This window comes from Cupressus sempervirens, chromosome 5, assembly GCF_028749045.1.
Source record: "Cupressus sempervirens isolate cs-2001-9-10 chromosome 5, ASM2874904v1, whole genome shotgun sequence".
NCBI classification, from domain to species: domain Eukaryota; kingdom Viridiplantae; phylum Streptophyta; class Pinopsida; order Cupressales; family Cupressaceae; genus Cupressus; species Cupressus sempervirens.
The window spans coordinates 285,787,081-285,859,169 of NC_143122.1; positions in this window are offsets into that span (position 1 = coordinate 285,787,081).

The following is a 72,089-nucleotide window of genomic DNA, read 5'->3' on the forward strand; positions in this document are numbered from 1 at the left end:
ACCTTGAGGTGGAGGATAAGTCACCAACTCATGAAGGAGACAATCAATTTTCGCAATCAACCAAACGTAGGGTTTTTAAGTGACCATAAAAGTCAACAAAAAGGGCTAAGGGGGTGGAAAATGTCTGCAACCCATAACCATACCCCTTGCGTACTTAAATTTCCTTATTTTAGCCTTTTAGGATTAATTGGAGACCTATCAAATGCTAGGAATATTTTAGGACTTACTAACAACCTTAAAATAAGAAGATTACTCACTAATCCTAATTAGGCTAATTAACCTTGATTACAAACTAATGAGCAAAAAGGTCACTAACCTAGTTTGACTTAGATCTTTAGGTTACTCAGTTAACCCTAACTATCATGCTGGAATGTATATACAATTTAGGAGTGTCAAACGATACTATAAAATCACTGTTATGAAACATTAACATTTACGGAATATAGAATGTTACATTCATTCAATCCATGACACAAATAAAATATGAACAATGGGGTTTGCATCTTTCATCAAACTTAACCCTGGTTTCCACAATTGATACATAGGGTTCAGTTTTGTTTCTCCATTAGATCTCTCGACTAAAATATCCTACACACTCATTGCATACATCAGTAGCTCAAGAAAATCACATACATATATTCAAAACTTATTTTTATAGTTACATAAATTAAAATATGAATCTTTCATATAATTAACTATTTAATTCATTTCTTCTCACATTTAATCATCAGTGTACACAAAACCAATATAACATAACTTATTCATTAATTCAAATTAACATACTAGAATAATCATTATTAGGCATGCATCTACCTAACATCATAACATCATCAATTAAGGAATGTTGAACTATCTAAAAGGATAAAACTTAATAATCGAGGTACCAAAATTAAGACCCTTATCATTAGGTGAAAAATGCCTCTATCATCATTAGTAAAATTTTAATATTTAAACGATCGAGATAATGTAGTAGTTCTCAAATGACTAAGCATTTAAAACATGGATGAATTAATTGATCACAATTTCATTAGGGCATTAACAACATAAAGCATTACATCTTATCCATTTCAATCTCCTATAGCAGTTTTAACAAATCATTAGTATTGATAATTACATAGAAGGAAGGACCTTACAAATCCTATCATTCAAGAGATTTGTTGGAGGGTATTAGGAGTAACTTGTTAATTTTTTTTTTTAAATATGAAAATTATTTTAATGGAGTTAAATAAACAAAATTAATGGGTTAATATACTATATTTTTATTTAAATAATCAATTATTGCTGAGAGGCTTTGGAAAGTGACTCTCATTTGGGAGGTCATAGGTTTGAATCTATTCAAAATTAACACATAATGATTATTAATCTCAATAAATAACAACAAATAGTTTATATATAGTATATATATACATATGTATATACATGTGTATAGATATGTGTATATGTATAGATATATATGTATATCTACATGTAAATGTATATGTATACACAAACATATACATATGTATAGATATGTATGTATATATATATGTATACATATATATATATATATGTATACATATATATATATATGTATACATATATATATATATATATGTATATATATATATGTATACATATATATATATATATGTATACATATATATATATATATATATATGTATACATATATATATATATGTATATATATAGATATATATATATATATATATATATATATATATATATATATATATATATATATATATATATATATATATATATATATATATATATATATATATATATATATATATGTATATATATATATATACACACACACACACACACACATATGTATACATATATATTTACACATATTTATGGATACATACATACATACATATATTGTGTGTGTGTGTGTGTGTCTAAACTTGGAGATATCCTTCTCAGGTGCTTATTGTGTTAATTGTGATTATGAAAATAAGCACCTAGAGAAGGATTTCTCTCATCTATTGTACATAATTAATCATAGTATTTTTAAAATATATTATTTTTTATTACTGTAGTATTCTTAAAATATTTTAATTACAATTATCAAGTTCAATTAATTTCTAGAATTAACAAATTAATTCTTAATAAATATTGGAATAATGCATCCAAACAATTAATTTTATATGCCTTAATAAAAAATTTAATTTTTTTAGATTTAGCATCAATTTTATACTTATTAGTATTAGTTTTGATGATTATGCATACAAATAGTAGGCGAGTTGTATGGAAAATGTAGCAGCTAACATATCAAGAGATGCCGTTTGTAGCTAAATGCTAATAATTGATGATATTGAGGCGGGAAACAATATTCCTCATAACCCTTGACCAAATGATGCAGTGCCCCCTCAAAACCATCCAACAAAAAATCTACTACCCCCTCAAAACCCTCCTTGAATTGAAGATTTGATATTTGAAAATCTTGCCAAAATGAGGATTTTGTGAACCACATATAATACTATACCTATATTGGCTGCCATGTTATCCACATTAAACACCATAGTGGATAATATTGAAACACTTAACAATGAACAAAATGTTGCTCTTCACTGGTGTGACCAAATGCATGCCATGTTTGATGATGATTTGGGTTGTGATGAGGTTGCCACCCTAAATATAACTAAAGATGATATGGTTAGCCTTTTTGTGCGCCCAAAAATTGCTAAACAAGTGGAATGCACAAAACCAAACCTATCAATTAAATGGTGCACAAATGAGGCTATGCATGCAAACTTTTGGGATCATTGGTGGATGGTTTTTGACATCCCTCCACACAACAATTTAGTGGTGCCATTTTATTTCAATAAAAAATTGTATGCCAAAATTTGTGTTGGGCCTAAAGGTGAACTATTAGAGCATGGAGCCCAACATGGGTCTAGGAGGAGGAGCTCCTTGAGATAGACCATTTTCCTAGTGGAAGAAAGATGACACTTTTGTCCCCCATACTGATGTCTCCCCCCCTCCTTGAGTTCAGCATCCTTGTATCATTACAGAGGCTAGCCCTAAGACTATTAGAGCTATCTATAGATTGAGTACCCTATTGATATCCCAGGCTAGGTCCTTGTTCCCTCACCATTTTCATCATACTAGCATGAGTTCATCATCAGCAAGCTCATCACATGTTTGCATACCCCATAATTGCATAACATGCAAGAATATTTGTCTGGGTCCCAGAGGTGATTTATCTGAGTATCAGTTTGTATTTGAGGAGGATACACTAGATGCATGTACAAAGGCTACACACCCTGACATGAGAAAGCAGGGGCATGCAGAGGCATGGAGTCCTTCTATGTCAGTATGTGTTTAAATTTTTTTGTTACGACATATGTGATTTAAAGTTAATATTTATGATAAAGTAATTTTAATTTTTAACCCATATTGGCTCATACATGTATGTGATCTTCATTCATGTTTTGTTGATGACTAAGGAGGAGCTTAGATAGGCTGATAATGTCACACTCTCAACTATTTCATTTGGCCTAGAGACATCTATGGTACATTATGTCGTGTTCTAATATTTCTTTTTTTATATATTGGAGCGTATATGGTTTCTAGTCTTTCTTTTCTCTTGCAAGTATCACTTGTCAGTGGGGGCCAAAGTGCAAGGGACGAGGCACAACCCATTGACAAGCAAGAGGTAATTAGGTGCTTTTGAATTGATTAAATATCGATGCATTCTTGTAAAATGTTTGTGGTAATGAAATTCAACTACATTCTTTATTGTATAGGTTGTGGATACTGGTGATGAGTCTAGGTAGATTCCATGTCCCAGACCCTCTGACATTTCCATTCATAGTGAGAGCCCCACCATATGTATAAGTAGCATTTATTTTTTATTTTTTTTATTTTCATAATAAATTCAAAATTGATTTCTATGATATTAACAACTCACATTCTGTATCTCATAGGAAACACCTAGTGCATAGGAGGTTGGATGCCAAAGTTCTCTATCTTTGCCGACATAGCCATTATATCGAGAGGAGTAGTTGACACAGGTAAGTTGTAGTTTGAATTCTTGATTATATGTTATAAATTTAGGATGTTATGAGTTATAATATTATAGTTTAGGTTGTAGATTCATCTGAAAAACATACATAAACATACACAGGCCACAATCAACGAGGTTCAAGAATTGCCGAGGACATATGAGAGGACTCCTAACTAGCATAGGTTGTTGATGTGAGAGGTATTTATGATGAAAGTTCAATAATATAAATCTTCATTAAAAAAAAATATCATTATGCATTTGAGTAATTCAATGTTAGATACATTGAATCATATCAATTTAGTAGTCTAACTTTGGGCTTTCCTTTTTCATTTTTTTCGGAGGCACCTGATCCACCTAGTGAAATGATAAGGCTGCATTTTGATGATCCACCAATAGGCTAGGATACTATAGTTTTCATAGGATGCATCATAAGACATTTTGAGATGAAATATGCCACATTGTATATAGAAAAATTGATATTATATAGATTTTGATGATATGATCAGCCACATTTTGTATATGGATCTATGTATTTTGATATATATTTTCGTAAATTGTGTATGGATACATGAACTTTGATATGTGTGTGTGTGTGTGTGTGTGTGTGTGTGTGTGTGTGTGTGTGTGTGTGTAATATTTCAATAGATACATGTATTTTGATATATATTTTTGTCATTTATGTGAACAATGATATACACATTAATTTAGTATAGTATTGTTCAATTTATCATGGATCATGTGTATTGTTCACGTTTATGGAATATCATTCATTTTCATCATGTTTTTTATATTTGATTCAAATGCAATAATTTTTTAATAACATTTTAATAACCTTTATTATCAAATTTTGATGCAATGTTTAATTTGAAATAATCTCTGCAATCCCTTAAGATGTCACTATGGTGCACCCACCTAAATGCACTTAGAGCAGCTTGGAAATGAGATAGTTTATTGTAGGCCTCAACATGACCATCTTGTAGCATTTGATGTTTCATAGATAGCCCCCACAAGCTTTGAGTTAAGACACTTGGAAGATCGACCTCGAGACACACTTAAAGAACCTTAAAAACTCTTCAATATGTGGTGGCCACAAATGATGGAGGCTCTCTACAGCTAGAACAAGGCTGTCAGTAGGGTTCAACCACCCATCTAGAGAAAATGGCATTGATAATTTGATGCTACGATAAGTGGTTTCAAAGTTACACTATGATGCACCTATGAATTGAGGCACACTACGAGTTTTGGCACCAAGCAAGAACACTATGCCATATCTAAATGGAATTTGATCTCTAAAAAATGAGATATGTTATTGTAGGTCTTGGCATGACCATCCTATAACATTTTATGTTTCATCAATAACCCCCACAAGCTCCAAGCTACAACCCTTGGAAGGTCAACCTTACACTTAGAGCTCCTTGAAGACTCTTTGGTACTAGCTATGATGCATTACAAGGCTTGCTCGCATTGACTATTCCTTCTTAGGACTTCGAAAGGCCAAATTCAATACCTTTTTCTTTTCTTCTTGCTTCTTCCACTTCGGATTCAACTAAGATCCACCTCATTCACCCTGGTACATCAACTTTACAAAGAAGGTTTTAACACATGGAGATGTGTGCTACTCACAAAAAATACATAAAAAGCATAAAATAAATTAGGGATATGAATACCATTTTCGAAAATAGAGATGATTCCATCACTTTTAGGCCTCCACCATATACCAAACACCTAAAACACAAAAAGGCTGAAAATCAAAGCTAAAAGGGGGTTTTGAACCCAATTTTGCAAATTCTTGCATAACTTTCTTTCTAGAGCACACCATCACCTCCAATTTCACCAAGAGTACTATAGCAACATTTTCTACCACTTCCCATACTTGGTTTCAAATTTTCAACCACCAAGCATGTGATATGTTGTTGGTTATAACCAAATTTCCACTAGCCAAGACACTTTTCTTGCCTAGCGCATCACCATAGAAATGGTTGTCTTTATTTTTTTGAGGCCTAATTTTGGAAAAATAATGTACAATGAGTAACCTCCCATTTTCCACATTTTCAAGCCATTTCTATGGTGGGAATAGGAGGAGAACTCCAAGAAACAAAAATGCTACAACTTTTTTCAAGAAACTAGTCTAAGACAAGAAATTTATGTACAAAACTTAGATAAACAAAAAAACCTTTATTTAAGGCTGAGAAAATAAGAAGAAAAATTTAAATAACTTCTCCAAGAAAAAGATCCACACTCTCAATCGAAGAAAACACTAAAAACTTCCATTTACGTAGTGGCTCCTATGCATTTCAATGCCCAACCTATACATTGTATGACCCAAACACTTCCAACCCCTAAAACTGATCAATAATGAGCTTATATAGGTGTTTCAAACCTTTTTTTCTCATGATCAAATCCCTAACTAACTCCTTGCACTCATTTTCAACTTTGCACGAAAAAGTTGCAAAAGTTGCAAAATTGCAATTTTGAGCAATTTTTTCTATAACTTAAAATTCTTAATTAAACAAGTTCACCAAACTTGGTAAGGGGTACTATTAGGTTTATTTAGACATTCCAAGATATTTCTTGACCCTTGTTCAACTTTTCTATGAGTTTGGTCAACCTAACCCTTGTTGAGAAACTTATAGGCATAACAACAACTTAGGAGCAAAAAACCACTTTACAACTAAGTTAACCTTACCTAAGGACCTAATAGGTCTTATTAAAACACTAGTGATGTGGCTAGAATCAATACAAGAAAAAATGATAAGAAAGAAGCACTAGGTACAAATTAGCCTACCTACGTGCTCCTACACTACGGTAGATGCAAATGATCGAGGCTCTCCGCAACTCGAACAAGGTTTTCACTAGGTTCACTCGACCATTTGAAGATAATAGTGCTGATGATTTGATGCCAATATTAATAGTTTCAAAGTTACACTGTGATGCACCTATGAACTAAGGCACATTGCGAGTTTTGGCATCAAGTGAGATCCAAACATAATGTAATCTCTCATAAATGAGATAGGTTATTTTAGGCCTTGACATAACCATCCTAAAGAATTCAACATTTCATCAAAAGCCCATGAGCTTTGAGTTATGATCCTTAGAAGATCAACCTCAAGAGATACTTAGAGCGCCTTGAAAATTCCTTAGTACATGGTGGTTGTGAACAATCAAGGCTCTCCATGGCTAGAAAAATGGTTTCACTAGGGTTTACCTACCCATCTAGAGCTAATGGCACTAATGATTCGATAACAAATCAATGGGTTTAAAGTTACGTTATGATGCACTTATGAACTGAGGCACACTGCAAGATTTGCCTTTGAGCTAGATCACTATGCCAAATCCAAATGGAATGTGATGTCTTGAAAATGAGATAGGTTCTTTTATGCCTCAGCATTATCATCCTATAACATCTAACATTTCACTGATAGCCCTTAGAAGCTTCAAGTTATCACCCTTGAAAGATCAACCTTGACACACACTTAGAGCACCTTGGAGACTCTTTAGTATAGGGTGGTCGTGAATGATGGATGCTCTCCACAACTAGAACAAGGCTCTCACTAGGGTCCACCCTCCCATATTGAGGTGATGGTGCTAATGATTCGATACCAAGATTATTAGTTTCAAAGTTATGATGTGATGCACCTATGATTGAGGAAAATTGTGAGTTTTGGCATCGAACAAGTTTTCTTGGCCAAATCCAAATGAGATGTGATCTCTTTAAAATTAGATAACTTATTTTAGGCCTTGGCATGACCATACTATAACAATTTATGTTTCATCAATAGCCCTCACGAGCTATGAGTTATGACCCTTGAAAGATCAATCTCAAGACGTACTTAGAGCACCTTGAAAACTCTTCATTACAGGGTGACCATGAATGATCGAGGCTCTCAAAATTGGAACAAGGGTTTCACTAGGGTTAACTTGCCCTTCTAGAGCTAATGGAATTGACAATTATATGCCAAGATCATTAGTTTCATAATTACACTATGATGCACCTATGAACTAAGGTACACTGCAAGTTTTGGCATCAAAAAAGATAATTGTTCCTAATCCAAATAGAATGTGATCTCTAAAAAATAAGATACATTATTTTAGGCCTCAACATGACCATCTAGTAGCATTCAACATTTCATTGGTAGTCGTCACTAGCTCCGAGTTATGACCCTCAGAAGATTGACCTCGACATGCACTTAGAGAACCTTGGAGAATATTTTGTACAGGGTGGCCACAAATGATGAAGCATTTCCACGGCTAGAACAGAGGTGTCACTAGGGTTTACCTACCCATCTAGAGTGAAAGGTGTTGATTATTTGATGCAAAGATCAACAGTTTCAAAGTTATGTTGTGATGCACCTATGAACTAAGGCACACTGCAAGTTTTGGCATCAAGCAAGATTGGTAAACCGAATCCAAAGAGAATGTGATCTCTCAAAAATAAGATAGGTTATATGAGTCCTAAACATCACTATCCTATAGAATTCTATGTTTCATCAATAGCCCTTATGAGCTACAAGTTACGACCCTCAAAAAATTGACCTCGACACACACTTAGAGAACCTTAGAGACTATTTGGTACAGAGTGGCTAAGAATGATGGAGGCTCTCTACCACCAAAACAAGAGTGTCACTATAGTTAACCTACCCATATGGAGCTAATGGAGTTAAATATTTGATGCCAAGATCAGTGGTTTCAAAATTACACTATAATGCACCTATTAACTCAGGCACACTTTAAGTTTTGGCATCGCGCTAGATTATTGTGCCGAATCCAAATGGAATATGATCTCTCAAAAATGAGATAGAATATTTTATGCCTCTACATGATCATCTTGTAGCATTTGACATTTCTTTTACATCCTTCATGAGCTCTGAGTTACAACCCTCAAAAGATTGACCCTGAGATGTACTTAGAGCACCTTGAAGACTCTTCAGTACAAGGTGTCCGTGAAAGATTGAGGTTCTCCATAGAAAGAACATGGGTTTCACCCAACCATCTAGAGCTAATGTCACTAATAATTCAATTTTAAGATCACCAATTTCAAAGTTATGTTGTGATGTACCTATGAACTGAGGTACACTGTGAGTTTTGGCATCGAGCAAGATCATTGTGCCAAATCCAAATAGAATGTGATATCTCAAAAATGAGATAGGTTATTTTAGGCATTGGCATGACCATGCTGTAGCATTTGATTTTTTATCTATATCCCTCATGATCTCCAAGTTATGACCCTCAAAAGATCAACCTTGACATGCACTTAGAGTACCTTGGAGACTCTTTGGTATGGGTTGGTCACGAATGATGGAAGCTCTCCATAAATAGAACAAGCATGTAACTAGGGTTCACCCACCCATTAGGAGCTAATGGTGCTAATGATTTGATGCTAAGATCAATGGTTTCAAAGTTAAACTATGATGCACCTATGAACTGAGGCACACTGTGAGTTTTGACATTGAGGGAGATCGTTGTGCCAAATCCAAACAAAATGTGATCTATCCAAAAAGAGATAGATTATTTTAGGCCTTAGCATGAATATCCTATAGCATTTGATGTTTCATTGATAGCCCTCACGAGCTCTGTATTATGACCCTCAAAAGATCAGCCTCGACACACACTTAGAGCACCTTGGTGACTCTTTGGTACAGGGTGGCCATGAATGATGGAGGCTCTCCACAACTATAATAAGGTTGTCACTAGGGTTAATCCACACATGTAGAGCTAATGGTGTTGATGATTCAATGCCAAGATCAGTGGTTTTGAAGCTATGCTATGATGCATCTATGAACTGAGGCACACTACGAGTTTTGGCATCAAGAGAGATCATTGTGCTAAATCCAAATTAAATGTGATCTCTCAAAAATGAGATAATTTATTTTAGGCCTTGGCATGACCACGTTGTAGCATTCAACATTTCATCTATAGCCCTCATGAGCTCTAAGTTATGACCCTTAGAATATCGACTTTGATATGCATTTAGAGCACCTTGAAGACTCTTTGGTACGAGGTGGCCGTGAATGATGGAGGCTCTTTGCAGTGAAAAAAAGTGTGTCACTAGGGTTCACCCACCCATTTGGAGCTAATGGTGCTGACAATTTGATGCCAAGGTCAGCAGTCTCAAAGTTACATTGTGATGCACCTATGAACTGAGGCACAGTAGAAGTTTTGACATTGAGCGAGATTGTTGTGCCAAATCCAAATGGAATGTGATATCTCAAAAATGAGATAGGTTATTTTAGGCCTTCACATGATCATCTTGTAGCATTCAACTTTTCACCAATAGCCCTCATGAGCTCTGAGTTACAACCCTTGCAAGAACAACCTTGAAACATACTTAGTGCACCTTAGAGAATCTTTGATATGGGGTAGCCACGAGTGATGAAGGATCTCCATGGCTCGGACAATGATTTCACTAGGATTAGTATTAAGTAAAAACATTATCTTTTACCTCTTTTAGGTTTTTGGCATTAGAAATAGTGCAAGTTTAGTGTTAGTATGTATTATAATCATCATTGTTTATGTCCCTCCACATAAATTACATTAAGTAAAATCACCTTTGTTTCTTACATTAAATCAACAAGTTATATTTACAATATATCAAGTGTTTCATCATCATTACATCAATACACTACTACCAAAAATCATAGTGTATAAAATAGAATAGATTTTTCTTCATTGTGCTCCTTATTTAGTTTTTTATTTTCATACATGGCTACTCTTCATGATGTACCTACATTGAAATATCATAAATAATATTAGTAACTTATTGTATTAAACAAGATAATCATTGGTTCATCGAATCATTATGAAGAAAATAACATAAGAAGTAAATATACCTAGTGGAGTGTTCTAGTAGGGTCCTCTCTCTATTTTAGGATCTCCAATAGGGCTTCATGATCAACATTAGTAATAGTAAAAAGTTCTTTTACTTTTGGTCTTCCTTGATGCTTCAACAACTTCACATTTGTCACTATAATAAGATGTGAATTTATGATAATTTTGTTTGCTTCTAATAGTCTTCAAATGTAGGAATTCCATTCCTTATAAGCATGTATGTCTGTAGCCATGTTCTATCACAACCACTGAACTAGTAGGATATGTGAATCCATCATCATTTGTGATTAGTTATGCAGGCTTTTGTTTACCTCTTACATAATGTACTAACTAATGATCTAATTTCTCATCACTTCACTATGGGGCATCGAATGCAGATCTAATAGATGGTTATGGTCAAGTGAAATTTCCATGTCATAATTTTTGATAGATGGTATGATAGAAAATGGAGTAAGATAATGTAGAGCCCATGTGCGCACCCAATCACTTGACTCATAGTGATCCCAATCACATTGAAAACAACTAGGACAAAAGCAAGCTAGTTGTCATGTCCAAATGGTCCATGTACTAGAATCAGAGCTCTGGAATGAATGCATTTTTTATGAGTCTCTCATTGTAACACAATTTTAATGGAGTTGTAATACAAAGATTGTGTCTCATTTTGAGGCTACAATGTGTAGTTCTCAATAAAGTCAACAACTTATATAATAGTGTCAATGGAAAATGTGTCCTTACACATTCTAAAGTGTTGATCCAATTCACATCTAGAGCCCTCACCCCCACTCTTCAATGTTTATTTCACCATTTCATATACCATTTTTTTTACTATTGTCTTCCAAAGATCTTGTTCACAACCCTCATGGAAACATGTTTCAAACTTGGATAAGCCACCACATTGTGAACACTTCTCATTTAAATAAACATTTCTATAAAAGAAACAATCATCAACTCTACAACATAAAAATTAATCTAGCAAGTCTCTTGTTGATTTTGGAAGACCACTAGCACCACAAATCTCCAAAATTTCTTTACTATGCAAAGTAGAATGGATGTAGCATAGTAGTTCATGGTGCATAGAAAACTCAACATGATATTTCCACCAACATGAATTTCAAAATTTAAGTGGCACACAATAAAATGACTTCAAAGATTGAAAAGCCCTTTGTGATATATGCAATCTTGGATGACTCTCTCTAAATTGTTTGAACAACATAGTTTGACTTACCTCCACATAATTTTTAGGATGTGACATGCAGTCTCTGATGCCAATTCTCAACTTTAACATGTCTTGAGCATTGGGTGATAATCTTGAGCTAGAGCACCAAACCTATGTAATTTCTTCCTTCACATCATCGAATAGCTTCTTATCAAAATGTGGAAGTCTCTCACTAAAAGCCCACATCTCATGTTGAAGAGGATCATCAATTCTCTCTTGTCTACTAAGTGCTCTTCTCAAAGTAGTGCGATTTAGGTTTAAGTTAGTACAATTTTGTCTCATATGTCTACCCTTTCTCAAATGGTGACTTAAAAAGGAGGTTGTAATAACCCTTCAATCAATTCTCTTATCCTTCTCCTTTCTATTTTTCCCAATGCTATTCAGAGCATTGAAAAAATTTGTCACGATAATGACATTTGTTTCCAATTTTTTATTGACACAAATCTTCATTTTGGAAAGCATGGGTCTCATCTTTTGCATCTTTAATAAGCGCATAAAAAGTTGACATTGCTCCACAACTATCTTGTTATTGAAAAACATCTTATATAGTCTTGAAGCCCATAACTAAATGGTTCTTTCTGATTTTTTCCCTTTCAAATTGGTAACAATTTTAATTATCAATTTTTGTATTCTAGAACCTTCATGTTGATTATAATTAGGAGATATGTAACGTTCCTATGCATTGTAATTTTAGACATAGTCAATCATGCAATTTACATTGTGAACTAGTAAAATTTCATTCTTCAAATTTTCATTCTCCAAATTGTCATTCTCCAAATTTTCAATCTCTAAATTTTTAATCTCGGTATTATCGTTATCAATTGGTACATTTTTCATTCACCAACTACACATATTCATTATCCGACTCTATGATTTCACCTTTTATTAGTACATCATCAACTTGACTCACATTTCACATACCTTGTCTCTTTGGTGATTTACCTTGTCCCTTTCCCTATACATGTTGTAATGTCTTCATTTGATACCTTCTTTTTATTGATAAGTAGGAGATAATTTCCACAGCAAGTCAAATTGTGATATTGCTATCAAGATTTAACTGTGTGATTTTTGAGTCAAACTCATTGATCTGTGTTTCATGAGTAGTGATTCAACATGAATCCATCTCTCATGATGATAAATGGAACACTTGGCACTCATTGGATCTAGGTGATGCTCATAGGGGTGAAGCACCGAGACTTCCTTGGAGGTCACCCATCCCAATACTACTCTAGCCTGAGCACGCTTAACTACAGAGTTTCCTCCATTTATGTTTAGCCTTTCAAAAACTACTACTCCCAATTTAAAAAATAATATCAGATATTGAATCATACATTATAGAACCTTTTTCGATCATATCGGCCCCAAAAAATTAGTTTTCTCCAAATCGTTGAAAATGGACCACAAAAAATGTGATTGTCATGTCTGCAATGACAGGGAATATGTTGGAAAAAGCATGCCAGTATTTTAGGTACCTAATCCCATATTAGGTATCCAATCCCAAATTAGATACCCAATATGATATCGGGTACCCAGAATGGTTGCCCAAATTTTGAAGGGAAGTCAAAATTTGGAAAGTATGGGCAATGTGGATAAATTTGACTATTATATATGATTAATAAATATAATTACTATTATATATGATTATTATATATAATTATTATATTATATTATTATGATTTTTACTATTATTATATCTTATATTAACTATAGAGATATAAAAAAATATTACATAAAGTTCACTGAGTAGTAACAAAGAGGCAATGGCATCGCAAGTCAAGGCAAATGGAGAGGCAGAAGGAAAAACAAATACTGCTCCTAATGCACCCCAAGAGGAATCAGGGCCTCCTCGGGTGACTGGAAATGTAGGAGGGGGAGAAGAGAAAGGAGTGAAAGACGATTCAACACCTCTCCCCAATGCGAAGGAATCTGAGAAGAAACCTGAGGAGACAGGTGAAAATATGACTCTTCCCCCTTTGGATTCTCAGGAGGATGACTTGAAACTATCCTTTGTCCCGAACTCCATGGAAGAACTAAAGGAGGGGGAACCCATGTCCCAGGACCCTAACCTGGTGTGTTGTCCCCCCCCTTCAACAATAAACAGAATCATAGAGAGGCTGTCTGCATCGACAATGGAAGATTTGGCGAGAATAGATGTTTGGCTGGACAAAGGACTAGAGGGAGAAGAGAATCCCTGGACAGAAGTCAGGAGTAGAAAGAAGAAGAATAGCAGGGACCCTTCTCCGGTATCTCCCCCTTCTACTAGAAGCATGGCCAAGGCTGATCTCGGCCACAAATCTAACCCAGTGGGAAGGAAAAATAAGAATGAAATCAGGAAAGAGGAAGCCAGAAGAAACATTAAGGATGGTACGCAGTGCACCATCCAGGAAGCATGTTCAGTAGTTAAATCATGAAGATCTTATCTTGGAATATTTGTGGACTCAATGGAATCCACAAGCAAGAAGTTATTAGAAATATGATGAGGGACCAAAAGCTTGATGTGTTTCTAATCCAGGAAACTAAAATGAAGAAGGAAAGGATGGAAAATATTAAGTTCAACAATAGCATGAAGGGCATAGCCTCTAACTCTGAAGGAGTGTCTAGAGGACTGCTGTTACTTTTCAATGATAAGTATTTCAATATAGTAGCTGAGTATGATGAAGATAACATTCTTTTCTGCAGAGTTCAACATTTTCACACCAATGATTCCTGGTTTTTAGTGAATATTTACGCCCCCAATAATAAGAGAGATAGAAAAAACTTCTCGACCAAAGTTGGTAATATGGTGCAATATTGTGACATTAAGAAAGGTATAATCATGGGAGACTTTAACACACCGCTAGAAGATAAAGAGAAAAAGGGAGGTATGCCACCGGATTGGGAAAGTAAACAGGATCTTTCTAACTTCATAAATAATCTGGCCCTTATGGACGTAGAGCTTAAGGGCGGATCCTTTACCTAGTCAAACAAGAGAAAAGGCCATGATTGCATTCAGGTTAAGTTGGATAGAGCTCTTATATCTTCGAACTGGCTTCAATCCTTCAGCTGTAGACTATCTCTGCTTCCCAGAATTGGTTCGGACCACTCTTCCATTTCTCTTTTAGTTTCCCCTCTGGTACACAGGAGATACCATCCTTTCAGGTTTGAGAAAATGTGGACCTCTCACCCTGACCTCCTGGATAATATCAAGAAATGGTGGGGGATAGAGGTGGAGGGCTCAGCCATGTTCAGAGTCACTAGAAAACTTAGCAATGTGAAGAGGATGATTAAAATTTGGAACAAGTCTTATTTTGGTCATGTCTTCCATGAAAAGAAAGAGTTATTTGATAATCTAACTATTATCCAAGATTGCATTCAGAAGGAAGGTTACACTGAGACCAACAGGGTTTCGGAGCTCAAGACCCTATCTGAAATTCATAACATTATTAATAAGGAAGAAAAATTTTGGAGGCAAAGATCGAGGATCACCTGGCTAAAGGAAGGAGATCGGAACACTAAGTTTTTTCACCTAACCACCCTCAAGCACTGTGCTAGTAACAGGATCTATGGTATCAGAAAGGGGCAGGAGTTGTTAACTGAAGAATCTGCCATCTCGGAAGAAGCTGTTTCCTTTTTCTCTAGCCTTCTCTCTGAGGACCCAATGCTTTCCAATTTGGACCAGGAGGATTTGTTACACTGTATCCCTCAGCTCATTCAACCTATCCATAATAAACAGCTCTGTGCTATTCCTAATGCTTCAGAAGTTAGAGAGGCTCTCTTTTCTCTGCCTGCTGACAAGGATCCAGGCCCGGACAGTTTTCCCACTTTTTTCTTCCAAAGGTTCTGGCCGGTGATCATGGGAGAGGTTGTTCAGGCTGTTCAAGAATTCTTTGGAGCCAAATCTATTCTCAAGGAGCTAAACTCAACTTTTGTGGTTCTCATTCCTAAATCCCCTGGGGCGGACTCGTTGGACAACTTTAGACCTATTAGTCTGTGCAACTCACTCTACAAGATCATCTCTAAAGTGCTCACTTTAAGAATGCTCAAGATCTTGCCCATGATAATCTCGCAGCATCAATCAGGTTTTGTTCCAGGGAGACAAATTTTGGATTCTGTCCAGATGGTGCACGAAGTCATCAACTCTCTTGAGGCATCTAAACGGGAAGGTATGTTTCTCAAACTAGATCTTTCTAAAGCTTATGACAGGGTGGACTGGTCTCTCCTTGGGAAGGTCCTCTCGACTTTTGGCTTTGACAGTAAATTTTGCAAAATTATCTCTCAATTGGTGTCCACCTCCTCCTTGGCTATTCTGGTTAATGGAGTCCCTTCTAATTTTTTCAAACCTTCCAGAGGCCTCAGACAAGGAGACCCCCTTTCGCCCATTTTGTTCATCATTTTAGCTGAATGCTTAGGAAGGATTATAGACTGTAGAAAGCATGAGGCTTGTATCAATGGGATCCTTCCCTCCTCTAATTGTGTTCCCTTCACTCATCAGCAATTTGTAGACGATACTATCTTGGGTGGGGAAGCTTCTGTCAAAGAGGCCAGAGCCCTGAAGAAGATTCTTGATACTTACTCCAGTGGGACGGGTCAGCTGATTAATTGGAACAAAAGCTCACTCTTTTTCATCAACACCTCTGAGGTTAGACAAAGAAAAATCGCCAAGATTCTGGGTTGTGGGGTAGGCTCTTTCCCCTCTACCTATCTTGGTCTCCCTTTGGGATCCTCACCCCTGGAGTCTTTTTGGAATGGTATTTTGGACAGATTCAACAGGAAGATGGCTTGTTGGAAAGGGGTCTCTCTTAGTCAAGCAGGGAAATGCCTCTTAGTCAAATCTTCTCTTCAAAATCTGCCAATCTACGTCCTGAGCCTCTTTGGAATTTCGGGGAAAATAGCTGAAAGAATGGAGAAAATCCAGAGAGACTTCCTTTGGAATGGTAATGAAGGGAAGAAAAGATACCCTCTTCTTGCTTGGGAGAAGGTTTGCCTCCCTAAGAGGTACGAAGGTCTGGGCATTAGAAAGATCACCCACCTCAATAAGGCTCTCCTAGCTAAACAAATATGGCAGATCTTCAGTAGCACCGGTGAATGGAGGGACACCCTGGTAAACAAGTACCTTAGAAGACCCACTCTTATTTTCACCCTTTTTAATGAAGATATCCCAAAAGGATCGAACATTTGGAATGGGATCATGAAAGCCAGGGACCTGGCTAAGGCCAGGATATCATGGAAATTGGGAAATGGGAAGGACATCCAGTTCTGGTCGGATAGATGGCTTTCCCAAGATCCACTTATCAATAACCCTATTTTTGAGAGATGGATGCAAGCTTGTACTGATCAAATTGGGTCCAAAGTTTGTGATTATTGGAATGGCCAGGAATGAAGTGACCTATCCCTCATCTCTAAGGACTTGACTCCTATAATGCTTATGCTCAATTCCATGATTCCTATCAATTTGGGGGATGAGCTGGTCTGGAGGGATAATCCCAATGGAAGATACTTTGTTGCCTCAGGCTATAATTCCCTTTGGAGCTTAAAACAGAAGGCCCCTTGGGCGGAGGCTTGGATTCTGGGTCTCACTCCAAATATCAACATTTTTTACTGGCCGGCTCTTCAGAACAAAATCCTTACTCATGACAATCTCATGAAGTGAGGACATGTTATGCCCAGTAGATGTCCCTTGTGTAAGAATCAGGCTGAGACCGGAAATCACATTTTCATCTTATGTGACTATGCCAGGGAGGTGTGGAATGTCATCACACATGATAATGAAACCCTCTGGTGCAAACCGGATAATCTCATGGATTTTTTCCATCAGTGGAAAGGTCTTTGTAAGATTGCTGGTCGGCAGGATCACTCAGACTGGATTTTACCCCATTTTTGCTGGGGAATTTGGAAGGAAAGGAATAATAGAATATTTAGAGACAGAGAGGAGCCGGCTATAATCCTTGGCAGGAAGGTCTCAAAGAATATAAAGGAAAATCTCCAAGTGCTGAAGGAGGAAGAAGAAGAAGAAGGGGACAGAAAGATAGCTAAAGAAAAAGACAGGAACCTCAAAAGGCAGGATGCTAGCTAGCTTCTCCCCCCAGATGGTTGGTCAAAAGCCAACTTTGATGGGGCTTCTAAGGGTAACCCAGGCCCTTCAGGTTGCAGTGGAATCATAAGAAATAGCTATGGGGAGGGAATAGCTGCCTTTGCTTCCCCACTGGGAATCCAGACTATTCATCTGGCTAAAGCAAGAGCTGTGAGTAAGGTGGTCAAGTTGGCTTTTGAAGCCGGGATTACTAAACTCTGGCTTGAGGGGGACTCCAAAAACATTATTAATACCATTAATGGTATTTCCCCTCCCTCGTGGACGATTGCGAACATAATTTCTGAGACTTGCGCCACTCTCACAAAGTTCGATAAGGTCCACGTCACTCATGTTTACAGAGAGGCAAACCCAGTCGCTGATTGGTTTGCTAATAAAGGGCTTAACGCCACCAATAATCTGACCTGGCATGCCGGAAAAGATTTTTCGGCAGAGGCAAAGTTGCTTATCGACCAAGAAAAAATCTTGGGAAGGATGGCTCAAATCCAATGCAATTATGGATAATAAAGATTGCTTAATAAATGGTAAGTGCCATTATTGGCATCATGATTTTAACTAGCAAAAGGGGTTTCCTCTGACATTTCGACACGTTCGAAAGGACGATACCATTATTTTCAGAAAGGGGTATATTCACGGGTATCATAAAAGAAACATCACCATTTTTTTGAATGCAAATAACTTGCATAGTTCAGAATTCACGAGAATTGTGGAAGTTGATCAGGTAAACATGACGGGTGAGAGGAGCAAAAAGGAGCCGGTGGGGGAAGTTCAGAAGTGGAAGAACAAGGCCAAAGTTTGGAGAGAGCTGGAAAAGGGTGGGGTTACTAATTTCTTCGAGAAACTTCATGGCTCGGATCCTGAGATCACTAACAACATGGTGAATTCGAGGAACAATGGTAAGGTTAAGGTGAACGGGGTCTACTTTCAAATTACTGAGGATGTGGTTGCTGAAGTCATGGGGATTCTGATGGAGGGGCATAAATTCTTCAGAGACAAGAAGATGTCTTCTAATGCAATCAAGGATTTTGTGAAAAACACTGAAGAGCTGAACAAGCTGGGCAAGAAAGAGATGTTTTTTGTAACGGATACAATAAAGAAGCTCTGGAGGTATGTTCTCTATGCTGTCATTGAATATATAACCCTAGACCCCAGGTTTGATAGGGTTAGGACTCACCATTTTGTGATTCTGAATCATTTTTGCCATGGTAGTAAGATCTCCTTCCCGTATTATCTTTTTAACTCGATGAACAAGGCCATTTCTAGTTTTAAAAAGAAAGCTACCATCAACCCAGCCCTGCATGAGGATCTTCTGCTTCTGATTCATGAGCATTTCCACGCTCAAACCATTAGCAAAAACCCTATCCAGGGGGTGGATGTTGACAAGAGCAGCTCCAGTTTTTCCTCAGATTTCGACGATGTCGAGAGCATCAGCTCTGATGAGGTTTTTGAGCATTCAGGTAAAAAGACTAAAAGCCATAAGAAGGATTACCCCTCTATCAAATTACCCAGCAAAAAGAGCCCTAGAGGTCATACCCCAGCTAAAACTGGCTCTGCTGAGGTGGAGGAGGAAATGGATACTGATGATTCTGACAAGGTTTCGAAGGAAGAGCAGGATGAGGAGAAACTGAGAAAAAGACAGAAGAGGGAGGGAGAGAGCATGGAGCGCTCCAGTAGTCAGGGAAAGGATTCTCTGCCCATTCCCCTCTCCCCTATACATCCTCAGCCTCCTTTGGAGGAAAATGACAACTCTGGACAGATTGAGGGGGAAGTGCAAGTTAATAACATAAGGAAGGCTTGGAAGAACTTCAATGTGAGAACGACCACTATGGGAATCTACAGAGAGGCGATGAACCCCCAACTCCTGGTGGACGACCTTGAGAAGCCTAGACTCAATGAGCTAATTGACCCGACTATGGTGGCTATTTCTGATAATGCAAGAGAAATGGGCATGAATCTATTGAAAAATGCCCGTAATAGCATGATCGACAACTTCAGATCAATTAAATGGCTTTTCCATGAGCTTGAGGATGTCAGAGATAGGGTTTCCCAAATGGAAAAAATCAAGAGCAAGACAGGTGCAGAAAGCCAAGGCGACCGGAACAGCTGGGAGACTCTGATGGAGAGGAGAGTATAAAATATTGAGAACTACAATCACAACCTGGCAAGTCAAATGATCTCCCTCCTCACTTCGATCAACGACAAAATCCTCTCTCTCTTGGATAATCTCAAAGACAAGAACCAGATGAAGGAAGATGATAAACAAAACAGAGACAAAGATAGGCTGGATGTTGATAAAGCCAAGGACAGCACTATGGAGCAGGATTTGACGAACACCCAGGATCATAAGGCAGAAGAGCAACAAGAGTGCGCCGAAGCTGCCCAGACCATGCTCGAGATGGAGAAGTAGTCTGCTAGGTTGGGTCTCTGTCCTTTGGTTTTTGTTTCTCCTAGCTTTGGCTTTTTGTCTGGTCTCTCTTTTTCTGGTTGGTTCTCTGGCCTTTTTAGTGGGCAGTTGCTTCGGGCTAGGCCTTTGGGCTTATTTTCAGCCGTAAGGATTATGTTTTGGCTGGGCATTTTTTCGCTTATTTTCAGCCTTTCTTGTTGTTAAACTTATGGGTTTCAGGACCCCTTAAAACCTGTTTACCTTATCAAAAACAAAGAGGCAATGGCTCAGCCTGAGATCAAAGTATCAAAGTATTATTATTAAATATAATATTATTATATATTATTATTATTATGACCCATATATATATATATATATATATGATTATTATGTTATATTATTATGATTTTTACTATTATTATTAAATAAAATACAGTAATATATACTACTATTGTTATTATTATTATTATTATCATGACCTATAAATATTATATATATATATATATATATATATATATATATATATATATATATATATATATATGAGTATTATATTATATTACTATAATTATTAAATATAATCTAGTAATATATATTATTATTGTTATTATTATTATTACTATTATGACCTATAAATATAGTATATTAATATATATGATTATTATACTATATTATTATGAATTTTTATTTATTATTACATATAATATAGTAATGTATATTTTTATTTTTATTATTACTATTATCACCGAAAAATATAATATATTAATATATATGATTATTATATTATATTATTTTTATTTTTACTAAATGATTATTAGATTTAATATAGTAATATATTATTATTATTATTATTATGTATAAATATAATATATTAATATATATCTATATGATTATTATATTATATTATTATGATTTTTACTATAATTATTAAATATAATATATTAATATATAGGGACCCATTTGGTTGGTTCCAATGCATCAAAAGGGGTCATAAGTTAACCTATGACCCCTTTTGATGCATTTCATGACAACATATGTCCCTAGGGGCCCTATGACCCCTATGGACCCATTCAATTGGTTCCAATGCATCAAAAAGGGTCATAGGTTCAATGCACTTCATGACAACATATGTCTCTAAGGGCCCTACAACCCCTAGGGACCAATTTGGTTGGTTTGAATGCATTGAATGAGGTCATATGATAATCTCTGACCCCTTTCGATGTATCTCATAGGAGCATATGTTTCTAGGTGTCCTATGACCCCTAGGGACCTATTTGGTTGGTTTGAATGCATCAAAAGTGATGCATTTCATGAAAACATATGTCCCTAGGGGCCATGGGATGCCTAGGGACCTATTTAGTAGGTTTGAATGCATCAAAAGGGCTCATAGGTTAACCTATGACCCTTTTGATGCATTTCATGACAACATATATTCCTAGGGATTCTAGGACCCCTTGGTATGTTGAAAGGGGTGATAAGTTAACCTATGACCCTTTTCGACACATTTCATGAAAACTTATGTCCTTAGGGGCTCTAGGACCTCTAAGGACCTATTTGGTTGGTTTGAATGTGTCAAAAGGGGTCATATGTTAACCTATGACCCCTTTTGACACATTTCATGACAACATATGTCCCTAGGGGCCCTAGGACCCATAGGGATCCATTTGGCTAGTTCAAATGCATTGAAACGTGTCATAGGTTAACCTATGATCCCTTTCCATGTATTTCATGACAACATATGTCCCTAGGGGTCCTAGGAACCCTAGGGTCTTATTTGGTTTCTTTGAATGCATTAAAATGGGTCATACAATAACTTATGACCCCTTTCAATCCATTTCTTGACAACATATGTCCTTAGGGGCCCTAGGATGCCTGGGGGCCCATTTGGTTAGTTCAAATGCATCGAAAGGGGTCATAGGTTAACCTATGACTCTTTTTGACACATTTCATGATAGCATATGTTTCTAGGGTTTCTAGGATCCCCAGGGACCCATTTGGTTTGTTCAAATGCATTGAAAGGGGTCATAGGTTATTTCATGACAACATATGTTTCTAGGGGCCCCAAGACCCCCAAGGACCCATTTGGTTGGTTTGAATGCATCAAAAGGAGTCACATGTTAACTTATGACCCCTTTTGATGCATTTCATGACAACATATGTCCCTAGGGGCCCTAGGACCCCTAGGGACCCATTTGGTTGGTTTGAATGCATAGAAAGTGGTCATAGGTTAACCTATGACCCCTTTCGATGCATTTCATGATAATATTATATCTAATAATAATATAGTACTATATATTTTAGTACAATAATAATATATTACTAGATTATATTTTAATAATAATAATCATTACAATCATATATATTAATTTATATAATAATATAATATTACTATATATATAATAATCATAATCGTATGTAATAATAATAATACCCACACTTCCCAAATTTTGGTTTCCCTCCAATATTATGGTGATTTCCCTTCAAAATTTCAAAATTTTAAAAATTTAGGGAAGAATTCTAGTTGCCACTTTTTGGGTTCTCAATTTCATATCGAGTATTCAATCTGGTATCAGATACCTGATTTCAAATCGGGCAGCCAATTAGGCTGGGTATTAACTGAACCTATTTGGTCACCTTAAAAAATGTGTTTGAGAAAGGTTTCACTAACATTCAAACTTTGAGCAGCCATTTGAGAATAATATTTTCATCAAAATTGAATGAAACAAAAAGGACTTTTTTATAACACTCGCAAGATTCCATTGATTTAAATGCTATCAAATTATGGGTTTGATAAGTAATTATTAGTTACTTTTTAATGAAGATGAATGTAAAGTGTTGATTGACATAGTGATTGAAAAATGGGTATAACTTTCAAACAGTATAACATTTTTGAAATCCAAAAGTTGCGTCACATTTTATGCTTTTCCTAGTATAAGGAAAAATAATAATTTGATAATGTTTTCAATTAGTTAATGTGGTCAGACACTGGATCTTTTTTATTTTAGAAAATTTAGAGTAGAAAATTCATATTTAATTACTTATTTGGAATAAAAATATCCAAAAATATGTGTCACATCCTTGCATGAGTCTACATTTTATATCTCTAATTATATTTAAAAATATTATCATTTGATTTTGATTAAGGTGTTTTGACATACACCTACATTTTATTTTTTCCCTAAATCTTTTGTAGTACTGCATTAAAATTCAAACTTTTGACCAATCAAATAACATTATCTCTAGATAAGGCCTAGTAGTGTAGAAACTATATCCAATTTCCTATAGATTATTTTCTTACAACTTTTTGATATAACGTGTAGAACCACTTTAAAATTATGTGTCAAGTTGACATAATCTTGATTTGTTTAGTTTTTACTGCCACTTGAGGCTAAAGTTTGGTTGATCATGATCCTGCACATTCCCACGTGTAATTTTTAAGTCATTAATATCAAAAAAGAAAAGTTGAATAAAATAGTTTGTAAAATATCATAAATATACTTATAAAGACCACTTCAAGAAAGGAATTTATTTATATATTTTGTTCCTCATAAAATTCACATTGATTAAATAATAAATATAAGTCCATCAATTGAATAGTGAAAATAAAGTACTCATGTTTTTGTTCATATAAATCACATAGATGAAATAGGAAATATAAGCCAAAGTAGAAGTATTTAGATAAAGTATAAGAAACATCAGAAGAAACTATATATAAAATATTTATTTGTAATGATGTAAGTATATTGCATATTCCTCAGTGATTGGGATGATGTTCCAACCTCTATTAGAGAAATGATCATGGTAGACTTCTTTCATCATTTTAAGAAATGCATCTATTTTATAGATGTGTCATGCACAACTTTGGTAACATCCGCCATTTCCATTATTTATACTTCATCAATACTATCAATTGATAATGCTACATTCTCCAAAGCTTTGATTATATGTGAGCACATCTCCTAAATTATTCATTTCCATTTACCTAAATTACTCTCAAAGAAATTATTTGAGGTCACCAAAGAAATGACACTCATAACAATGATGTTTGATTCTCCAAGAAACGAATCCATGTCACAAATGATATGGTGTAAACTTTTTTATTATGAATAGTGCCTTCCCTATTAATTAAATTCTAAAGTTACAAATTCACAAAAAATAGATATGGGCACACAAGATCACCCCACTGTAGTTAAAACAGTAGAGCTATAAATACTAAAAACAATTCATCAAAAAAATTATAAGAAGCCCTCAAGTGACTAAAGTAGTGCCAGATGAAGGGGGATCCTTGGATATGAACAACATCATAGGTGATGAGAAGGATCAAAAACCCTATGCCCTTCCAAGTTAGCTTGCTGATAGCAAAACTAGACAAAATGCAGTGCCTAAGAAGAATCTTCTAGGCCACATCTATAGAAACAGTTTAAATGGCCCACTTAACACACAAGGTAATGCCTTTATTGTTGGTGGAGATAAGGTAAAGCCCACCAGATTCCTTGGATAAGAAAAAATATTTCAAAGTGACTTTGTGGAAGCCATGGTACTCAGAATTCGAAAACCTAGAGGAAATCTCTAAGAAGCTTCTCAAATTTAGAATAAGAGGATTTTTAAGGAGCCCAATAGAAAGAATAATACACATAGGTTGCAGTCAGCACCTTGTAGCAAATTTACTAGCCAAAGATAGAAGTTTGGTAATCCAATAGTACAACTTCTAAGAGATTTTGTCCAGCACGAGATTTCGAAGGTCTACTTCAAAAGCTTGAAAATAAAAAATAGATACCCAAGAAATAAAATATTTTACCACATTGGATCCATTTCCACTAGTATTGAGCTAGGAAAGCTAGAGAAGGAAGGAAATACTTTATATAGAAGAGCATCTTGTGGCACTAAATGGCTAACCTAGAAGCCAAACATAAGATATCTAGGCATTAGAGTGCATTGGAAACATTGTTCTCATCCTAAATGAGGGTGATGAAGTAATCATCAACAAATTTTTCATTGAAAATTTGATGAGGGGACTTAGAGAAATGACCCAAACATGACTAGAGGAGATGGCGTAGATTGGAAAATAACCAAATGCTTTAGCAACTAGGATGTATAAAGAAGGAGCCAAACAATAGCCCTGGCAAATAGATTTGAAAAGGCCAAAGGCCACACATTGTCTTCCATTATTTTTGATACAAGTAGAGGTAGATCCAAAAAGCATCTCCATAGTCCAAAGAAAGAGAGGTCCAAATCCTGAAGATTTTAGCACAATAAGAATGAAGGGCCATTAAATGCGATGTCAAGATTTGGAAAATCAATTTCTAAAAGATAGCTTATTGCCTAGACCTATGAGTGTATTCCATGCATTTCCAAACAATAATGATGTTGTCCAAGATATAACAGGACTTGATAAAGTCAATATACTCTAGTCAGAAAAATAGTGGTTAGAGATGTTAGATATTAAGTGCCAAATATTTTGCTATGATCTTATAGGAGACACTCAACAAAGTGATAGGCCTCAAATTGTAGATATCTTGGGGATCACCAGCCTTAGATATGAGTTTTATATTGCCTTTTTTGATAATTACCTAAATATTTTGAGTGAAAAATTCCAAGTAAATATTTTGAAGCTCTCACCCAATGAAATCCCAAAACACTTTGTAAAATTCATAGGGGAAGCAATTGCACCCAAGAACCTTATCATTCATCGTGGAAAGGATAGCCTCCTTAAGGTCACCAAGAGTAAGAAATTCCACACAGAAAGTATGTTTCTCAACTGCAAGGTAGTTATGAGTCATAGTAGTACATTCCTTCAAAGTTGACATTCACTCTGATAATTGATCCAAGGTAGTGAAATGTTTTTCATAATGGTAGAGAAAGACATGAAGAATTTCAAGAAGGGTAGAAAGAATCTTTTGTCCTTCTTTAATTTTTTTATTGCAAACAAAGTATGTCAAGCTCTAATATCTTGAAAGAATTCCTTTGATTCTTGGTCACCAACCTCAATCCAATAGAGATAGGCTTTGATTTGAACCAGTTTGGTGGCATAATTGTTGGTTGTCTACTTTTAATGGCAGAGATTGGCAAGCTTAAGTCAAATGCCTAGATAAAAAGAAATTTAAGGCCAAAGCCTCCAAAGCCATGCATAGAGCCTTGGTGGTAGCCTAATAGGACCACCCATGGTGCAGGGAAATTTTCCTACCATAGATCTAAATAAATCTTGTTTTATAGGTAATAGCATCATTCTACCATTGAAACCACCCAAAATGGGTGTGGCTGAGACTATAAATTCCAAACGCTTAATATGCAAGCCTTTGTAGGATCATGACTCAACAATGATGTGTTGAAGAAAAATTGAGTTTTGGAAGCATGTCACTAATCTTTTTTTCTGGGTGATAGTCAAAAGAATGGAAAAATGATCTGATAGGGTCACATGGAGTAGAGGAATGACAAATGCATCTCTTTCTTACAAAAAGAGATAAAATATTGTGTAGATTCTATTGCACAATCAAGTCTTTTTAAAACCATGTTAGAGAAAACTCTAAAATTAGATGAAGTATGTCAATTCCCACTAGATAGATTTCAATGGGCATTGGGATAAAAAAGGCCTAAGTTATTACACATGTAGTACTAGATTGAAACCCCATAAACAACCCAAGTGGAAAGGAGTCTAGATATTTTGCAAACTTTCAAAAAAAATTATCAGTATAAATATATAAAAAGAAATTATAGAATATTGATAAGTAGGAGATAATTTTTATAGCAAGTCAAATTGTGATATTGCTATCAAGATGTAACTGTGTGAATTCTAAGTCAAACTCATTGACCCATGTTTCACAACTAGTTATTCAACATGAGTCCATCTCTCAAGAGAATAAATGGAATACTTCACACTTATTAGATCTAGGTGATGCTCACAAGGGTGAAGCACCAGGACTCATCAAGAGGACACCCATCTTAGTACTACTCCATCTTAAGTGCACTTAACTACAAAGTTTCCTCCATGGTTAAACCCAATTCTGACAACCCCATTTTCAAAATCTTTGCCAAGTGTTGTGCCTTATGAACCATTATTAGAAAGACCCTTAAGCTCATCAATTGATAAGTAGGAGATCATTTCCATATCAATTCAAATTATGATATTGCTATTAGGATATAACTATTTGATTTTTGAGTCAAACTCATTGATAGATGTTTCATGTGTAATGATTCAACATGAATCCATCTGTCATGAGAATAAATGGAACACTTAGTACTCATTAGATCTAGGTGATGCTCACAGGATTGAAGCATTGAGACTTCTTAGTACTACTCTAGCTTGAGCATGCTTAACTATAGAGTTTCCTCCATGGTTAAACCCAAAGCTTGAAACCTGATTTGAAAAATCTTTACTAAGTGTTGTGCCGTATGAAGTTATCTCCAAATTATCAATTGATGAGCTTAAGGAGCTTTCTAATGAATGGATCATAATGCACAACACTTGGTAAAGGTTTTGCAAATGGGGATGCAAGCTTTGGGTTTAACCATGGACGAAGCTCTGTAGTTAAGTGGACTAATTTTGGAGTAGTACTCAGATGGGTGACCTCCCGGGAAGTCCAAATGCTTCACCCTTGTGAGAATCACCTAGATCCAATGAGCACTAAGTGTTCCATTTATTCTCATGAGATATGGACTCATGTTGAATCAATACTCATGAAAAATGGGTCATTGAGTTTGACTCAAAAATCACACAGTCAAATCCTAATAGCAATATCATAATTTGACTAGCTATAGAAATTATCTCCTACTAGTAAATTGATGAGTTTAATGGACTTTATAATTAATGATTCATAAGGCACAACACTTGGTGAAGGTTTTTCAAATGGGTTGCAAGCTTTGGGTTTAACCATGGAGGAAACTATGTAGTTAAGCACACTCAAGGTGGAGTAGTACTGGAATGGGTGACCTCCTAGGAAGTCCTGGTGCTTCACCCTTGTGAGAATAACATATATCCAATGAGCACTAAGTGTGCCATTTATTTTCATGAGAGATGGATTCATGTTGAATCACTACTCATGAAATAGGGGTCAATGAATTTGACTCAAAAATCACATAGTTAAATCCTTATAGCAATATCACAATTCGACTTCCTATGGAAATTATCTTCTACTTATCAATTGATGAACTTAAGGGGCTTTCTAATGAATGGTTTGTAAAAAAAAAACACTTGGTGAAGGATTTGAAAATGGGGTTGCAAGCTTTGATTTTAGCAATTGAGGAAACATTGTAGATAAGTGTGCTCAAGCTGGAGTAGTACTAGGATGGGTAACCTCCTAGGAAGTCCTTGTGCTTAACCCCTATTAGCATCACCTAGATCCAATGAGTCATAAGTGTTCCATTTATTGTCATGAGATGTGGATTCATGTTGAATCATTACTGATGAAACACGTGTCAATGATTTTGACTCAAAAATCACATAGTTAAATCCTGACAGCAATATCACAATTTGGCTTGCTATGGAAATTATCTCCTACTTATCAATTGATGAGCTTAAGGGGATTTCTACTGAATTGTTCATAAGGCAGAACACCTGGTGAGGGTTTTGAAAATGGGGTTGCACACTTTGGGTTTAACCATGGAGGAAACTCTGTAGTTAAGCGCGCTTGGGTTTAACCATGGAGGAAACTCTATAGTTAAGCGCGCTTAGATTGGAGTAGTACTAGGATGGGTGACCTCTTGGGAAGTTGTGATGCCTCATGCCTATGAGCGTCATCTAGATCCAATGAGTGCTATGTTTTCCATTTATTCTCTTGGGATATGAAACATGGGTTAATGATTTTGACTCAAAAATAACACAATTAAATGTTGATAGAAATATCACAATTATATAGAATATACTAAAATATAGAATACAAAAACTAAATTTAGTACTTAAATAGAGACCAAAAAAATTCAATTGAACTATATTTTGTTTTAAATTATAATATTATTATGTCATATCATTTTAATTGTAATAAGGTTAGAAAATTATATTCATTGATGAATTTTTTTAAATTATATATTGAATCATTTAATTTAATAGTTTAATTAAAGAAAAGTTGTGCATAATATTATCAAATAATTAGGATTCATTGAAGAAAAAGTAAATATAATTTGTAAACATAAACAAATAATTTTATACTCAATATTGAATCTTTACAATTATTACTTAATACATCACTACAATTAATTAAATACATAATGCATCACAATAATTAACACTAAATCTATCTCTTAATAATTATTCCAAAACTGGATATAGTCAAAAGTACAATTCTATAAAATGTTGCGAAGATATGACCATGCAATGTATAGTATACTTTCATTTTATTAACTATGGATGTAGTAGGGTAATAACTTTATATTTTTAGGGTCAATTTTTTGAACTCTGACTGACAAATTAGACTTCATGATGAATAATTTAGATATCCAATAATATGCATGCAAAAATCTAAAAGATGGAATGACTTGATACACTATGAATGTGATATTTTAATGAAACATAAGATTTGAAAGAGACCATTCTTCAAGTCAGCCCTTGTGATAGCTAATTTGAGATTCTCCTTTGAGAAATTTCATAAACTTTAGACTAAGTTTTCTAGAGAAAGCATGCTTCTAAAAATTTACTATAGGCTTGAATATGATTTACAAAATGCATCCTGTAAGATAAAGATCATGAATCTCATGGTTAAAGGAATTATACCATCCACTAAAATCTACAATCTCAATTTGCAAGTGGTGAAACTTCACATCTAGGTTCATCTGAACTCTCATTCAATAATGATAGTTGAAGTATACAGCATAGCTATAATTTTTAGTTTGATTGTTCCTCAGTCCATTTAAAAAAAAATCATTTTAGCATCCTATCTCTCACCCAATAATGAACACTCAATCCTCTATGCAATGTTTGATATTGCATCGAAAATGTTGGTGAAAGTCATGCAACCAACTGGAAACCCATCCAAAACACAATTTATCAAACATCTTGGTGAGTTGCATAATTTTTTTTTAAATATTTTATATCATCATGAAATAGTATAAAAAATAATGGTTATGAAAGTAATTAAAATATTGTGTAAAAAGTACTAACCATTAAAAAAATGCATGAACTAACAAAGGAATAGAAGACATATTTAATTAGCTTGATATCTTTACAAAAAAATTGATAACTATTAGTGATTGAACAATAATATTAAACATTATTTTTAAATTATATTTGACATAAAGATATAAAAATAGAATATCATAAAAATATAGATTGGGTTTCTAAAAATATAATAAATTAAAATCATGCACATTTTTTTAATTAGTTTTTGGTTAAGTAAAATAGGTTTTATAGGGATCTTGAAACCCAAAAGTTTTTACAACATATATGAAATAGAAATATTAAGAAAATTCTAGCTACAAAGAAATTTCTTAACAAAAGCCAATCGTAAACAACTGGCCTACGACTAGGAAAGAAAAAACTAGCTACATTACAACAAGAAAGAACCAGCTACATAAGAAAAAAATGAGACAACAAAGTAGCATTGACTATTAGTTCTCTCTATCAAGAACCTACAGGGTCTTTGCAAGTTCATTGGTCTTCCTATCATCCATGTCCTCCTAGTCCTACTTCTGAGCATCCACCTAGTCCTTGGTTTCTTTCAGATCATCCTCAACCTACCCAATGTCGAAGTTGGCATTCTGCATCTTTTCTCTACGAAAACCAGCACTAATCAGTGATTCGCCTAGGCTGTTAATGTTATCATTTAGGGCATTCAAAGTGGCAATCACCTGATTGGCTAGGTTCTGATGGGAGAAATCCATCCTTTGGACTCTTTGTTCAACCTTGGTGATTTTTTCCTCCTGGTTAGCCATGTGTTCTTGGATGTTGAAATGTCACTAGCTTCCATCCTAACTTCTCTCCTCGTGATTGTGTCCCTAGTCACAGCCAATTTTTTGGCTTCCTTTTTGGCTTCTTTTCCCCTTTAGGTCTTCAATTTCATGGAATAACCATCTGATAGACTAAAAATTGTCTATCATGTTGTTCTTAGCATTGTTCAAAGTGTTAAGCCTAGTTTCCCTCACATTATTAGAGATAACAACCAAAGTGAGGTCAATGAGTTCAACATAGTGGGCTTTGCCATCAATATCCTCTGTCACTTGGATATTCAATAGCTCCTTGATAATCCCCATTTTTGCTATATTCAAATTAAAATTCCTCCAAGACATCCTCCTATTTTTTGTTATCACCTCCCCACTCTCTTTACCATGAATATCTACAGACAAAGAGGTAGTGGGGCCAAGGCCTAGAATCTCAGGGATCTGGGCATTGGTTTCAAAAGCCTCATCTGCCTTCCTTTTCTTGGGATTCCCCAACATCTTAGTAGAATCCTCTTCCTCCTTTTTACTTTCCCTCCACTTCTCCTTCTCCTTCTCATCTTCCTCCCCCTTTGTCTCTTCCTTTGAGTTTGTGTCCTCATCATCATTGTTATCTTCCTCCTCCTCCCGAGGCTCAGGCTTAGGGGGAATGAAAGGTAATCCTCTAGGGCTCTTTCTGTAGGGAATGTGGGTAGGGGGTTTCTTTTCTTCCTTGGGGGCTTTACCTTTAGAGGAAACATTGTCCACTTCTTCTGATTTTATGCTATGCACATCCGCAAAATCCAAATTCCTAGTTTCCTCATATGCACACCCAATATCATCAAGAGATTTTCCCCTGGTTTGAGTCTTCAAATACTCACAGACTAGGAGGAGTAATCCCTTGTGAAGAGATGGGTTAGCAGTAGGTTTCCTCTTAAAACCTTTGATACCCTTGCTCATGGAGGTGAAAAGATAGAAAGGAAAAGAGATTTTGATTCCATGCCTAAAGTGGTTAAGCAAAAAAAAAATTGATGCATTCTAATCCTATCAAATTTGTGGTCTAGAAAAATATATTCAATGATAATCCTAAGGGAATACCTCCATAGCTTTTTAATTGACTCCATCTCATAATACATCTCCACCTTGGTGAGCTTATCCAGCTCCTTTTCATCCTTTGCAAAAACTTTGACATCATTTGTTGACATTCTCTTGTCTTTGAAGAAGTTAATCCCTTCCAAAAGAATCTCTGCAACCTGAGCTATCAAATGTTCATTCACCTAGTGGGTGACCTCATCAATTTTGACTCTCCCATTTTTCTAGGAGTCAACCAGAATCTTGGTGATCCCCACATTAAATCCATGGAGCTTCTCAAGGAATACATTTTTTTTATCAGTTATCATTGCCTAATATAGACATTTTTAAAGCATGAAATACTATACAAATTGTTACAAAAAATATAATAATGTTTCCAAAAACACTTTTAGGGACATTACATTTAAGAATAACATATTACATCAACTATCTTCAAGGAACTTAAGTCTATTTTCTACATCCTTACACTTGGAAATTTGTATACCCATTTTTATTTTCTCATAAAAATCATACAAGAAAGGAGGAATTATTCACAAACATTAGAGAGATTTTACACCTGAAACTACCACAAATTTCAATCAATCTCTTTCTCTTGGTCCTATATCGATTTTTTTGTTTGGGAAGAACTGATCCCTAAGATTTGTGAATAGTCAATGCACATGCCAACTTGAATGGAAATTGAAGTGTTACACCCTTCTGTATTGGTGGTATTGGAATAATCCTTGGATTATGATCTTCAAATTGTAGTCCAAAATAACCATCAAACTCAACCATCACATATGTTGGAGGTTTAGGTACAACACTACCTTGCTTATAGACAATCTTTTGAATGTATCCAAGTACCCCAAGAACCTCTACTTGAATGTATCCAACTACCTTTCTTGCTTCAACCCTTGCATTTTCTTCAACAAATTAAGCTCATAATCTATGAGTATCAGTTGTCACTTCATTTTAGCTACCATCTAATCCCATCTGCTTATTTCTTCCTTTCCCTTTTTATTTTGATCCAACTAGATCTCCTACCACTAGATATTCGCATGGCCCTTTAGTACATAGCCTTCACAAACTTGGCCCTATCCAAATCTTCAATATCTTCATATTCAAAGTAGTCTTCTAATTCATTGATCCACTTGATCAATTCCTATGGGTTGAGATTTCCCAAAAATGTGGTTACATCAAATTTAGGTCTTTTTCCAATACTGGAAATGGCCTTAAAAGACTTCATCTCCTTTGGGTGAATAATTTCCTTAGCTATGGCTTGGTGCACATTTCCTTCATCTTCTATTTCATTGTCTCTTTTACCATCTCCTCGACAAGATTCATTCCTCTACCTATCTATTCTTTCAATGCTTGCATTTCTTTCTAGAGGGTTCTAAAATCCTCTAATGTAACACCTTCAACTCTTCCACCTCACTCTCTTTGTGGTGGCATTTTTGTGCTTCTATTGAAACACTATTGTAAACTTCCTCATAGTCAGTGATCTATGTACACACCTAGCTCAAACCACAATCCTAGTGCAAAAAACCTCACAATTGGAAATCTTTCTACATATTCAAGATCTCCAGCTCTGATACCACTTGATGAAGGGTTCTCCTTAATACCATAAAGACATAACAAAAGCAAAGAATCAAAAACAATTTTCTAGAACAAAATATTGGCTTCTTATGATCACCCCAAATGTGGAATTATAGAATTTAGAATTGTTGGAATATTCAAATGGGAATAATACTTCTGAGGGGGGGGGGGGGGGGGTGAATCAAAAGTACCACACTTCTCCTTTATTCAAACCTTTGAACATATAACTAAAAAATAAAATGCATGCATGTAAAAATATAAAGTAAATCACATGTAATAACACATAAGATAACTCAGAAACCTTCCAAGAATAAGAAAGTAAAACTGGGATGGGGATGATACCCACAAAAATCATAGCAGCAATAATAGTTCAACCACTTTTGATTGTCTACCTTGTGAAAGGCCTACGCTATTAAAGGCTTTACACCGTGTCAATAATGACATAGTTAGAGGATTTACAAACACTTTACATGAAGTGTCACCCTGTTAAAGGATTTAAAATATGTTGTTAAACCCACCTAATACATTAGATTTTAATCACCTTCCCCAAAGGTTCTCCTACGTAGTTGTTAAGCTAACCTATCAATATAGGATTTTAGCATCCAATACAATAGTAAGAAAGTATTAGAACATTTGACCTGATAGTATGCAATTTCTAATTGCTAGATTCAAGAACTTGATCTGCTCTCTCTAATCTTGATCCTCTGAGATCTAATGTTTGATTGTGTTCCTTGTTCCTTATGTTGTTCTGATCAACTTGATATAAACTTACTGCTCTATTTCTCTAAGTCTTTCCCTCTTCAAACTAATTTTTTTTTCTATAGTCTTCCCATACACACTATTTGTATCCTCATATGCAATGGGTTTTTGATCTCCTTTTAAAGAATGCAAAGAATTAGGGTTAGGTATGGATCTATGATCCATATTGAATCTAAAATTCCCACTGATACCTTGCATTTTTCTCATTGGCTGCATTCCTCCTCCATTTTTCTGATTGGTTGCATCCAGATCCCATAGGGAATGCAAATGGTTCATCTGTATCCTTTTTCTTTTTCAAAATCAATCTATATCAGCTTCAAAAATAGTCTACATTTGAGTTTGTGAGGGCATAAACTCATATGTTGATTCTATGTTACTCAGCACATATTGGACTATTGGTGATTGGCACATAGTATCCTAGATTTCTTAGCACCAACTACACTCTATCTTTCTTGGCACCTATATGATTCTGGCTCACTCGCCATATACTACATTCTGGCTTGCTCGGCACATACTGTGACTCGGCACCTGTATATCACTCGGCACTTATTTACTGCTCGGCACCTAAAGTCACTTGGCATACATTGTGGCTTGGCATACATGGTGTACTCAGCTTCAATAAAAAAGTGATTAAGTGTGTTGACACTCAAATGTCAAAAATTTCTAAGGGCTAACATTCTCCCACTTTGACATGAGTGTCAAAAACACTTAACTAGTCATTACTATTCCGTCCTTATGAGTGCCTTATTCATAAAATTTTAGAATTGTTCAAAATTGTTCAAAATACCTTAACTTCCCCCTAAGTTGATTTGTGCCTTGTCATATCTATATTTTGTATCTATATCTCTGTATCTATTTTATCAAAGCCGATGGAATTTTTGTGTTTGCATCAGAGCTACTTTCCATATGAGTGCCAAAATTTCAAAATTTTTTGTCTCCCCCTCTTGGTTATCAAAATTTATAGATAATAGGTATTCTCCCCCTACATATATCTCCCCCTTTATTAATTCTCCCCCTTTTTTGACACTTATTTCAAAGAGCTCTAAGGAGTAATACCATATTTAGCCAAAAAATTGTTGTTTACCTCCATTATTATTTTTAGAGTTGTATCCCAATTCTCCAAAGCAATGTCTAATGACTTGTACTGGATGGCAGTCTCTATAGCAAGCTGTACAAGTCCATCAAGGGTAGAAAGATTTGGATCTTTCTTTAATACTATCTCAACATAGACTTGTTCCTTATGGAGGACTTCTAAATGAGGGGTTATAGAGGATTGGATCAACATTAATTTAGCCTTAATATTTTCCTCCTCTATTGTTAACATAGCTAATTCCCTTTGTGTTTGAAGTGATTGTGCAAAATGATTCTCATTCTAAGCTAGATCTCTAGGTAATTGTATGCTAGAGATTTTCAAGTTCCTCTCCAAGCCCATTGTTCTTTGATTTGTTTCTTATGTGGAATTGGAAAAGTCACACAACTTCCTATACAAAGAAAAAATATTCTCAAGAACAATTTTGGCCTGATCTATTGTCTTGGCCAACTCTACCTATTCAAGTGCAATTCCACTTGATATCTTTTCATTACCCTTTCGTTGAAACTTTCTTTTTGACCATTCTATGAGTTTGACATTGGTGTCCTAGTTCTCATTTGTCACCTGGTCAACTATGTCTGATAGTTGCTCAATTATTGGCGTTCCTTCATCTAGTGATTGTAAGCTAAAAGCATCCATGAAGATGTCCTTGATGTCATGAAGTGCTTGCTTGTGTTTAAACTCTTTCTTCAATATCTCCTACCTCATCCTTCTATCCAATGCATTTTTCATTTCTATCATTTGTGCTATTGTGATAGTTTTGGAATCATAGGAGGGTATCACAATATCTTCATCTAATTCAGGGTATCCATAGTGAAGTACCCTGGCCACTCTTGTTGAACTTGAGCTTGGTGTTGAAAATTGCAAGGGGATAGCATCAATGCTCGACTTCTAAATGGTCTTAGTAGGAGTGCTAGTCTTTGGTAGTTCTACCAATGTTTGAATCATGGCCTACTCCTTCTCTTTTGTTGCATCTTCTTTTTCACCTAATTTCCTCTCCTCGACACTGGGTATCTAAACATTATCACTTGTTGTACTTGGTGAAGGTGGTGGTGGTAGCATCAAAACTTTAGTTCTAGTAGCAATGTATGTTGAAGGTTGCTTCTTCGGCTTCACCTTTTCTTTTTGTGGTGCTACTACTAGTTTTTGTAGTTCATCTACATTCACCAATATAGGGCTTGTAAACAATTGTTCCTATAAAGTAGATTGGTGAAGGATCTTTGAGAGATACTCTGCAGTAAGAAAATTGATGTTTTGAGGTATCTTGTTAGTAACATCCTTTATGATTACTATTTCTACTAGTGTAGTGATTACATGAGGTGGACTGGGAGGTGACAATTATGTTTCTTCTACACTCTATTCATCTTCTTGATGTTGGTTAGCTATTTCCATAGTTCCCTCTCCCTTTGTTGTATCCTCCTCTTCTTTCTCCTTATTCTCCTCTTCTCCTTTTTCTTCCTCACCTTTCTTTTCTTCTTCCTTCTTTGACTCTTCCTTTGCTCTCTCTTCTCCTGTCTACTCTTCTACCCTCTTATTGGCACTAGTTTCTACCTTATTAGTTTCCTCCACTTTATCATCAATAATCTTTTATATTGTTTTCCAGATTTGTGTGGATTTAGTTACTACATCTTCAATTTTTTTTTGAAGAATGCAAAAAGCTCTCTACTTGGGTACAAATTTCCCACTATGTTTCTTATTATCCTTGGTTATTTAAGCTTTTGACATATCAAGCCTTACCTATGCTAGGGTAGATTCTCTAATTTCCCTTTCCATCTTTAAACAATAATGCCACTTATCCTCTATTATTTCATATAGTTCCTTTGGTATTGTGTTATCAAGCTCTAGAGTTGTGTTTTTGAGTTCTACCATCATGGCATACATAGATTCCTCTATCTTATTCTACTCTTCCCTACTGAGCTTATTGAAATTTCAAGATTTTAAATCATTTAGATCTGCATTTCTAATCTTATTACAAAGTTTGTCAATTACAAATTTTAGAGGATGACTTACCACTTTGAATTGGCTTATATCCTCAGATTCTATTTTCTCATCATTTGTATTTTGTTGAGCCACATATCTTCTTCTTTTCTTGGGCTCTTCAGCTAGTTGGGTAGTGGCTTTCTTCTTCTCCTTTATTGCCTCTTTGGATTTTTGAGTTTATGCTCTTGTTGTGGCCCTTGTTGTTGCTGGCTTAGCTAGAGTTGGCTTCATTTGAGCTTGCTGTGTAATGTTTTTGGGCTTTTTCTAAACTGTAGTCTATATTTTTTCTTTTCTTTTCTTTTACTTAGTAGGTGTAGGTGCTTCCTCAACTTCTTCTTCCTCGACACCTTCTTGTTTGTCTTCTCCAAGGCCTTGTGTCAAATCAACTAGCCCTTGCCCTTGCTCTTGTTCACCTTCTTCTTCACTACCACCTTCTACTTCTTCTACTTCTTCCTCTTCGCCTTTAATGTCTACTTCAAATGTTTTCTTTATTTTTCTTACCATTTTGTCTTTCTTTTTGATGATTGAAGCGGTTTTCAACTCTATTTCAATTTTTGACTTAACCACATCACCAGTCCTAAAGTGAGGAGCCTCTTTATCAATTTCTTCTGATAGCAACACTGTGATTTCTAGTGAGGCTTCATCAACATCTAGTTCATATCCTAATGGCCTTAGCCTTCTTACCCTTGGCATTGTTTCTTGAATGCAAGTGAAATCAATATCAACCAAGAAACATATGTCTTTGACATGTTTCTCTACTAATGAGACTAGTATCCTCATTCTTAACTTCATAGACTTTTAAAGTCTTCAAAATAGTTGGCCATTTGTGTCTCAAAATTATCTCCAATTTGATCAATGAATTCATTAATTTGGGTGACTACTGACTTGTTATAATTCTAGTTCACCTTCCCAATTGAATGTAATTATTCCATCACATAGAAGAATATGCACATGAGAACTGATCCAAATTTGCATTATGCACCCTTTGATCTTCTTATAGTTCCTAAGTTCTCATTGATTTGCTGCAACATAAGTTTAGCTAGACCATAGGTATGATCCTTCTTCACCAGTTTATATGCTACATCAACAACTATGCAAAGTATGATGTTTAGTTTGCTAGATTGATAGAATTTATCTAAAATTAGCCTCACAACAAAGTCAAGGAGGGGTTCCATCACAGTGTCAATAGTCATTCCCCTATTGTTCCATTTTGCACCTATGTTCGGGTAAAACCACAAACCTGTGTCACCTTTTATAAAGAAATGTGATATTGGAATGTAACAGTTCAACATTAATAACAAAAAAAAGGGTATTTATGTTTAAAATATGAAGATGATGTAAAATGAAATGTGTAGAATTGGATGAATTTTATGCCTAAAATTTTTATAATTTTTTAGTAAGAATTTATTTATTTTATTTTATTTTGAAGTCCCTTTTTTAATTGTAAAAAATATATGGTGTAGTTCCCGTCAAATAAGTATATGAAAATCATCCTTTTTTGTTCTAATTTGAACATATCTTATAGATTATATGTATAGCTAGTCAACAAAAAAAAGAAATAATTATTTTTTATGTATATTTTCTTTCTTATAAGTATTCAAGTTTGACCTTATTAGAATCCAACAAATTTTTCCTCTTGTCATAACTTCCCTATCAAATCTATACCTTCTTGAAAAAAAATTGCATATTCATGAAGAGGATTCTCTCGTCTAGAGATAAATATAATTTTTTAATTTTTTGATATGATTTACTATTTTTTTCTTTTTCGATGGAGCATCTTCTGAAATGTTGAAATATTGAATTATAATATTTTGAGATTATAACATATTATAGCTAATCAAAATACTAAAAAATTTATATAATGATGATATTGAATCTGAGATCTATAAAAGGATATTTTTAGTTTTTAAAAAAATTGAGTTTTGATAGAGAAATGAGATTTGACCAAAATAGGTTTTGGTATCATAAATGGTGACATAGATCTAAGCTTTTACTCGTTCTTCTAAATTACTTCCTTCCTATCACTTCTCAAAGTCTTTGGCCAATCTAGGGTTGGGAGACCAGTAACCCTATGCATAATCCCCTTAGTAATTTTTATAGGTCCTATCTCTAACCACATACATCCATCATGAATATGGCTTAGAAAAATGCAAATCCATTCTATTTTCAACACCGTAGGAAAAATTAGGGTTTTCATTAGACCCTTCTTCTCAACAATTTGAAAATCATCATTGAGTATTCCATTGTTACATAGCTTATCATAGGCATGAAAGATTTCTAAGTCACCTATGGCACCAATTTTACAATTGTAGCACTTCCTAATGTCTTGAACCATAATAACCTTGGATGGAATGATAGATAGCACACCAACTGGGTCATTTCTATAGGCAACTTCAGGTATTGGTCTAAATTTAGGTTGTTTAACTTTGTTGCTGACTAGTTGAATCTCATGGTCTTCCATAGCTTTTGGATTTTTGGAGCTAGAGGCCATTTTACTGAACTAGGGCTTTAAAATGTATTAAAAATTGAAACTCTACGTAGCTCGATACTTGATAAATACCTTTGAATCGATGCATTCATGTTGAATGATTATTGAGATTGATGCAATTGACTGTAAGGTAGCTACTTTATTGTCTCCTTGCTCTTCTCATCTTTGCTCTATGTTTGAATAACATGAAAATGAACAAAATTTGACCTTATACCTATCAATGACCTAGAATTAAATGCTTCATGCTTACAACTCTATACTCAGCACTTGAAGGATTTACCATCACTCGACTTCCATTGTATTTTATTTACTTAGCCTCCACTAGGATTTTTTCTCACTCAGCTTCAACTATCAAGTTGACATCCATTGGAGCTTCACTTGGCATCTAAGGGTAACTTGACAGCTTCTTCATAAAAATTCTTGGCATCTGTTCTCATGCAAATTTCTTCTTTGTAGTACTTTTTTTGTTCTTTTGGAACTAGTGTGTGATACAACTTTGTATATCAGTTCCATATTCCTATCTTGTGCTTAATTTGATGAAGTGTGATCACTTGACCTCTTGGGTGAGATGATCTCTCCATTAGATGTGCTACACTCACCTTTCTTCTTCCATGTCTTGTTCATTTGTCTTGTTATTTATTCAAAATCAACCTTATCTTTTCCTTTGTTAACTTCTATCTTGGGTGCTCTTGACTTTGTTGGCAATTCTTGCTAATATGACCAATTTTCAAGTAACTGAAACATCTAATTTGACTCAGCCATCTGCTATAACTTCCTCTAAAATGTGTTCTTATGCAATTCTCAGGGATGTGTCCATACTCTTGACAATAGTGATAGCTATACCTAGTATTGTAATCCCAATTGTAGTGATGTGCATGATTTGTTCCTCTTATAAGTTGATTAGGTGTCCACATAGGCTTTGATCTACACTCAAATGCTCTATGTCCACACTATTTTCAATTATAGTAGTGACCTTCAAATCTTGGTGTCCTCATGGTCTTGGATCTACATTCATGTGCTTGATGTCCTTGCTTTTTGCACTTGTGACAAAAGCTTGCATTTGTAGGCTTATCATGCTTATGATTATTCTTTCTCTTGCACACATTAGAGGTATGTCCCTTTTACCATAGAAATGACAAGTAAGTTTAGTGTTCTTACCTTTGTTAATTCTTTCTATTGCAGCCTTGGATGATTCTCCTTGTTCAATACTAGTGTAACCAAGTCCTGAAGTATCATTACTAGCCCTTGGTGATTTTAGTAGTTGTTCAAAGTAATTGATAGCCTCATTGGGTTTGTTGTAGGTTTCCTCTATCTCCTTTTCTCTCTTCAACTCATTTTACAATTGTTCGTTCTGCATTTTCAAGGTGACGATCTCAATGTCCTTCATGTTTATCTCATGATGCACATTCATCATCTGGCTTAAGGTGTTTAGCTGCATATTTCAGATCATTTCAAACTCAATTATTTTCTCTTCTAGCCTATTGATGAGATTTCTCTTGTCATCTTCTATAATGGCCTTGTCTTCAATAGCTCTCTTCTTTTGTTTAGTCACTTCACAAAGCATTATGGCTTGTGATTCTTGTTCAAGCTTGAGTAATCTGATTTCTTTAGCTTGTGCTCTATTTTTCTCCATTAGTTTTGCTATTGTTGCATAAAATTCCTTGGAATCTCCATTGGAAAATACCTATGTGGTATCAATCTCCTTGTAGTGTATGTCACTTTCAGCTATGGCTATCTCCTTTCTTCTTTTCAGGGATATTCTCAATTTCACTTTGACTTCCTCTACTTTGTGTAGAGCTAGATGCACATCAATCACTTGATTTTCAATAATCTTCCCAAGTTTGAAGACTTTCATCCTTTGATTTTTTTCTCAAAGCTGTTAGACTTCTTCCTTGTGAGAACTAGGCTTTGATACCAATTGTTGGAATATTCAAATGGGAAGAGTACTTCTGAGAAAGGGGTGGGGGGGATGAATTAGAAGTACCACACTTTTTGTTTATTCAAACCTTCGAACATATAACTAAAAAATAAAATGCATGCATGTAAAAATTTAAAGTAAATCACATGCAATAACACATAACACTAGAATTTATAATGCAACAACCTTCCAGGAATAAGAAGGTAATACTAGGGTTGGGATGATACCCAAAAAAATCACTAAAAAAATAATAGTTCAACCACTTATGATGGTTTTCCCTATTAAAGGCTTTATTATGTGTCAATAGTGACCTAGTTAGAGGATTTACAAACACTTTAAATGAAGTGTCACACTATTAAAGGATTTACAATAGGTTGTTAAACCCTTCTTATACATGGGATTTTAAATCACCTTTCCCAAAGGTTTTCCTACCTAGCTATTAAGTTAACCTATCAATATAGGATTTCAACATCCAATACAATTGTAAGAAAGTATTAGAACATTTGATCTGATAGTATGCAATCTCTAATTGTTGGATTTAGGCACTTGATCTACTCTCCTTGATTTTGATCCTCTAAGATCTGATGTCTGATCATGTTCCTTGTCCCTTACATTGTTCAGATCAACTTTATATAAACTTGTTGCTTTATTTCTCTAAGTCTTTCCTTCTTCACACTAAATTTTTTTGCTATATTCTTCCCACACACACTATTCTTATCCTCATATGCAATGGGTTTTTGATCTCATTTTAAAGAATGTAAAGACTTAGGGTTAGGTATGGATCTATGATCCATATTGAATCAAAAATTCTCGCTCATACCTTGCATTTTTCTCATTGGTTACATGCCTCCTCCATTTTTTTCATTGGATGCATGTAGATCGCATAGGAAATGAAAATGATCCATCCTTATCCTTTTTCTTCTTCGAAATCTCTCTATGTTAGCTCCAAAAATGGTTTACATTTGAGTTTGTGAGGGCACAAATTCATATGTTGATTTTGTGTTTCTTAGCACATATTGGACTACTAGTGCTCAGTACATACTATCCTAGAGGGCACCAACTACACTCTATCTTGCTCAACACCAACACCAACTTGGCATATACTGCATTTTGGCTTGCTCGACACATACTATGACTTGGCACCTTTATATCACTCTGCACTTATATACTACTCGTCACCTAATGTCACTTGACACACATTGTGGCTTGGGATACATGGTGTACTCAATTTGAATACAAAAAGTGATTAAGTGTGTTGACACTCAAATGTCAAAAATTTCTAAGGGCTAACAAGAATTACAATATGCTAACCCACATGGGCACCTTCAATATAGTAATCTACAAGATAAAGCTACAAACTATCACCCAAAGTTGTCATAGACAATGTTTGAGTGTTTCTTAAATAGACAATTTTATGCTGCACGAGAAGGTTCTAGACACTCAAACTTAATACATAGGGCTGGAAGACCTTAAAAATACATATAGAGTTGGCCAAATACAACTTTGACATTTATTTTTGAAATTTTGGGTAGCCCAACTTTGAAAGCCATAACTCTCAAACCGTTGCTCTGATTGGCTATTATAACCAAATTTTGAAAACCTCAGCTCCTAATCTATAGGTTTGAATTTTCCCAAGCAACCATCTGTCAAATTTTTGGATGTCATTTGTGACCTCTAAGGCCTTCAAAACCAAGCTTGAAGTTTTTATACAAAAATTAAACACCAAAAATCTATAATAACTTCACAAATACATATAATTTAGCCACGAAAATCCACTAACAAGTTGACATATCTAAAATGAATCTTCACCTCCAAAATTAGAACATTTGGGGTCATATAATTGACTTGCTAAGTAGTAGGCTGCCATAGAAAACAACTTTTCATTAAGAAAACCCTTATTAAAATAACTAAAAGAAATGTTTTTGGGTGATGCAAGATTGCTCCTACATTAAACTGTTAGCTTAATGATATTATGTCAAACAATTAGAGTATCAATTTACTCCTCAATCATTCTATGCATTGATATATATTTCATTATGTCATAGACATAGCCACAAGATGCATTCTTATGGTCTAATAAAAAGAATTCTAGCTCTTAGCTACAACATAGTTTCTGCAAACAATTAGATTTATTGTTTTATCATACGTATTTATTAGTTTATAAGTTTAAAAAGTTTAACTTAGTTGTCATCTACACCATTTACTGATTCTTCATATACATAATAGTTGATCAAAAAAAAAAATTCAAGAGAAATTTGAATCATGAAAACAACATATGAATATATATCTAAATAAATAGAATAACAATATAAATTTTTGTAGTAGTTTTCCAATTGTCACATTCCCTTTCAAGAATAAAACAATATTATTGATTTTCTAATATATAAAATATACCTAACAACAACAAAGAAAATACAGAGAAGAACTTCCCAACTAGAAGGCCAACAACCACCATTGGAAGGAAAATGATTGTACTTCAAATTATTAACAATCTTCTATTTGAAATTCAAAACACTAATCAGAGTTAAGCTCCCCACTTAGATTTTACTGTCACATTCTAACCATACCAAGAGACCCTAAGAAATATGGTTGTTTTCCATAAAAATGGTGATACCACTATCACCTAATAAAACATAGTCACTTTGACACTTCAGATCACTAACAGGTTGATATACTACATTTTTATTTAAATAATCAATTATTGCTGAGAGGCATTGGAAAATGACTCTTGTTTGGGAGGTCATAGGTTTGAATCTATTCAAGCTTAACACATAATGATTATTAATCTCAATAAATAACAACAACTAGCTTTTATATAGTATATATATACATATGTGTATATATAGATACATATGTATATATGTATAGATATGTGTATATCTATAGATATACATGTACATCTACATGTAAATGTATATGTACACACACACACACACATACATTCAAATATATATACACATATATACATATACATATATATACACACACATATATATACATATATATTTACACATATTTATAGATACATACATACACACACACATATATATCTATGTGTGTGTGTGTGTAAGCTAAGAGATATCCTTCTCAGGTGCTTATTATGTTAATTGTGATTATGAAAATAGGCACCTGGAGAAGGATTTCTCTCATCTATTGTACATAATTAATCATAGTATTTGTTTAAATATATTATTTTTTGTTACTTTAGTATTTTTAAAATATTTTATTTACAATTATTAAGTTCAATTAATTTCTAGAATTAACAAATGAATTCTTAATAAATATTGGAATAATGCATCCAAACAATTAATTTTGTATGTCTTAATAAAAAAGTTATTTTTTTAAGATTTAGAATCAATTCTATACTTATTAGTATTAGTTTTGATGATTATACATAAAAATTGTAGGTGAGTTGTATAGAAAATATAGCATTTAACATATCAAGAGATTCCCTCTAGAGCTAAATGTTGATAATTATTTTCTTCTTCATTTCTAAAACTCACATAGATGAAATAGGAGTTGTGACATGGGTATATCAGGATCATGGTGTGCCAAAAAGTGGTGATGTGAAAAAACTAGAGTTTGAAAATGTCTAAAAGAATTTCAAAATCCGCTCTAATTTTTATCTGCCCATCCTAATACCAAAGCTAAAAAGTTAGGAACAAGCCTTTTTAGGTATCCAATTTCATATCAGATACCCCATATTATATTAGGTATCCAATATGAAATAAAATACCCGAAACCTGTAACATTGATTTTTAAAAAAATTCTTGAGAGCTCTTTTCTCATTGTGTTTTGTTTTGTTTGAGTGTTGACCTCTATTCAAGTATTAGATTTCAGAATGGGTATATGATAAGGGTAAGTTTTTTTTTGTTTCTTTAATGTTTTGAATGAATATTATTAGAAATTAGTTATTTTCAATTGAATTTGTTAAAAATTAGGTTTTCTTCAATAGAAATTGTTGAAATTTAGGTTTTTCTTTAATATAAATTATGTTTTGCAAATTAATAGGTATGATTCACCCAAATGATGATACTGAGGAAAGAAGTAATATTCCTCATAACCCTCCACCCAATGATCCAGTGGCCCCTCAAAACCATCCAACAAACAATCCCCTAGCCCCTCAAAACCCTCCTTCAATTGAAGATTTGATATTTCAAAATCTTGCTGAAATGAGGATTTTATGAACCACATATACTACTATACCTATATTGGCTCCCATGTTATCCACATTAAACACCATAGTAGATAATATTGAAACACTTACCAATGAAAAAAATGCTGGTCTTCATTGGTGTGACCAAATGCATGCCATGTTTGATGATGGGATGGACTGTGATGAGATTGCGGCCCTAAATATAAATAAAGATGATATGGTTAGCCTTTTTGTGCACCCAAAAATTGCTAAACAAGTGGAATGCACAAAACCCAACCTATCAATTAAATGGTGCACAAATGAGGCTATGCGTGCAAACTCTTGGGATTATTGGTGGATGGTTTTTGACATCCCTCCACACAACAATTTAGTGGTGCCATTTTATTTCAATAAAAAATTGTATGCCAAAATTTATGTTGGGCCTAAAGGTGAACTATTGGAGCATGAAGCCCAACATGGGTCTAGGAGGAGGAGCTCCTTGAGATAGACCCTTTTCCCAGTGGAAGAAAGATGATACTTTTGTCCCCCATACTGATGTCTCCCCCTCCCTCGTTGAGTTCAACATCTTGGTATCATTACAGAGGCTAGCTCTAAGACTATTAGAGTCATCTATAGATTGAGTAGCCTATTGATATCCCAGGCTAGGTCCTTGTTCCCTCGCCATTTTGATGATGCTAGCATGAGTTCATCATCAAAAAGCTTATCACATGTTTGTGTGCCCCATAATTGCGTAACATGCAAGAATTTTTTTTTGGGTCGCATAGGTGATTTTTTAAAGTATCAGTTTGTATTTGAGGAGGATACACTAGATGAATGTACAAAGGCTACACACTCTAACATGAGAGAGGAGGGGCATGCATAGGCATGGAGTCCTTCTATGTTGGTATATTTATACATTTTTTTGTTATGACACATGCAATTTAAAGTTAATATTTATAATAGATTAATTTTAATTTTTAACCCATACTAGCTTATACATGTATGTGATCTTCATTCATGTTTAGTTGATGACTAAGGAGGAGCTTAGATAGGCTGATAATGTCACTCTCTTTACTATTTCATTTGGCCTTGAGACATCTACAATAAATTATGTTTTGTTCTTATTATTTTTTTCTATGTGATATTGGAGCATATATGGTTTCTAATCTTTCTTTTCTCTTGTAAGTATCACTTGTCAGTGGGGGGTAGAGTGTGGGGGATGAGGCATAACCCATTCATAAGGGAAAGGTAATTAGGTGTTTTTAAAGTGATTAAATATAGATGCATTCTTGGAAAATGTTTACAATAATGAAATTTAATTACATTCTTTATTGTATAGGGTGTGGCTACTGGTGATGAGTCTATGTAGATTCCATATCCCAAACCCTCTGGCATTTCCAATCACAGTCAGAGCCCCACCGTATGTATAAGTATCATTTTTTTTCTTTATTTTTATAAATAAATTCAAAACCGATTTCTATGATATTAACAACTTGTATTCCATATATCATAGGAAATATCTAATGCATAGGAGGTTGGATGCCAAAGTTTTGTATCTATATTGACATAGCCATTATATCAAGAGGAGGAGTCAACATAGGTAATTTTAGTTTGAATTCTTGATTATATGTTATAAATTTAGTATGCTATTAGTTATAATGTTATAGTTTGGGTTGTAGATTCATCTAACAAGCATACATGAACATACATGTGTCACAATCAATGAGGTTCAAGAATTGTCGAGGACATATGAGAGGACTCTTGACTAGTGTAGGAGGTTGATGCGAGAGGTATTTATGATGAAAGTTCAATACTATAAATCTTCATAAAAAAAAGATCATTATGCATTTGAGTAATTCAATGTTAGATACATAGAATCATATCAATTTAGTAGTCTAACTTTAGCTTTTCCTTTTTTGTTTATGTAGGAGGCATCTGATCCACCTAGTGCAATGAAGAGGATACATTTTGATGATCCACCAGCAACCTAGGATAGTATAGTTGTTGTAGGATGCATCGCAAGATGTTTTGAGATGCAATATGCTACATTTTATATAGAAATTTGATATTATATAGATTTCAATGATATGATCAGCTACATTTTGCATATGGATCTATGTATTTTGATATATATTTTCATAATTTGTCTATGGATACATGTATTTTGATATATATTTTTGTCATTTATGTGCACAATGATATACATATTAATTTAGTATAGTATTGTTCAATTTGTCATGGATCATGTGTATTGCTAAGCTTTATGGAATATCATTCATTTTGATCATGTTTGTTATATTCGATTCAAATGCAATGATTTTTGACTAATATTTTAACAACCTTTATTATCAAATTTTGATGCAATGTTTAATTTGAAATGCTATCATATATGTTTAATTTAGAATAATCTCTGCAATCCCTTAAGATGTCACTATGGCTCACCCACCCAAATGCACTTAGAGCACCTTGGAAATGAGATAGTTTATTGTAGCCTCGGTATGATCATCCTGTAGCATTTGATATTTCATCAACAGCCCCCACAAGCTCTAAGTTAGGGCCCTTGGAATATCAACCTCAAGACACACTTAAAGAACCTTAAAGTCTCTTTGATACATGGTGGCCACAAATGATGGAGGCTCTCCACAACTAGAAAAAAGGGTGTCACTAGGGTTCACCCATCCATCTAGACTGAATAACACTGATGATTCAATGCTAAATTAAGTGGTTTCAAAGTTATGATGTGATGCACCTATGAACTGAGACACATTGCGAGTTTTGGCATCAAGTGAGATCATTGTGCCAAATCTAAATGGAATGTGATCTCTCAAAAATGAGATAGGTTATTGTACGCCTTGACATGACCATCCTATAGCATTTGATGTTTCATTGATAACTCCCACGAGCTCCAATCTATGACCCTGAGAAGGCCAACCTCAAGATTCACTTAGAGCACCTTGAAGACTATTTGGTAGTGGGTGTGATGTACTACAATGCTTTCCCACACTGACTAGTCCTTCTTAGGACTTCCAAAGGCCAAATTCAACACCTTTCTATTTTCTTCTTGCTTCTTCCACTTTGGATCCAACTAAGATCCACCTCGTTCACCCTTGTACATCCACATGACATTTTGGAAATTCAAGAAAGATTCAAGGCTTCCATTAACATCATGACATTGATATGTATGAGTTTGGATCAACCAATAGCTATACAATAATTAAAAATCAATATCTCAAACAAATTTCAACTAGTTGTTGCTATTAGCACATTAAAATCATAGTCATAGCAAGGTCATTTCACACCTCACACTATTACCATGGCATGAGAGGATTCAAACTCTTTAACCATATGTCATTTGGCATTGTTTAACTCAAGAACAAGTTCCAAATGAAGTTCTTACTAGTTTTTCTCCAATCTCTGTCATTTGTGTTACTGCAAGTGCATTTCAAGAATGCCGAAACAAGAAATTTAGCATGCCAAAACTCCTACAAAGGCATAGTTAATATTTCAACTATCTAAAAATTTCCAAAATTTCATGATTCAACTTGAAACACCACCAAATAAAGTTCTTGGAACCAAATGCACTAATATGGTAAAGTGTTGCTGCTACAAACCAAGAAAAGAGGGTTTTAACACTTGGAGATGTGTGTTTCTCAAAAAAACCACATAAAAAGCCTAAAGAAAATTAAGGATATGAATAAAATTTTCAAAAATAGAGATGATTCCATCACTTTTAGGCCTCCACCATATTGTAAGGAAACTCAGGTGCGGAAACAACTTCCTACACTAATCTCATAAGGAAAGTATGATGCACATCCTATTAAAATCTTCTACACTTACAGATTCAATATCATGTAAACAAAAATATTGGATCCAACCATGCATATAGAAAATAAATAGAGAAAGAAAGACATAACACAAAGATTTTTTGGTGGGGAAAAACCTTTCAGTAAAACAACCCCACCCCTTCAGAACCTGCACAATGTATTATCTTCAACACAAGATTACAATACACTTGCAATGCAAGTTCAACATCAACAACAGAAGACTCCAGTAGCTACTCACAGTACCAAAATAACACCTTTTTCACATCACTTCTCTTCGCAACCCTAAAAATTCTTATAACATGCGCTTCACTTTAGGGCTACTCCCAAAGGTAAACCGTATTAGGGTTTTACCATTCTCCAAGAAAATAGGAACCCCACAAAATTTTTTGGGCCGATGACCCGAACCCCATTATTGAGGTAGAGTGTATAGTACTCAAATATCTTAGTTGCCACATGTGTTCACCTGTCATTGTATCTTCCTAACATAGCTCTTACGTGTCACAGGAATCCATCATAACCGTTTTAGTCATGATCTCCTTACACACAATTCAAGATGTCGACACATCAACATTATTTGCAAGAAATACATTTTACAAAACAAATAATAAGAATAGGAATTATACAAGGTTGAGACACCTTATTCCTAACACATATACCAAACATGCAAAATATAGAAGCACTAAAAATCAAAGCTAGAAGGGGGTTTTGAACCCAATTTTGCAAAATCATGCATAACTTTCTTTATAGAGCACACCATCACCTCCAATTGCACCAAGATTACTCTAGGAACATTCCCTACCACTTCCCATACTTGGTTTCACATTTTCAATCACCAAGAACATGATATGTTGTTGGTTATAGACATATTTCCACTAGCCAAGACACTTTTCTTGCCTAGGGCATCACCATAAAAATCGTTGCCTTCATTTTATTGAGCCCTACTTTTGAAAAAATAATGAAATGGTAAGTAATCTCCCATTTCCCACGTTTTCAAGCCATTTCTATGGTGGGAATAGGAGGAGAACTCCAAGAAAACAAAATGCTGCAACTTTTTTCAAGAAACTAGTCTAAAACAAGAAATTTATGTAAAAAACTTAGAAATTAAAAAAAAAAGTTTATTTAAGGCTTAGAAAACAAGAATAAACATTAAAATAACTGATGCAAGAAAAATATCCACATTCTCAATCGAAAACAACACTAAAAACATCTATTTACATAGTGGCTCCTATGCATTTCAATGCCCAACCTGTACAATGTATGACCCAAACACTTCCAACCCCTAAAATTTATCAATAGTAAACTTATATAGGTGTTTCCAAAATTTTTTGGTCATGCTCAAACCCATAACTAACTCTTTTCACTCATTTTCAACTTTGCAAGAAAAAGTTGAAAAGTTGCAAAACTGCAATTTTGCAACTTTTGCAATTTTGAGTAGTTTTTACTATAACTTAAAATTCTTAATTAGATGAGTTCACCAAAATTGTTGAGGGGTACTATTAGGTTGATCTAGACATTCAGAGATGGTTTTGACCCCTGTTCAACTTTTCTACCACTTTGGTCAGCCTAACCATTGCTAAGCAACTTATTGGCATAACAACAACTTAGGAGAAAAACCCCATTTAGCAACTAAGTTAACCTTACCTAAGGACCTAATAGGTCTTATTAAAAAACTAGTGATGTGGCTAGAATCACTAGAAGCCAAAATGATAAGAACGAAGCACTAGGTAAAAACTAGCCTACCTAGGTGCTCCTGCACTAGGGAAGTTGCGAATGATCGAGGCTCTCCACAGTTGGAACAAGGGTGTCACTAGGGTTCACCTGGATATTTGAAGCTAATGGTGCTGATGATTTGATGCCAAGATCAAAAATTCCAAAATTACACTGTAATGCACTTATGAACTAAGGCACATTGAGAGTTTTGGCATCGAGTGAGATCACTGTGTCGAATCCAAACATAATGTAATCTCTCAAAAATGAGATAGGCAATTTTAGTCTGTCGACATGACTATCCTTAATAATTCAATATTTCATTGATAGCCCTCATGAGCTATGAGTTATGATCCTTAGTAGATCAACCTCAAGACATACTTAGAGCACCTTGAAGACTCTTCGGTATAGGGTGGCCGCGAACTATCAAGGCTCTCCATGGCTAGAGAAAGGGTTTCACTAGGGTTTACCTACCCATCTGGAGTTAATGGAACTAATGAATTGATGCCAAATCAATGGTCTTAAAGGTATGCTATGATGAACTTATGAACTAAGGCACACTACAAGATATATCATTGAGCAAGATCGTTGTGCCAAATCCAAATGGAATGTGATATCTTGAAAATAAGATAGGTTATTTTATACATCAGCATTATCATACTATAACATCTAACATTTCACTGATAGCCCTCATGAGCTTCGAGTTATGAACCTCGAAAGATCAACCTCGACATGCACTTAGAGCACCTTGGAGACTCTTCAGTATAGGGTGGTTGTAAATGATGGAGTCTCTCCATAGCTTGAACAAGGTTGTCACTATCATCCACCCTCCCATTTGGAGCTAATAGCGCTGATAATTTTATTTATCAAAGCTCGTTGGTATGAGATATCTTGTCAAAAAGGTGCAGCCTATATATGTTATGAATGTAGTTATTTACCATTTGCTTCTCCTACACTGTGGATGACATTTAATTCTCTTGAAAATAGGAGTTTGGATGGGGTTCTTGAAATCTCAAGGTTAAGATTAGGGAAAAAATTTAGAGTACATAGAAAGAGAAGATTTTTAGTATGAGGTGAGAGAGGGTTTTAGTACATAGAGAGAGGAATCCAAATCCAAACTTCTTTCTAAAAGTTTTAGTACATGGAGAGAGAAAAATTTAGTATAGGTGAGAACTAATCTCTCTAATCTCTCTCTTTCCAAAATTAATGTAATTAACTCTCCCTCTAAAATGTCCAAGTAACACTGCTGTTGTATCCACCATGGTTAGTGCAATGATAGTTGAGACTCAACCTCAACTGAGCATTGAAGTTTTAAATAAAGGAAAATAAATTGTTCATTCTTCTATTCCAACAAAAAAGGGAAAATAAAAGGAAATTGATCTAGAGGAGGATATTGTTATACCAGATTGGGATCTTTCCAAACTAAGTCTTGATCAAATGGACACCCTTGGTGAGTTGGGGAAGAAGAGAGCAAGGGAAAAACAACTCAGAGAGGAGAAAAATAATAATAATAAAGTACTTGAAGATATAAAGAGTATATTTTTTGATGCACTTAGCATTGAGGTTGATGAGAAACCACCTATTTTGGATAAATTGGTTGAAATAGTCCACAAATACAATGAAGAACTAAATGGACAAGAAATTATTTTGTAGAGGGTAGAGAGAAAGTTTGAAAAACAAGTTCTAGAGCAAGTAGTACATAAGATAGCTATCAAGATCAAGATCAAGTATAATTATCTACTATTCTTGCTACACTAGAAAAATATTTAAATAATGTTGTTTCTTTATTTTTCGAGTGACATATCTACCTTTACTAAGGAAATCTAGGATAAATTATCCAAGATAGATGAAGATATGAAGGAAAGTGAATAACTATTATCACTTGATCCTAGTTGTAGTTCCACACACTTTACAAAGATTAGATACCTGATAGATCTCTAGGAATAATTGTTAAGGTAAGAAGCCAAAATTAGGGCTACACTTACAGCAATTCAAGGCATGATTCTTCTAAACATGGATGCACTACAAAAGCACATTATACATGCAAAGACATGGATCCATCACAGTAATTTCTCCATAGTTGACCACATGATGGAACTTTCAGAAGAAAGAAAATATTATCATGACAATAATTTCTCATCACATTTTGGTATTAACTTGTAAATATTTTACACCTTTGGCATTTATGTGAAAAAGGTAGAGAAGAGTATTTGTATAGAAAGAAAATATTCTCATACTCTAGATATATGTACGGGGGAGAGATATATATGGGAGTAGTAATATGGAAACACATGTATAGATGAGCAATAAATATGCTTAGAAAAGCAATTTTGAAAACTCAAAAAATTGAGTAAGAGGTAACTGAGCTACACCAACAGACAACAACCAAAACTGAGTTGAAGATCTAGATTGTTGACAAAGGTAGTTTTTTACTTGTATTTTTAGAATTCAATTTCTTTTTGGTATGGTAAGTTTTTTTGTCACTAATACCAAAGGGGGATATTGTTGACATTAAATTCAATTTATCTATTAGCGACTTAATACTTGGTCAGTTGGTTTCAATACTATTGAGCTCTATAGTTGCTATTGATCTTATCATTCATTTAGCACTATTAACCAAGAGTTTTAATTACTATCGAGCTAAATAGTTATATTTTAGTTCACGTTGAGCTTCATAGTATCTACTAAGCATCTAAGATATTTTACAGTATTTCCCAAGAGTAGCAGAGTCTATTGAGCTTTCTAGTAGAAGTGATAAAGATCTTAGTGTTAACTAAGATCTATATTGATAATCAAGTACTATAGTGTCTACTCAGCTCATAGTGTTAACCAAGTGAATTTAATGTTGATGAAGTATTGTTGTGTGAACTAAGTGATCTAGTATCCATCAAGTTTTTCAGTGTTCACTGAGTCATATAGTGTTCATCGAGTTTGTGCTATTCAAAGTGATCAATATGGACCAAGCTTCAACTTCAACCAAGTGCCAAATTGTGTTAAGTATTGATAGTGTTTTTTGAGTGTTAGAACATTAGTAAGTTATCTTTAGAACTTGAGTTACAACAACGCACTAAATTTGTGAAATATGATGAATTTGGTATCATAGCTAACTCCAAAAACTAATTAATTGGATTGGTATATATGTAATGTATTTTATCATATCCAAAAGAAGTAATCAAGAAGTATGTGAAGAAGTGAGAAGAAGATGAGTGCGAGTTGAAGAAGGCTACAAGTAGTATATGATATAGTAGAAACTTATCTATCATAGTTAGGTGATCATTGTAATTCAAGGAATCTTATTCAATAAATCAAAGTTATAGATCAAAGATCAGCCACTAATGCATCCTAATAGGTGCATCAATCAAATCCTTTAACCAGATGGACTTAATAGTATTTTACTAAATCTTTATAGAGTGCATACTTCACTATATGTTTGTAAATAATCTAACAAGGTGGACCTAGTAGTCCTTATTTCTCCTAATAGGGAAGATCACCAGAAGTGGTCATTTGTGAGCCTTAAAAGACCAACTTTATACTGTAGTTGTAGTGCTTGCCCTCATTAAAATTTTTCTAGATACATTGTTGCTATCATTGTTGAACTCGGTTAGGCCAATTTTATGTTGACGATTAGTAGCATTGTTTTGAGACTATTAGATATCATGTTACAATTTTATGGATCTTGTATTCACATCCACATTCTGGACATCACTACAGTATGAGCTTGGAGCACAATTGAATTTTAGTTTGGCATATCACCCAGAGATAGATGGTTAGATAGATAGAGTGAATCAGGTTCTGGAAGATATGTTAAGAATGTATGTGATGGATAAGCATACACATTGGGAGGACTATCTCTACCTAGTGGAGTTTTCTTACAACAACGGGTATCACAGTTCTATTGGCATGGCACCATTCCAAGCTTTATATGGAAATCCTTTTCGTACACCTTTGAGTTTGGATAGTCTTGAGGATTGCATCCTATTGGGTCTTGAGATGCTTTCTGATATGGAGGAATAGGTAGTGCGTATCCGTGAGCACTTGACTATGCCACAAGATAGGCATAAAATGTATGTTGACGCACATAGGATAGAAAAGTAGTTTTCTGTGGGGGACAAGGTATTCTTGAGAGTGTGTTTGTGGAAGAGTCTGATTCGATATGAAAAGAGTTCAAAGCTAGCACCTCACTTTGTGGGACCATTCGAGATTATTGAGAGAATTGGCCCAGTTGTCTATCACTTTACTTTATTGCCCAGCCTAGCTTGCATTCATAATGTTTTCCATGTTTCAGTGCTTAGGTAGTATATCCCTGATGTTGTACATGTTCTTGACTAGAATGCATTGCAGGTAGAGGATGGGCAACTGGCTTCAAATTCAGTTTGTATTTTGGAGTAGTGGAAGTTGACCCTTAGGGGTTGAACCATAGAGCAAGTAAGGGTCCAATGGGACCCTATTGATGACTCTTCAGCTACATGGGAGGATGCAGCTAGATTATAGGATTTATATCCCTACTTGTTTGTAGGCTTCTAGGAGTAAGCCTAATCCTAGGGGGGGTGGATGTAGTGCCTGCCCTCATTTACATTTTTCTAGATACATTGTTGCTATCATTGCCAAACTCAATTAGGCTAGTTTTATGTTTATTGTTAGTAGCATTTTTCTGAGACTATTAGATATTGCGTTATAGTTTTAATTGATATATGATGTGGTTACTTAGACTCTACATTTCATGTATGCATGGTGATTATTAAATTATTATCATTTATTGATGATGTTTAGCTAAATAGATTATTATATGTGTTGTCTTATAGATACTTACCCCATACTACATGTGTATGGTGTGTGTATTTTTTCTCTTTATGTATGTCATTTTTGATGTGGTTAAGAAAGGGAGTCGTGGTCACCTGCTAGTCAAGATCTACACGATGCACCACTTCCTACCATTGCCTATTTAGCATAGCATATATATATATATATATATATATATATGTACATGCATGGATTTTATGCAAGTTGTAGGTACTGGGTATCGACTTCCCTAAATTGCCAGGATGAGCATACCCTATCGCACTATCTTGATGGTAAGAGAGGGGAGATAAATTCTCAAGTCTAAATCCTAAACCCTTAATCCATTTTTCCTAGAAAGGTAGGACAAGTATTTGAGATGTTTTACCTACCGAATGCATCAGATGACGTAATTCATATTTTAACCCCTTAGACTGATTTTGTATGGATTGTTCTATGATGGATTTTCATATTTTATTTTGTAGGTCTATGGTGAATTTTCTAATAATTAAGTCTAAAATTAAAACATTTGAATAATGATTTAATTATTTTTAAAAAATATATATAATATTTTGATTTTTTGATATTTTAATTTTAATTAATTAAGTGGGAAATTAATTGAGTAAAAGAATTAAATAAAAGAAGTTAAAATTAATAATAATAAAAAGTAATAATAATAATATAATAAATAAATAATAATAACAAAAATAATAAAAGAATTAAAATAAAAGTTATAAGTCTATGTAGGAGTAAGCACACCTCTTGAATGCACGTGTGTCTACAACATAGAAGTTAGTGCACAAATTAAGCACATGGTGTCTACAACCTTGTGACTCATCTAGAAGGTTGGAAAAAGCTCGTGCTTAGCTGTCAACACTTATCTTATCTTCTAGTTGTTTCTAGAGACACTCTAGGTGCTTCCTAAGAGGTCCTTATATTCAGGCACTCCTAGTAGCTTGAGGAGCATGTTTGGGTGGATCCGCAAACATTGGAGAAGGAAGGAGCTTGCTTTGCAGTTTCTGAGGAGAAGTGATTTAGCATCAATGTCTAGGTAGACACTTGTGATTTTTCAATATGTTATTTCCACTTCTTCCAGTTTATGTCTTCATTGTGTCTTCTGAATGCTTTTTGGGAATTTCATGTGTTGAATATTTTATGAGGAAATTGCACCATGCATAGATTTGAGTAATTTAATGGGCTAGGTTTTAAATGATAGATAGATTAAGGAAAATACACTATATTCCTTCATCCAAACAATATGTGTACATCCTTTAGAATTTCATCTGATATATCTATATATATATATATATATATATATATATATATATATGTATATATATATATATATATATATGTGTGTATATATATATATATATGTATATATATATATATGTATATATATATATATATGTACATATATATATATATGTATGTATATGTATATGTATATATATATGTATATATATATATATATGTATGTATATGTATATGTATATATATATATGTACATATATATATATATGTATATATATATATATATGTACATATATATATGTATGTATATATATATATATATATGTATATACATATATATATGTACATATATATATACATATATATATATATGTACATATATATGTACATATATATATGTATATGTATATATATATATATGTATATACATATATGTATATATATATATATATGTATATACATATATGTATATATATATATATATATATATATATATACATACATATCTATAAATATACATATACGGGTATGTGCAGGATCATGGCGTGCCAAAAAGTGGCAATGTGAAAAAAAAGAGTTTGAACATGTCTAAAAGCGCTTCAAAATTTTCTCTGACTTTTTTTTACCTATCCAGGTACCAAACCTGGAAAGTAAGGCCCAAGCCTTATCGGATATCCGATATGAGATCGGATATCGGATCTCATATCGGATATCGGATCTCATATCAGATATTCGATATGAGATCCGATATTCGATATCGGCGGCATAAAAATTGGAGGAAAAAGGGACAAAAATTAGAGGGAAAAACAAATTTGTAAGTGATATAACTAATTTGAGTTATGAAATATGTAAAGATATAATATATAATCTATATATTATATAATAATATATTATGTTATTATTATTATTATTATCTATAAATATAATATATATTATTATAATATATTATTATTATATTTACTATATTTTTATTAAATATAATAACGTAATATATTATATATATGTTATTAATACATATTATTATTATTATAATATATAAATTATAATCTAAAATATATTATTATTATTATTATCATATGTAAATTATAATATATAATATATTATGTTATTATTATTATAATCTATAAATTATATATATATATATATGATTGTTATACTATATTATTATTATTTTTACTATATTATTTCTAGTGGAGTCATTTATATGGGGCAAAAGGGCTCACAAGATGACCTATGACCCCTTTCGACACATTCCATGATGACATATGTCCCTAAGGGATCCTAGTACCCCTAGGGACATATTAGAATAGTTTATATGGGTCGAAGGGGGTCACAGGATGACCTATGAACCCTTTCGACATATTACAAGATGACATTTGTCCCTAGGGGTCCTAGGACCCTTAGGGACATATTAGAATCATTCATATGGACCGAAGGGGGTCATAGGGTGACCAATGACCACCTTCAACACATTCAACGATGACATACGTCCTTAGGGGTCCTAATACCCCTAGGGACATATTATAATCATTCATATGGGTTGAAGGGAATTATAGGGTGACATATGACCCCCTTCAACACATTCCACGATGACATATGTCCCTAAGGGTCCTAAGACCCCTAGGGACATATTAAAATCTTTCATATGGTTTGAAGGGGGTCATAGGGTGAACTATGACCCCCTTCGACACATTACATAATGACATATGTCCCTAGGGGTCCTAGGACACCTAGGGACATATTAGAATGCTTCATATGGGTCAAAGGGGGTCATAGGTTGACCTATGACCCTCTTTGATCCGTTAAATGATGACATATGTCTGTAGGGGTCCTAGGACCCCTAGGGACATATTAGAATCATTCTTATGGGTCAAAGGGGCTCATAGGGTGACCTATGACCCCCTTCGACCCATTAGATGACGACATATGTCCCTAGGGGTCCTAGGACCCCTAAGGACATATTAGAATCGTTCTTATGGGTCAAAGGGGGTCATACGTTGATATATGACCCTCTTCAACACATTACATGATGACATATGTTCCTAGGGGTCCTAGGACACCTAGGGACATATTAGAATGCTTCATTTGGGTGAAACGGTGTCATAGGTTAACCTATTACCCCCTTCGACCCATTAAATGATGACATATATAGCTAGGGGTCCTAGAACCCCTAGGGACATATTACAATCATTCTTATGGGTCACAGGGGGTCATAGGTTGACCTCTAACCCACTCTGACCCATTACATGATGACATATGTCCCTAGGGGTCCTAGGACCCCTAGGGACATATTAGAATGTTTCATATGGGTCAAAGGGGGTCATAGGTTGACCTATGACCCCCTTCGATCCATTAAATGACAACATATATCCCTAAGGGACATATTAGAATCTTCAACCCATTACATGATGACATATGTCCCCAGGGGTCGTAGGATCCCTAGGGACATATTAGAATCATTCATATGGGTTAAAGGGGGTCATAGATTGACCTATGACCCTGTTCGACCCATTACATGATGACATATGTCCCCAAGGGTCCTAGGATCCTTCAAGACATATTAGAATCATTCATATGGGTCAAAGGAGGTCATAGGTTTACCAATGACCCCCTTTGACCCATTAAATGACAACATATGTCCCTACCAATCCTAGGACCCCTAGGGACATATTAGAACTATTCTTATGAATCAACGGGGGTCATAGGTTGACCTATGACCCCCTTCAACTCATTAAATGATGACATTTGTCCCTAGGGGTGCTAGGACCCCTAAGGACATATTACAATCATTCTTATAGGTCAAAGGGTGTCATAGGTTGACCTATAACCCCCTTCGACCCATTACATGACTACATATGTCCCTAGGGGTCCTAAGACCCCTAGGGACATATTAGAATCCTTCTAATCGATCAAAGGGAGTCATAGGGTGACCTATGACCCCCTTCGACCCATTACCTGACGAAATATGTCCATAGGGGTCCTAGGACCCCTAGGGACATATTAGAATACTTCATATGGGTCAAAGCGGGTCATAGGTTGACATATGACTCTCTTCAACCCATCAAATGATGACATATCTCCCTAGGGGTCCTAGGACCCCTAAGGACATATTAGAATCATTTTTATGGCTCAAAGGAGGTCACAGGTTAACCTCTAACCCCCTTCGACATATTACATGACGACGTATATCCCTAGGGGTCTTAGGACCCCTAAGAACATATTAGATTTGTTCATATGGGTTAAAGGGGGTCATAGGTTGACCTATGACCCCCTTCGAACCATTAAATGATGACATATGTCCCTAGGGGTCCTAGGAGCCCTAGGGACATATTAGAATCATTCTTATGAGTGAAAGGGGGTCATAGGTTGACCTATGACCCCCTTTGACCAATTATATGATGACATATTTTCCTAGAAACATCTTAGAATTGTTCACGACCCATTACATGATGACATAGTCCCTAGGGGTCCTAGGACCCCTTGGGACATATTAGAATCTTTCATATGGGTTTACGGGGGTCATAGGTTGACCTATGACCCCCTTCGACCCATTATATGATGACATATGTCCCTAGGGGTCCTAGGACCCGTAGGGACATATTAGAATCGTTCATAAGGATCAAACGGGGTCATAGGTTGACCTATGACCCCCTTCGACCCATTAAATGATGACATATGTTCTTAGGGGTCTTAGGACCCATAGGGACATTTTAGAATCTATCATATGGGTCAAAGGGAGTCATAGGTTGACCTATGACCACCTTCGACACATTACATGATGAAATATGTCCCTAGGGGTCCTAAGACCCTTAGGGACATATTAGAATGCTTCATATGGATCAAATGGGGTCATATGATGACCTATGACCCCCTTTTACCCATTAAATGACAAGATATGTCCCTGGGGGTCCTAGGACCCCTAGGGACATATTAGAATTGTTCTTATGGGTCAAAGGGGGTCATAGGGTGACCTATGACCCCCCTCGAACCATTACATGATGACATATGTCCTTAGGGATCCTAGGATCCCTACGAACATATTAGAATGCTTCATATGGGTCAAATGGGGTCATAGGTTGACCTATGACCCCCTCCAACCCATTAAATGATGACATATGTCCCTAGGGGTCCTAGGACCCCTAGGGACATATTAGAATCGTTCTTATGGGTCAAAGGGGGTCATAGCTTGACCTATGACCCCCTTCGACCAATTACATGACGACATATGTCCCTAGGGGTCCTAGGACACTTAGGGACATATTAGAATGCTTCATATGGGTCAAAGGGTGTGATGGGTTGAGCTATTACCCCCTTCGACCCATTAAATGACGACATATATCCCTAGGGGTCCTAGGACCCCTAGGGGCATATTAGAATCATTCTTATGGGTCAAAGGGAGTCATAGGTTGACCTATGACTACCTTCGACACATTACATGATAACATATGTCCCTAGGGGTCCTAAGACCCTTAGGGACATATTAGAATGCTTCATATGGGTCAAATGGGGTCATATGATGACCTACGACCCCCTTTTACCCATTAAATGACAAGATATGTCCCTAGGACCCCTAGGGACATATTAGAATTGTTCTTATGGCTCAAAGGGGGTCATAGGGTGACCTATGACCCCCTTTAAACCATTACATGATGACATATGTCCTTAGGGATCCTAGGACTCCTACGAACATATTAGAATGCTTCATATGGGTCAAAAGGGGTCATAGGTTGACCTATGACCCCCTTTGATCCATTAAATGATGACATATGTACCTAGCGGTCCTAGGACACCTAGGGACATATTAGAATCATTCTTATGGGTCAATGAGGGTCATACGTTGTCCTATGACCCCCTTTGACCCTTTAAATGATGACATATGTCCCTAGTGGTCCTAGGACCCCTAGAGACATATTAGAATGATTCTTATGGGTTCAAGGGCGTCATAGGTTGAACTATGACCCCCTTTGACCCTTTAAATGATGACATATGTCCCTAGTGGTCCTAGGACCCCTTTGACCCATAAGAACGATTCTAATATGTCCTTGGAGGTCCTAGGACCCCTAGGAACATATGTTATCATTTAATGGGTCGAAGGGGATCATAGGTCAACCTATGACCGCCTTTGACCTATAAGAATGATTGCAATATGTCCCTAGGTGTCCTGGGACTCCTATGTACATATGTCATCATTCAATGGGTTGAAGGGCATCATAGGTAAACCTATGACACCCTTTGATCCATATGATGCATTCTTACATGTTCTTAGGGGTGCTAGGACCCCTAGGGACATATGTCGTCATGTAATGTGTCGAAGTGGGTCAATTGTCAACCTATGACCCCCTTTGACCCATAAGAACAATTCTAATATGTCCCTAGGGATTCGAGGACCCCTAGGGACATATGTCATCATGTAATGTGTCGAAGCGGGTCATAGGTAAAACTATGACCACCTTTGACCTATAAGAATGATTCTAATATGTCCTTAAGGGTCCTAGGACCTCTAGGGACATATGTCGTTATGTAATGGGTCGAAGGGGATTATAAGTCAACCTATGACCCCCTTCGACTCATATGAATGATTCTAATATGTCCCTAGGGATGCTAGGACCCCTAGGGACATATGTCATCATGTAATGGGTCGAAGGGGGTCATAGGTAAACCTATGATGCCCTTTGACCCATATGAATGATTCTAATATGTCCCTAGGGGTCCTAGGACCCCTAGGGACATATGTCATCATTTAATGATTTGAAGGGGGTCATATGTCAACCTATGACCCCCTTTGACCCATAAGAATGATTCTAATATGTCTCTAGGGGTCCTAGGACCCCTTTGGACATCTGTCGTCATGTAATGCATCGAAGGTGGTCATAGGTCAACCTATCGCCCCCTTTCACCCATAAGAAGCATTCTAATATGTCTCCAAGGGGTCTTATGACTCCTAGGGACATATGTCATCATGTAATGGGTCAAAGGGGATCATAGGTCAACCTATGACCCCCTTAGACTTCTAAGAATGATTCTAATATGTCCCTAGGGTTCCGAGGACCCTTAGGGACATATGTCATCATGTAATGGGTCGAAACTGGTCATAGGTCAACTTATCACCACCTTTGACCAATAAGAATGACTTTAATATTTTCTTAGGGGTCTTAGGACCCCTAGGGACATATGTCATCATGTAATGACCTATGACCCCCTTTGTCCCATAAGAACGATTCTCATATGTCCCTAGGGGTCGGAGGACCCCTAGGGACAAATGTTGTCATTTAATGGGTCGAAGGGGATCATAGGTTAACCTATGACCCCCTTCAACTCATATGAATGATTCTAATATGTCCCTAGGGGCCCTAAGACCCATAAGGACATATCTCGACATGTAATGTGTCGAAGGGGGTCGTAGATCAACATATGACACCCTTTGACCCATAAGAACGATTCTCATATGTCCCTAGGGGTCCTAGGGACATATGTCATAATGTAATGGTTCAAAGGAGGTCATAGGTCAACCTATGACCCCCTTTTACCCATATGAACAATTCTAATATGTCCCTAGGGGTCCTAGGACCCCTAGAGACATATATCATCATTTAATGGTTCGAAGGGGGTCATAGGTCAACCTTTGACCTCTTTTGACCCAAATGAACAATTCTAATATGTCCCTAGGGGTCCTAGGAGCTCTAGTGATATATGTCATCATTTAATGGGTCAAATGGAGTCATAAGTCAACTTATGACCCCCTTTTACCCATATGAACAATTCTAATATGTCCCTAGGTGTCCTATGATCCATAGGGACATATGTCATCATGTAATAAGTCAAAGGGGGTCATAGGTTGACCTATGACCCCATTTGACCCATAAGAATGATTCTAATATGTCCCTAGGGGTCCCAGGACCCCTAGGGACATATGTCATCGTGTAATGGGTTGAAGGGTGTAATAGGTCACCCTATGACCCCCTTTGACCCATAAGAACGATTCTAATATGTCCCTAGGGGTCCTAGGACCCCTAGGGACATATGTCATCATGTAAAGGGTCAAAGGGTGTCATAGGTCAACCTATGACTCCCTTTAACCCATAAGAATGATTCTAATATTTTCCTAAGGTTTCTATGACCCCTTTGGACATATGTCATTATGTAATTTTTCGAAGGGGGTCATAGGTTGACCTATGACCCCCTTTGACCCATAAGAAGCATTCTAATATGTACCTAGGGGTCCTCGGACCCCTAGCGACATATGTCATCATGTAATGGGTCAAAGGGGGTCATAGGTCAACCTATGACCCCCTTTGACCCATATGAACAATTGTAATATGTCCCTAGGTTTCCTATGACCCATAGGGACATATGTCATCATGTAATGGGTCAAAGGGGGTCATAGGTTCACCTATGACCCTATTTGACTTATAAAAATGATTCTAATATGTCTCTAGAGGTCCTAGCACCCCTAGTGACATATGTCGTCATGTAATGGGTTGAAGGGTGTCATAGGTCACCTTATGACCACCTTTGACCCATAAGAACGATTGTAATATTTCCCTAGGGGTCCTAGGACCCCTAGGGACATATGTCATCATGTAATGCATTGACGGGGGTCATAGGTCAACTTATGATCCCCTTTGACCCATAAGAACGATTCTCATATGTCCCTAGGGGTCGTAGGGACATATGTCATCATGTAATGGGTCAAAGGGGGTCATACGTCAATCTATGACCCCCTTTGACCCATATGAACAATTCTAATATGTCCCTAGTGGTCCTAGGACCCCTAGGGACATATGTCGTCATTTAATGGGTCGAAGGGGATCATTGGTCAACCTATGACCCCCTTTGACCCATATGAACGATTCTAATATGTCCCTAGGGGACCTACGACCCCTAGGGACATATGCCGTCATGTAATGTGTCGAATGGGGTCATAGGTCAACCTATGACCCCCTTTGACTCATAAAAATTATTCTCATATGTCCCTAGGGGTCCTCAGGACATATGTTGTCATGTAATGAGTCAAAAGAGGTCATAGGTCAACCTATGACCTCCTTTGACCCATATGAATGATTCTAATATGTCCCTAGGGGTCCCAAGACCCCTAGGGACATATGTCATCATGTAATGTGTCAAAGGGGGTCATAGGTCAACCTATGACCCCCTTCGACCCATAAGAATGATTCTAATATGTCCCTAAGGGTCCTAGGACCTCTAGGGACATATGTCATTATGTAATGGGTCGAAGGGGACCATAAGTCAACCTATGAGCCCCTTCAACTCATATGAATGATTCTAATATGTCCCTAGGGGTGCTAGGACCCCTAGGGACATATGTCGTCATGTAATGGGTCAAAGGGGGTCATAGGTCAACCTATGATGCCCTTTGACCCATATGGATGATTCTAATATGTTCCTAGGGGTCCTAGGACCCCTAGGGACATATGTCATCATTTAATGGGTCGAACGGGGTCAGAGGTCAACCTATGACTCCCTTTGACCCATAAGAACGATTCTAATATGTCCTTATGGGTCCTAGACCCCTAGGGACATATGTCATCATTTAATGGGTTGAATGAGGTCATAGAGCAACCTATGACCCCTTTTGACCCATAAGAACGATTCTAATATGTCCTTAGGGGTCTTAGGACCCCTAGGGACATATGTCGTAATGTAACGCGTCGAAAGGGTTCATAGGTCAACCTATGACCTCCTTCGACCCATAAGAATGATTCTAATATGTCACTAGGGTTCTTAGGACCCCTAGGGACATATGTTTTTATGTAATGAGTCGAAGGGGGTCATAGGTCAACCTATGAGCCCCTTTGACTCATATATATTAATAATATACATATATATTAATAACATACATATTAATATAATAATATATATTAATAACACACACACACACACACACATATATATATATATGGTTATTATATTTAATAAAAATATTACGTTATTATCTTTAGTAAAAATAATAATAATATAAATTATATTTATAGATTATAATGAGAATAACATAATATATTATTATATATTAATATATTTATTGTTATATCTTTACATTACGTTATTATATATATATATATATAATATATTATAATACATATTTACATAGTAATATAATATTTTTTTTTTTATAAATTATAAGCTATAAAATATTATGTTATAATATATATTACGTTATTATATATATTAATAACACACGCACACACACACACACAAATATATATATATAACTTTATTATATTTAATAAAAATATTACGTTATATATATATATATATATATATATATATATATATATATATATATATATATATATAATGTTATTATATATATTAATAACATATATATATATAAGGTTATTATATTTAATAAAAATATTACGCTATAATATATATATATATTACTTTATTATATTTAATAAAAATATTACGTTATTATATATATATATTAATAACATACTTATATATATAATATATATATATTATGTTATTATATTTAGTAAAAATAATAATAATATAAATTATATTTATAGATTATAATGAGAATAATATAATATATTATTATATATTAATATATTATATGTTATATCTTTACATTACGTTATAATATATATATATATATAACAAAAATAATTTATAAATCATAAGCTATAAGTCTTAAATCCGGTTTTCCCTCCAAAATGGGTTGGGATTTCAAATTTGCTAGCAAAATTCACCTAGCCATATCGGATATCCGATTTGAAATCCGATATCTGATATCAAATCCGATATCCGATATCCGATTAGGCTTGGTATTTACCAAGCCTACCCGGTCAACCCAAAAGACGTGTTTGAAGAGGGTTTTAGTGATACTCAGACTTCGGGTAGTCGTCTGACAATGTTATTTTGATTGAAATTGAATGAAATGAAAAGGGTTTTTTAATATCCCTCTGAAGATTCCATCAATATAATTTCTGTTAAATTCTGAGATCGATAACTATTTATTAGTTAATTATCAATGAAGATTATTGTAAAGTGTTGATTGACATACTGATTGAAAAACAGCTATAATTTTCAAACGGTATAACATTTTTTAAATCTAAAAGTTGCGTCACATTCTATGCTTCGCCTAGTATAAGAAAAAATAAAATAAAATTAAATTTGGTAAAATTTTCTATTAATTAAGGTGGTCAAACACGAGACTTTTTTTTTTCCAAAAAAGTTTTGGTAAAAAATTCATATTTAATTATTTATTTGGAATAAAAATACCAAAAAATATGCGTCACATCTGGGCATGAGTCTACTTTTCATATCTATAATTATATTAAAAAAATATTATCATTTGATTTTGATTAAGGTGGTCAGACATACACCTACTTTTTATTTTTGCACTGAAATTTTTGTAGCACTGCATTAAAATTCAACCTTTTGACCAATCAATTATTTTTTTCTCCTGATAAGGCCTAGTAGTTTAGAAACTACATTCAATTTCTTACAGATTATTTTCTTACAAATTTTTGATATAAAGTTCATAACCACTTTAAAATTATATGTCAAGTTGACATAACCCTGATTTTCTGATTTTTCACTGCCACTTAAGGCCATAGTTTGGTACACCATGATCCTGCACATACCCATACACATATATATACATATATGTATATATATATTTGGCTCTGAAAATATTATCATATGTTAAATTGTTGATATTAAATCGGATATATCGTAAATGTTTATGTTGAAAATATTTATTTTGAAAATTTTTTACAAATTATAAAAAAAAATGGGCGTTTCCTTTTTTTTTTAAATAATAATTAAATTTTTGGGGAGGGCAGGCAGTCACATCCCACCCCCACTTGCGGTCACTATCCACGATAGTGGACCCACTGGTAGCCATTAAAGGTTGCACGGTGGCCACTACCATGGCATTGCTACGGTAGGCCTCCCATATGGGATGGTTTTGCAATTGTAGCCTACAAAATATAAATTTGCAGATACTATGTACCGTGACAAAGGTAAGTCGCATTTGTTTTTGTTAATTTTTTTTAAAAAAATGTTTTAATGTGATATGTGTATTGGTTATTAATATTTCAATTATAATATTATTATAATATTGTTATTCAAAATTAACATTATTAAATATTAATAATTTTTAAATATTAATTATTATATTTCTTTTTAATTATTAATTATTATATTTATTGTAAATAAAATTTTATTAATAGTTTTCTACTTTTAATAATTAATTATCTTATAGTAATTTAATTGTTAGATTATCAATATAAATTTGATTTAATTGTTTAATCAAATTTAATCTATTCTAGGATGATGGATGGATAATAATAAGGAGAAATTCATAATCACTCATATTAAATTTTTAATGTGTCCTATTGAAACACGATGAGGGGTTAATGTTTAAATATGTATTTATTCTTTAGGCACTTTAGAAATTGATTTAATGAGTTAATGGGGGGAATAATCTTTAATCTATTGAACTAATACATGGGTTAGTTATAAGAAAGATGAACAATGTTCCTTCACTCAATTATAGGATATCTACCAGAGGCTCGGGGGTAATGATTGTGATGTCATGATGATGTCTTTTAATCTCGATCTTTTAAACCCAACCATGGTTATGTGATGACATGCTCTATGGTGTGTGTGGTTTACTGATTGATAATGTTTCCAGTCTTCTTGAGTAAGCTATCATTTATGTAACCATTTATGAGTTATCGATTAGTTATATTTAGATTATTTTCTAGTCACCTTGATGGGACTAAAGTGTTTATCTGATCTTGATGATGTCGTGATGAGACATGTATGACTTCACCATTTTGGAGTCTTCGATCAGTATTATTTTCTTTGAGATACCTTTTTGGTTTTTGTTTGAGAACCAATGGATGTTGTGATTTATTTTGAGATACTATATGGTTGCTTGATGAGGACTGATGGATATTGTGATTATCATTGATACCTTCAGTTACCAATAGAGAATTGTTGTGGTCATGATTATCAATGGATGTTTTTCAGTTGCTCATGGAGATTTGATGATCTTATTGTGGATTATCTTTTGGTATTTTTCCAGTCTCTTGTATAGGACTATGGTGATTTTGTGATTTATGATTCCATGAGCCTAGGGTAGGTTATCTACTTGTAGTGTTAGGAAGTAGCTTGCAATGGGGGCCGAGGCCCTAAGTGGCTGCTAGGGTAACTCATTCTAAGTCATTTAATAAGTGAAAATATTACACCTAATACTGACTTAAATGAACCTAATAAGATAATTCCTTGTTCTCACCCATGCCTTGAGTGCTAGTAAAAACTAGGATGGGAGTTTAGAGAATACTTGGTTGTGACCTTGCATTCTGTAGTATGCCTCATCAGTATGAGAGGATACTAGTGGCTGCATAGGAATCACTAGGGGGTCAGGGTCTAGTGAGAGACAACTAGGGTAACTCTAGCGTGATCCATGCGATGACACTTTTCCACTTACATAGTAGGTTTCCTACATGTCTTTGTTGTGCCTCTAGGATTAGATGTCAGTTTGTGTTAGAACCTTTGAGTTAGTATACTTTTAGGATTCCTAGACTTAAAGAGTATTTGTGCTATGTGATTTTATATCTTGTTTAGGACTTGAGATTATCTCCTTAGCATAGTGGGAAGGGGCCATTTAGGATCCACGTGATCGGGTGGTAGTGCTTTTTCACTTTTACCATTTGAGATCCATCTGAGACACCATGGATGAAGCATTCTTTGTGGGCATCTTTCTTCATTCTATTCTTGGATTATGATGATGAACATGTATCCTTATATAAATGATTAGCATATGATAGCTGATGTTATTTAGTTATCTTATGCTTTATTTTGCACGATTAGATTTTTAATGCATATGTTGTAGTATATTAGATTTCTTTTTGCATATGATGTAGTATGTTTTAGGAGTGACATTCCTACTATGATAATACCAATGATCTCTTTGGTGACTTGGGATGTTATGCATGGAGGGATGGCTAGGGCCCATGATGGTCTAATGATGCTATTTATAGTTGGGAGGAACCGTGCACTTAGTTAATTATGTTTGATGATATATTTGTTATCTTTTATGGTGGATGTTTATATCCTCTATGATGTTGTTCATGTATGGTATATGATTTATTTACTTTACTGCACTTGCATCATTGATTAGAATAGGATGATGTACTTTATTTTCACACCTATATATTATTTTAAGCCTTTTGGACCCTGTGGCATGTACAATGGATGATTGAGCATTCTAAAATGTAATTTACTATGGGACATTTGGAACAAGAGTATATTGTTTAAGAATGTTGGACTTTTCATTATTATTTTCATATGGATGTGTTGTTAGATGGAATCAATATTAGTTAATCTGAATATGTTTCAATGTTAAGGGATCCTTAAGGAATGTAACTTGTTATTCATATTCATGTATACTATGTGTATGTTGTGAATGGTTTAACTTTCATGTTCAAAGAAAGAAAAGCTACCAAACTTAGTGAAACTTTAGGTTAATTCTTTTGGATCCCTTGTTGGGGTGTTATAGTAGTACTAAAGCTTGTGCGTATCATCCCCTATTGACAATTGGCTACTAAAGATATGTAAATTTTATCATTAATGGAAACACAAGATGCACATGCTTGTAGAAAACCTCAAAAATAAAGATACTTAGCTTTAGTACCCAAAAAATTGTCTAAGTATGAAATTGGTTTACAACAGTGTATTGTTTTGTATGTAAAAGAAGACGTGTTACTAATATCATATTATGACTAATTAGGTTACATGGAGGAAGAATGAAGTATGTTGAATATGTGGCTAACATCATGTGCATGAACACTAACTCTAACACTTGTTATTCATGTTTTCGTGAATATAGTTATGTGTTTAATTAGACATGAATAGAGAGTAGTATTTGAAGTATAACGTGTTTATATAATGTTATTTTTGAAAGAGAGGTTAGATGGAGATAGTATGTCATGCCCAAATATTGAACAAGACACACACACACACACACACACACACACACACACACACACACACACACACACACACCTACTACTACTCAATAATAATAATAAAATTAAAATTTGAAACACTCTAAGAAACCATATCAAATCATTTGCAAATTATTGCAACAAATTTTTAAATACAT